Here is a 72,089-nt window from a genome sequence, read left to right as displayed (position 1 = left end):
TTTGTTTATGAGATAACACAATTAGAAGATGCATACTTTTATTGTCATCAAAGTCACCATGAAATGACTATCACATGTGTATTCTACCAGATAGCTCACTACAGAGTTGGAAAAAATTACTGATGACTAAATTATAAACCAGTTCTTGACACTGACAGTAAAGTGTCCAATTAATTACCTCTGTTCACTATTGAAACTTCATGCTATATGGCATTGAATTTCTTTTTCAGACCATTTTTCAGCCAAGATTCATTCTTTCTCCCTCTCTCTCTAGATTCTAATTCTGCTTTCATTACATAATGAAGTCTTAGACTGTAGGTAATTGGTTAGAGTTATATGATCAGATGGGCTAGGCCAGCCCGAAATCTATCACATGATTCTGATGCAAAGAAGTAATTCCCCCCAACAAAGTGACAATGAGATAAATATTATGCTGGGCAAAGCAGCTAGGTTTTCTTATTCTATCCCTTGACTGCCCAATACGTATGCAACCATCAGTGTGAATGGCTGTTGTTGTATTAGGATAGACCATCAGTAGGTTATATGTCTACTCATTAGTACTGAAGAAGAACTGCACTTAAAGTGCCCAATAATTGCACATAATTTTAATAGGGAATAAGCAATTTCCCCCAAAAGAGTGGATAAAAGCAGTATAAGGCAAAAGGGTAGATAGGAACAGTAGAAGCCTATGGAACTATTTAATAATGATTATAGATATGCATTTGTGAGAATAGTTATCATCTTTTATTCACAATTTAGGGAGAAAATCCCTGTAATAGTTTTATAAATCTTGAAATCAAATGCAATAAAGTAAATATATTCTATCTGATATTGTGTATCCATTGAAATAATAGATAACAGTCTCCAATGCATTCTTATAAGACAGACCGACATTTAAAATGTGACTTCTGAGGAAGTGTTCTTATTAGACACTGTAGAATAATAAGAATTTTGTGTAAAAATAAGTTTAGAAAAGACTACATATTTTACTCACCTCTCTCCCCCACTTAGAGATTAACAAAAGCTATTCATATGGTTCTGCTAAGTAATACAGAAAAGCAATTCATTTAATTTGTTTACCCAGAATTTCCTAAATGTATTTGACCGAAGAATCTATTTCTGGGTATTAAAATCTTGTGTAACAACGTTCCTTGTAATGCATTTTGGGAAAGACTGTTTAAAGCAGTCTTTTGCTTTACTCTAATATAGAACATTTGTACCACCTGTTTTTCTTGACAGCGAAACCGGAATTTTGAAAGTGAAAGCATTGTTCAGTAGTGCCGACTGAATTTGGCAGTTAGGAGGATATTTTCCTGATGACTTTTGAAGCTAAGAGCTGAGATTTCTCTTGGTAAAATCCTATTTAATCATAATCTCTTAAAACTTCAAAAACATCTGTGAGAGCCAACGAATAGCCATAGGGATTCCAAAATGAGTGCTTTCATGTCCGGGGTCCCACTGGAAACTTTTACCATATTTCCCATACCTAGATTTCAGTGCTCATCAGTCCTTGGGTATATATACGCATATATTTGTAAAATCTGAGACTGTAAAGTTAATTTTCTCTTCTCCAATCTACCAGTAGTCTCAACTGCTAAGTTAGTTGTTTTAATCCCGTATCAAAAGTGAATACTAGAGCGCATTTTTCTGAAGCAGTTGACCAGGAGTACAAACTAGACAGACTGATGAAATGTGTTTTAAATGTGAAGTCCTATTTAGGTATTTTGTTCATGTAATTTTTGCTTTTAGCTCCTGAACGCTGCTTTCCCCAGGTGCCAGGCCGTAAAAGTAGGAGGATGGCATAGGTGGGGTGGATGTTGTGGATACTTTTACAGGTGTTTCTTCATCTCAACAGAGAAACTACCTTATTCTGGTGAGTGTTTCAGCAAACTTGGACTTTGAATCAGTATGAATTTGTGTCAAAAGTATTTATTTACTTCCCTGAAAAACAGTGTGGGAATTAGAAATGTCTTGTTCATGTACGGCCACAGTACATGACAGGTGTGTAATCACATTAGAAGTATGTGTTCTTGAGAAGAATACGCAGGTAACCTTCCTCCACATCTCTCTTGCATTACTCCCTTCTAAAATGTCCTTTGGAACTGGTTATCTCAGGTCGCCAGCAAAACATTGTTCAACATTTGTTAAGAGCCATGGCTCTGGTGTTAATGACCAGATTAGAGTGCTGATTCAACCTCATCATTCAGGACAATTTACTTCATCCCTTTCACCCTCTGTTTACATATCAACTAAATGGCAGTAAAAACAGCATACTACCTTGTATTGTTACAAATAAATGGGACACTATAGATAAAGATTTTGGAGCAGTGTATTCAAAAGAAAGTGCCCAAATAATTGGTGACTATTTTTATTACTGTCTAAAGTTACCTTTCCGTCTAGCTCCCTCTTCTCCCCTTAAGCCCTACAAAGCTAAAAGTTTAAATGTCTTTCAAACTTGGCTGTGTATCAGCATCATCATAAGGACTTGTTAAAAAAAAAGCAAAACCAAAACAAAACAAAAACAGATCCCTGATATTTACCTATTCTTCCTGAAGCCAAATATGGAAGTGGGGATCCTTGCCATACGGATTTATATCAGGCTTTTCTGATGCATCTTATGCAGGAACTTGAAGTCAGATTTGCATTTTAAATATGTGTTATTGACAAGTTATTCTGTTATTTCTACTTCTGGACAAATACTTCAAGTCCACTTCCTCATTATCACATCCCTGGCCAGTAGTTTTTCTTTCAATGATTCTTTTGTTCCATCACTTTTGCTTTAAAAAAATCTCGTAGAGATTATAGTTTTAAAACATTTAAAAATATTTGTTATACATAGTACTTTAATATGTTTACCTGTTTTTATTGAATGGATTTTTCTCTCTGATCAATATGAATATATATTTTTTCCCATGCTCTAGGTTGAATCTTACCATCTTCTACTTCAAATTTTTATAACTTACTGTGAAAGCTCTCTATTCAGAAGTCTTCTTAACATTATTTCCCATTATTCTTAGATACAGATTTTCCTGTTTTAGCAAAGCAAATCTTTGCTTCCTTTAGAGCACAGATTATTTTAGTCATTCTTCTAAACTATAAATATCTTCTTCTGCTTTTTAATTAAGTAAACATATTACCTCTTTAAAAATATGACTGAAGATTTTTCTTATTGAGATGTATGGCCTGCAGCATGAAGTTTCATGGAAGTTGATATGGTTTAGACCACTCTGCTTGAGAATGATGGAGAACATAACTTATTTAATACTGTTGTAGTATCACTGTTAAAACAAGGACTGAGGTCTCATATGCTATTGGGTAATATTCTATGTTAATTTTTAATTTATAAGTGTTTAATGGGCATCCATCGAACAACAGAAATAGCAGTATTATGACTTGACACTAACCAAGTAAACAGTGAAGATAGAATTTTTTTTTTTGAGGAAGATTAGCCCTGAGCTAACATCCGTTGCCAATCCTCCTCTTTTTTGCTGAGGAAGATTGGCCCTGGGCTAACATCTATGCCCAACTTCCTCTACTTTATATGGGACACTACCACAGCATGGCTTGACAAGCAATGCGTCAGTCTGCACTGGGGATCCAAACCTGCAAACCCCTGGCCTCGGGAGCAGAGCACGCGAATTTAACCGCTGCACCACGAGGCTGGCCCCGAAGATAGAATTTTTTAAATAAGATGTAAAGAGAGGTTTCTGAGAGAAGAAACCACATGTGAAAAGGTATGAAAGAGCGTAATACGTTTCAGACATCGCATTTTTTTCTGAAGTATGGAACATTGATATCTTGCAGGAGAGTGGGTAGAGGGAATACAAGAGATTGAAACAGGTTAAAATTCTGCTTGTATGCTTGGTTAAATAACCGTAATCCAAGAATTAGAGCAGAATATGAGGTACTGGCTGCAGAGATTTTACTAAGTAACCTTACAGATAAGTCATCCACTGCAACTGTGGAGAGAATGGTGCAGTGAGCCCTGGGTACCTTAACGGTAAATCTTAATTTACCATTAAGTAGAATGACAACAATATTGGAGACTCAGATATAACTGAAGACCAAGGATTTGTACTAGCACCCACTAACGCAATCATAATTTTTCTCCAACAGTGCAAACTATCTGGTTTTGGTAGAATGACTAATGGACCTCAAAAGTATCCAGGTCCTAATCCTCGGAACATTGTAGCAAAAGGAACTTTGCAGATACGATTAAGTTAAGGATCTTGAGATGGTGAGATGATCTTGGATTACCTGAGTGGGCCATAAATATAATCAAAAGTGTATTTATCAGAGAGAAACAGAGGGAGATTTGACTACGGAGAGAGAAGACAGTGTGGAAACAGAAGCAACGTACTGTGCCACTGTCTTTGAAGATGGGGAAAGGGGCCAAGAGCCAAGGAATGTAAGAAATGTAGCTCTAAAAGCTAGAAAAGGCAAGGAATTGGAGCTTCCTCAGAACCTCTGGAAGGAGCACGGCTCTGTTGACACCTTGATTTCAGCCCAGGGAAACTGATTTTGGATGAGCCTAAAAAAGTGTGATTGTTTTAACAGAACTTTGTGGTTTTAAGCCACCAAGTTTGTGGTGATTTGTTATAACAGGCACAGGAACCTAATGCACTGCATTTTTTTAAAAAAGAAGAATGGAAATTGACTGGATTCTGACAAAACAAGGCCACTCAGTAGTGTGGATGAACAGAAAGCCTAGGTAATTGACGTTATGAGTGAGAGAGAATTGAGTTGATGACAAAATAAGGTAGTTTATTCAGAATAAGTTGAGACTACTAGTGAGGGCTGTGAAAGTGAGAGAGAAAGGAGAGGCCAAGACATTGGAAGATTTAATGGGTTGGAAAAAGAGGTTGAATGAAACTAAGAATTGAGAGATCTGGAGGAATAAAATTTTGTGATAATCAAGAGTTATTAGAAATTTAGAACCCACAGGTGGAGCCCAGCATGAGGCAATGGAGAGGTGCCGAGGCCCTCAGATTGAGGAAGGTCAGGGTGCTGAGAATTGAGCATGCTGTGCTTGATTCTCTTGTCTCTTTTACCTCTCAGCTCACCTTCAGATAACCTTAAACTAGCAAAAAATTACTCAACTACTAAAAAGTGGAAGTTGTGCATTTGGTTCTATTTATTCAATTATTAAATATTATTTGAAAGTATTTGTTATATTATCTATATTTTACCATAATAAAAAAATGACTTCATGAAAAAAAAATTGGGGGAGCAAGTTCATAAGTAAACTGACTCTACAAATTTTTACAGGATTATGGAAATAGCTGTTGTTGTATTTGTATGTATATAGTTTAGTGTTAGTTTACTAATTAAATTGATCATATGAGCTTTCGTTTTCCTAAAGTTTGAGTGTTCTCTTTTTTTTCCTCAAGGCAATAATACCAAGGGAAAATTGGCATCAGTTTTCTCTTCTTAAAGTGTAGTAACATACAAAAAGATAATTGAGCACAGACTAAGAAGATTTATAAGACTAGCAAGATTTATAGAAGATCAGCGCAAGTAAATAGTACTAAAATAAGCCCTTTAATAAAAAGAGCCTCCTTACTCGTTCTGGTCCTTTGAATCTAATTCTTTGTGACTCACCCTAGTGATTACTGCAAGAGTGAGATATTGTACCTAGTATACACAATTGAATTGTTCTGGGTCAAGAAGTACTCAACATAAAATAGAAAGTTCTATGTCCTTGTCTAATAGAAATAGATGCCCTATATCATGAAAACATGATTATTTCACATATTATGCGTTTCAAAGTTTTTAGGCTGTTTCTGGTCATATACGTATTTACTATATTCCAGTTCTCCACAGAATATGACATGTTGCCTATAGGTATTTTTGGATTATTTACAAAACTGTCACTAAGGTAGAACAGTAAGAGCTAGTAACATTACTCTTAGAAAATAGTATCAAATTTCCTGATTTTCTTTTTTTAAACAAATGAGACTTACATTTTCATTTTCACAATAGAGATAAATAAACTACTCTAATATAACCCACTCTTAGGTTATCTTTTCATATCTAGTTAAAGAAAAAATTACTCATCATATAAAGTTAACAAATTTTACTGAAAATTATAATTAGTTTGGTGATTGCCAAAAAGACTGTGCAGCAAGGAAAATGTATATTTTTAATGAAAATATCCTTAATTTTGTTACAAAAGTAATGCATTCTGTTGCAAGCTTTCTAAAAATATAGAAATGTAGAACATTGAAAGTAATAGTCAATAGTCTTCTAGGTTGTAACCAGTAGTAATTATTTTAAAGGAAGTAATTATTTTAAGGAAGATGTTTACAGATGTGTAGATGCTTCATGACTCTTTAATATTCCATACTATACATAATAGTAATTTTAAAGTTTCTATTGATGAATATTAAGGTTCATTTAGTGTTTTACTAACACAGACCATGTTTCTAATTGGTTTGTTCTCTTGCTCAGGTTAAATTCCTAGAAGTGAAGTTTGCTTGGAAAAAGGAATACAATGTCCTCACACTATACTCTCGCTTCACTGAACTTTTTTGTTTGGAAATTGCAGATGTTCTCCACTGAATTTTTTTTACTACACTGGAAAGAGAATGATGAAGAACATTTGACATTACAAGCACATAAAGATACACCTTGCATTCCAAACTCAATTGATTTTATTGTTGAATCAAATAAGATTCAAAAAAAATATTTAAAGAATGTGCATGATCTAATTTCAAAGCTTTTTTCTTAGTACACTTATGATCTAATTTCGAAGCTTTTTATTTTGAGAGTTACTTAAATGTTGAATTATATTGTTGAAATAACTTTCTAGGCCCAAGACGGAGCCACTCGTGCCCAGGGTGCCACGCCAGCAAACTGAAACTTTACTTTGGTGAACACGGTCTATTCAGTCAGCCTTCCCCAACGCCAAGCCAACTCTGGGCTTTCTCATCCCAAACAAGGTTGACTATGTGAATTGTTGCTTGTTCTTTATTCTTTATCCTATAAAAGTGTCTTGCTTTCCACCCCGTTTTGCAGTTCTCTGAAAGAAGACTGTTTACTGAATGAAGTGTTAATGTTTGTTTGTATCACCTAAGTTGTCTTTCTTAATTATTTTTTAACAATATTCATATGTATCAATATGGCAACACACTTGTTGGGCTGGTCATAACTGAAGTCATAGACAGTTTTAATGTAATTCAAATTCTCATTTTCTTTAATGTACTGCCTACTTTCAAAATACAGGGACGCATATATTTTGGAGTCTCATTTGGCTTAATAATGTTCCCTTGATCCCTAAATATTAAGTATTTTGGGATCTCTTAGAATTGTTTATATAAACGTGTTGAGAAAAAAATATATTTATATGTAAGTATAAAAACTAAATATAAATGTATTATAAATATATACATTTTTAATATATAATTAAAGAGCTTCAGAAGTTTTGTTTGTTTTTGCTGAGCAAGTTTTGTCCTAAGCTAACATCTGTTGCCAATATTCCTCTTTTTTTGCTTGAGGAAGATTAACCCTGAGCTAACATCTGTGCCAATCTTTCTCTATTTTGTATGTGGGTCGCCACCACAACATGGCTGATGAGTGGGGTAAGTCCATGCCTGGGATCTGAACCCACAAACCCAGGCCACCGAAGCAGAACACACAGAACTTAATCATTATGCCACAGGACCAGCCCCAGGAGAAGTTTTTTTTTTTAATTAACTAAAACTATTTATGTAATATAGATATAATAATCTACTCAATTATAACTCTTGATATGGCCCAAAAGTGAAGAAGCTACAATATTTTACTTTTCCCTAACAGATGGATAAGCATTTTAAATCTCTGATGTACAATTAAGACCATAAGAATATTGATTGATAAATTCTCCTTTGTTTTACATTGTATTCATAGCTTTCATTAAATGCCGCGTCCTTCCTTACAGAAAAGAAAGGCAAGATCATTTTGGTGTATTTCTAAATCAGTTTTTCCCTTTTTGTTTCTTTGTTGTCTTTCCCTGTTTGCTGACCATGTTTCATTGCACTAAATCTGTCACATATATTCCAAAGGTGAAGGCTGCCTGTTGACATTTCATCAATATATCATACACCTTAAGCTATTGTTTTATTAATGTTTTCTACCTCATTTCTTGTTTATTACTGATAGATGAAATACAAATAAAAATGTCAAATGCATGTCTTTGGGATAATGAGAAAGGACAAATCTCAGTAGAAGTGATCAAAATAAAACATTCTAGTATATTGTGTATAATATAATTGTGACACCATAGTTTGTGAAAATCCTGATTTTTCTATTATAGCTATCATCTAGGCTTTAGACTTGGTGTTACATCTTGATAAAAATCTCCCAGTCACTTTGGGCTTAAGAAGTGGAGAGTCAAGACTTGAGGGAGTTTGAGGGAACAGCCATTTCTTTCCTTTAAAGAACTGGCCAATTTCTCAATAAAACCTGACCTGTCGTGGCAGGTAAAGAGGCTTCCTGGATGAGATGATGAGATGAGACGTTCTGAAGTGGGGTACCAAAAGGAATACTAAATTGCTAAGTAAAATGGAGCTTACCTGCAAACCTCTACTTCGCACAATTGTGAGTCTATAATTTCTGATTCTTCAGCTACAACTTTAGTTTGTTGACCATGCCTTTTCCCACTCAGGTACTTCTTTTAAATAAATTCTCCGTCAACATCATCCCTAAAAAAAAGACAGAGCCTGAATTTCTTCTTACACACCCAAATCTTACCCTGATCCTCCTCTATGGTATTTTGTCACAACACCGTCTTCTGGCCAACATCCCAGCACCATCTCTTTTTGTGCCTATTTGCCCTTGGCAATGGTCGTTAGAGGAGGGGTTGACAGTTTTAGATGGTTTGGATATTTTGATGAAAGTGTAACAGAAATAAGAAAGAATAAGAGAAATAAAAGTATGGTGAGATCCAGAATTAGACTAGGGGACCAGAAAAATTCTCTAGGTGACTAGAGAAATTAACCTCGAAATTAAAATGTTAGTAAAAATTGTTACATAGACATTTTTAAAAGTACAAAATATGTAATAACTAATATCTATTGAGAATTTATTATGATCAAGATTTGATCTTAAGTGCTTTACATATGTTCATTTATTGAATCTTAACAACAGCCTTATAAAGTAGGCACTATAGTATTTTCTATTTTACAGGTAAGAAAAAAAAGAGAGATTATAAGTAATACGTAATGTAATAGTTAAGAGTTCAGATTCTAAAGTCAAACTTCCTGGATTCGAAAGCTGGCTCTGTCTTCTACCAACTCCTTAAATTTGGGAAAGTTACTTAAACTTTCTGTGCTTAATTTCCTCAGCCATAAAATGGAGGTACAATAATGCCTATCACACAGGAGTGTTATGAGGATTACTGAGTTGATATAAATATACAACTTAGAACACTGCCTGGCACCCAGTAAGCACAACCTGTGTTTGCTATTATATTTATTGTCTGAGATTACAGTGTTGGAGCTGGGATAAAAACACAGGCAGTCCAAACGCAGAGATCACAGCATTTCTATACCAAAATGTCCCTCCTTCACAACAAAGCACTTTCTCTCTTTCCCTCCCTCTCTCTCTCTCTGTCCTCTCTCTCTTATTCTCACTCTCTCTCTCTCTCACACACACATACACACATACTTGAATACATTCAATATACAAAGCAAATATTATTTTCTATCCCTATTTTAAAGTTTAAGACACTATGACTCAGAAACGTTAAGTAGCTTGTCATGGCTCATGAATTAAAGATAACAAGCTCTTTGGGTTCATAGATTGTGTCTTTCCAGTTATAAATCTCCAGTGTCTTTTGCAGTACCTGCTGTATATAACCATTTGCTATATTTTATTGAATAAAAAATTAATAAATGACCAGCATAGGGCTAGAACTGTAATGTAAGGACTTTGACTACAAATATAGATTATGTATTTTTGCTAAATTTACATCATAATAATAGGTCTTTGATACTATATCTGTCTTGGTCTAGGTTTGGGGCCTTGAATAAATGAATCATTTGCCTGTTCTGAACTTCACTGTGCATATCAATGCAACTTATCATTTACACCTATAATATGTAGCAGCCATGTTGTAGGGAAAGATAAGATCAGTGAATTCAAAAGTACCTTGAAAAATAGATTACATTACTCAAATGTAAAGTGGTAGCCATGTAGTGGATTGTGGGTTTTGGAACAGATTTATTATATGCTTTATATATATATATAATATATATATATATTATATATATATATAATATATATATATTTACTTTATATATCATAATAAGTATATCATATGTGTGTGAAAATAGGAACAAAGTAGTTGGGTTTGAATATGTTGATCATGCAGGACCAGTGAGATAACAATGAAAGTGAGCTAGCAGGTGGATATTGGAGATCTAAAATGGAAGTACAGATACATGAATCCCCAACACATTGTTCAAGTCATGGGATTTGAGATTCTATGTAGTGATCTGAAACTGACATTGAAGTCTGAGAAACTCATGATATTCCCCAGTCATAATGTGCTTTTCTTCTAGACTTTTCCATCTTAGTAATTGCCAACAGTACTCACTGAGTTGCTTATGGAACAAACCTAGAAGTCATCCTTGATTCCACAAACTCTTTCAACCTCACATCCAGCTCAGTCCTATCTGCAAAATGTATCTCATTCCCGAGACATTGTATTTTTCCTGTCACCTGAGGTACTGCCATTGCTTTCTGATTTGTCATCTTGACTTCTCTCCAGCCTTTGTCCATCCGCACAGCAGTCAGAATGATCTTCTTAAGAAATATTTCGATCTTGTCGCTCATTAGGTTTTTATTTCAGATTCCTATTCTAATCCAGTAGGGATTATTTCTGCACTTTTAAAAAATGGCTTACATGATATGGCCCTGGCCTTCCTTCCAGACACTCCCTTATTTTATAACAAACTCTTCTATCTCAGGGTCTTGCTGCATGCTGTTTCTACCACCTGACATAGTTTATTCTGCCCATTCTTGATTCTCATTTCTCTTGCTCACATTTCTCATTCTTAAGTCTCAATTTAAGTATCAAATTCTCAAAGATGCCTACCTTCTTTTTTTTTTTTATAATTTTATTTATTTATTTTTCCCCCAAAAGCCCCAGTAAATAGTTGTATGTCGTAGCTGCACATTCTTTCTAGTTGCTGTACGTGGGACGTGGCCTTAGCATGGCCAGAGAAGCAGTGCCGCGGTGCGCGCCCGGGGATCGGAACCCCCAGCCGCCAGCAGCGGAGCGCGCGCACTTAACCGCTAAGCCACGGGGCCGGCCTGCCTACCTTCTTTTAAAAATAGGTGTTTTTATCTTGTTCTCTCTTACTTTCATTGACTTTCACCCATAACGTTCATCAATGTGTAAGAACATTAATTGTGTGATTGTTTGTTAAAACCAGGTCTCCCACAACAGGCACTCAGCTCTAAGAGGGAAAGCACCATGTAACTTGTGCTCACTACTACATCCCTGTTAGCGAAACAGTCTTTGTCCCAGAGTAAACAGTCAACAAATATTTATTGAATTAATACAGTGGTCACTGTGAAAGAAGGGCTGATGACACTGATAGATATCATGAAGGACATTGATAGTTGTGGTCTATTTCACATCTCTGGGGGATATTTCCATAATCTTTCATCATTCCAAGTATTCGGAAAGTGCTGCAGTAGGTTAATCAGTTTGAATGATCTAAAATTAAGGCTTTAGAAATAAGATTTCAAGGAACAAATGCGGGAGTAAGCGAGCTAGAGACAAGGGGGGGGTGGGCGTGGATTCAGAAATTAGTTATTTCAGGGGCCGGCCCGTTGGCGCAAGCGGTGAAGAGTGCGTGCTCCACTGCAGCGGCCTGGGGTTCGCTGGTTCAGATCCCAGGCGCTCACCAACGCACCGCTTGGCAAGCAATGCTGTGGCTGCGTCCCATATAAAGTGGAGGAAGATGGGCACGGATGTTAGCCCAGGGCCAGTCTTCCTCAGCAAAAAAAGGAGGATTGGCAGATGTTAGCTCAGGGCTGATCTTCCTCCCCCCCAAAAAATTAGTGATTTCAAAATTGAGAGAGTTCCTGTTGTGTACACATTTCACAGGGTATCTATAGGAATGTATGTATGAAATGGGACAAAAATTTATGTCCTTGATGAATGAGTAGGGAATAATTGGAAAGCTGGTGGATGACAGAAAAGTGGAAGAATAGAGAGTAGTAGACAGATGACATGACTCTCAAAGAAAGATATTTTGCAGAGCATGGAAATGTAATATTCTGAAGGTAAGACACTAAAAAATTATCAACCCTACATCTACATTTCATGAAGCATAAGATATGAGAGAAATAATAATAACATTAATACTCATTTTATGCTTGGCACTGTGCTAAGAGATTAACACATCTCTTAAAGTCACCAACACTAATGAATTAAGTATTATCATTATCCATCTTTACAGATTAGGAACTAGAGGACTTCAGACTATATTGGGAGCCAAGATCAGACAGCAAATAAGTGGCAACTTTGAGAGTCAAATGAAAGAATTGTGTCTACAAGTTTATGTGCTTAACTGTTGTGCTGCTTCTATCAGTCACTATGCCAAATATTCCGCTTAATTAACAGTATTTGGAATAAAAATATGTAAAAATGTAAACTTAATTTGTAGATTTATAACTAAAATTATAGAGATATAACATTGGTCCTGGATTTCTGTCATTGCTTCTTAGTGTAAGTCTTGAATGGTCTTAGGTCCTAAATGCTTCGTCGAAGATTGCTCACTATCCAGGTTGACAGCATGGCTTCTTAGACCATAGAAGTGCAGTTTCATAGACTGATTTTTTTGTTGATCTTGAAAACTCATTGATAACATAAACTTCATTAATTCCATGTGCTTACTGAATGAACTAGGCCCGTTTTTAAACCTAAACATTTTAGTAGAATATTTTTTCCAATTTTGCCATCTCTGTTTTTTAATAATAAAAACAAATATTTAAACAAATTTGAATTTTGTCTGTTTCCCCCTTTGTGTTTCCATTCTCACTTTTTGATTTAAGACTTGAAAAGAGCCACAAGGACATTGCAGGAGAAATTGTCCTCTTGGTATTCTTGGTTTGGAACAGAAGTTCAAGTATAGTAAATCTCATGAGAAAGGCTGCTTTTTGACATTTACAGCTCAATTCTACTGATTCATAAGGTTTGAATAAGCTTCAGATAAACATCCAAGCTTATCCAGGGTGAACTTGAATTCTGAAACTTCTGAAGTTCTGTCATTGGTAACCCTACCTTACTTTTGAAGATGCCAGTCATGACATCCCAGTGGAAATCCTGGTTTGCCATTGTACCTCACAGTCAAGGATGAATAAGGTCATGTACTAGCCACTTTCTTAAAAATATGAGATAAGATCAGGTCAAGAGGAAAGTTCCTTAAGAACTCAATGATGGAAAGATGTGGGAAGATGTCTTAATAATGACTACATATTGTAAGGTCACGCAGTTCAGCTAGTATGTTTCAAAACTATCTATTAGATAAAGTAATAATGATACCAATTAGTTAAATATAATTTTGTCAACAAAATTGATACTTTTATGTCTACAGATTAATAAAGTCAATAGATCAGGACTTGGAATAATAGATCTGTAGAATAAATAAAATAACATACACAGTAAAGAATTATTTAATTTTATACATGCAGATAATTTTAATGAATATTAAATTTAAACACTTAATGGAGCCTCTCTCTAATATAAACCTATTTATGTAAGGTACAATATCCTCTGCATCAGACTGTTTCAGAACAAGCTTGTGGGACAGTTAAATTAGGAATAATTATATACCTATATAAGATTTGAGGTTTATATCTACCTTTCTAATGGTCTTCACAGCTGAACTTATTTAAAACCCTCTCAACAAAGAAACGTCAACTATAAAACTGTCTCAAATTTAAGTTCTTAGACTTTGGTACAACTGAATGGAAAATAATTTCTTTATCTTTGATTTTTCTGTCTTTATGTAAGAGTAAGGGATAAAAAAGAATAAATCATCCACAATGACTTATTATGTCTCATTTTATAATTACATTTCTTCCTCATACACTAGTTAGTTTTTGAAGTTGCTTACACTAATCTTAGGAGCTAATAGACAATTTTCTATACCACACTTTTATTAAGCTCAGTGTGCTCTATGCAATTTTTAAATAGATTTATAGGAATTATCAAACACAGAACTTAATGTGTTCATGTTCTTGTCTCTTTATTTTATTTTAGAAAGAAAATCTTAGAATCCTGCTACTCTTTTCTCTCTTTCTAGTGTAGCAGACTAACATCTGTGCAATTATACAAAGCCGCAAATTACTTTTTTTCCCTCGTGAGTTAATTGCTTCAAAATTATAATGGGAAAAGAATCCAAAACCTAAATGCAAAGTAATGATAGGCAAACTTAAATGGTAAACATTCTGATTAACATATAAAATTTAATGAGACTGGTTTGATAGAAAATCTTGAAAACAATGCAAGTATATAAAACCGTTGGCAAATATTTAATTTAATTAATGAATTTCTGTAATTGATAGTTGTATTTCACATTAAATGATTATTACTTAACCCACATTCATGTTCCTTTCTGCTTCATAAATGAGACAACCCGTGGCAATCTGAGGGAAAATAAAACTGGGTTGAATTATGCTCCTTCTTTCAAAGACTAAGGAAAAGAACAAAAACACACAAATTTAAAAAACAGTATTTTTTGATATATTTGAAACAGAGAAAATCAGCCAAAAAAGTAGCCCATCGTGCAAACTCACTTGTAGGATTCTATTGTCTGGTCCATGAATATCAGTCAGGTGCCATCTTCTGTCATTTCTAGTCTCCCATTTCAAATTTTCAATAATGAACTGTTTGTACTCCTCCCACACAAATGTGCCCTGCCTTTGCATACAGCAGTAGCTGTCTAGAAGGTTCCTCCTTCCTTTTTGTACTAGCTAACTCCTACTCATCCATCAAGACTTAACCTAAATATTATTTCCTTCCAAATGAATTCTCCAAATCTTTAAGTCCGCTCTGTAAATAATATCTATGTAGCTGACTTTTCTTTTAAGTTTAGAGATTTCCTGTCTTCTGGATATAAGGCAGAGTGGTCTTTCTAAAATACAAATATAATCATAACTTTATTTGTAATTAAACTAAGTGGTAACAAACTAGAAACCACTTGAATACTCATATAGGAATGGTTGAATTAATTATGCTATATACCTAGTATGGAATAACATGCCATTATATGACAAAATGATTTAGACATTTTTTTAGATACTAATTATTTCCCTGCAAGGATATTCATAATATTTCATTAAATGATGAGAGTCAAGTGTAGAGCAGTAAGTGTAATATTAATTTTTTTTTAAAACCAACATATGTCTGTTTGTGAGCAAAAATAAAGGTTAGAAAAGATATTCACCAGATAATTAATGCCAATTGCCTTAGCAGACAAGGTGTGAATGGTAGGTGAAGAGTAGGATTATTGTTTTGTCTTGCACATCCAGAGGGCAAGGAATCTCTAAACCCAAAGGAAAGTCAGCTACATATAAATTATTCAAAGACCACAACCCGTGATTGAAGACTTTCAAGAAAGCATTACCAGAATAAAAACAAAGAAAATGACACCGGGGCTCATCATAGTCAAATGGCATAAAATTGAAGATTAAAAAATAAAAACTTAGGGGCTGGCCCAGTGGCGTAGCAGTTAAGTTAGCACACTCCACTTTGGCGGCCTGGGGATTGCAGATTTGGAACCCGGGCGCTCACTCATGCACTGCCTGTCAAGCCACACTGTGGCGGTGTTCCATATAAAGTAGAGGGGGCTGGCCCTGTGGCGTAGCAGTTAAGTGTGTGCGCTCTGCTGCTGGTGGCCTGGGTTCAGATCCCGGGCGCGCACCAAGGCACCGCTTGTCAGGCCATGCTGTGGTGGGGTCCCATATAAAGTGGAGGGAGATGGGCGTGGATGTTAGCCCAGGGCCAGTCTTCCTCAGCAAAAAGAGGAGGATTGGCATGGATGTTAGCTCAGGGCTGATCTTCCTCACAATAAATAAATAAATAAATAAATACCTTAAAAGCAACCAGAGAAAAAAGACACATTACATAGAAGATATAAGGATAACGATTTCTCACAAGAAAACATGAATAACAGAAAACAATAGAATGGCAACTTTAATGTGTTGAAAGGGGAGAAAATTCTGTCATTGAAAAATTTTATATCCTGCAAACATATCCTTTGGAAATGAAGGCAAAATAGAAGGATTTCCCTATAAAGGAAAAGTGAGATAATTCTTTGCAAATCTGCACACAAGAAATGCTAAATGAGATGATTTAGCCTAAAAGAAAATTACCAGATGGAAACTCAGATCCATAAGAAGAAATAAAGAACACTAAAAATAATAAATATACAGGGATATGAACAATGTAGACTTTTTTATATATTTTAAAAATATAGTACTGCTCTCAGAAACAATTATATTGTATTACGAGATTTATAATGTCTATGTTGATATATAGGACAATTAAAATACTATGAATGAGGCATAACGAAACTGCTTTTACAGGTTTCTTACATTTTACATGAAATAGTACAGTATTAACATTAAATATACTGTGATAAATTAAAGATACATATTATGATCCTGAGAGCAAAAACTAAAAGAAATTACCTAAATGTAAGCAAAGAGTCCAATAGTGAGATGGAATGGAATACCAAAATTAGATTGAGCTTAGAATATAAGTATGTAAAATATCTTCTCAATATCAAATAATTTATTTTTCTTGTTTCTTATTAGAATCTCATTAATAATCTTATGTGCCATTCATTGTGATAATGTTTCATTAATAATTCTCTAAAAATCCTGGAAAGATTATAGAGAAATTTAAAGTGCAAAGACATCTTTACAAAAATATTTCATTTTTTAAAGTAAATATACTATGTAAGATTATATAATTACTGAAATAGTATAAAAGTGAAGTAAAATTAGAAATGAATATTTTTTCCCAAGCCTCTCCCCTGAGATCATTGGTTTAACAGTTTATTCAGCAAAAAGGAGGATCCTTTATGTCTTTACGATATACATGGTAGAAGATCCAGAGCAAAGATTGGGATAACAAAAGAAAAAAAAGTGTATTTAAGAACAGAGGAAATATTGTGGAAGAAGAGATGGGAAACAGGTTGTCATTCAGGGTATGTTGAAAGAAGTTGCCATTTAGCTCTTTAAAAATCAGCCACTTGGCCCATGGGAGGTATGGTTCTTTTTGGATTTTAAGAGAGAGTGTATTTGCCAATGAAGCAAGAGGAGAAGGCATCCATGGACTGATTCTAGGAATAGGTGAAATAACCAATGTCCTTTTACTTATGCTACATATGTGGAACAATACTGTGAATTTAAATTTGTTGGAATGGAAGCTAAACTCAAAGGAGTTATTCAAATTACATGTTGAAGTAGGTTGAAATAATGCGATTTTGCCACACTGAATTGTTTCTTGCTAGCTTATGGTAAATATCAAACATTTTAAAAAATGAAACAGGACAAGTTCAGTCTCTTAATTGTTTCCTATCTCTTTCCATTTGATTTTTTTGTGTTCTCTATAATCACAGTGCCTCTGACATGATCACTTAAACGTAAACATTCTACCCCCAGTAGTTATATTTCTTTCTCTTTTACCTTAGCATAATAAAAAATAAAATCTACTCCCTCAATTTAAATTGATAATATATATCTATATTTATGTAAATCTAGACAAAAATATACAAAAATAAATTTATTTTATTACTTGAAGACTCCAAGCAGCAACAAAAATGGAATAAACTATGATAATAATAGACTAGCAGCTAGTCCTGCATTTCTTTCTTATCAGACATGTCATCTCTCTAGGTTTCAGTTTTTTCTTTTGTAAGATGAGGGTGAGAAGTTTCAAAGTAGGAGCCCTTATAAAAGGTTGAGATTGGTAAATCCATGGCATTCGCATGTCCCCATCCTGTGTCCAGGGCAGACAAAGTACTATTGATAATAGTACTTTTCACTCATAGGTCATAATAGTGACTCAAAATTTCCCTACAGTGTTCTGGACCATCTTTATCAATTATTTAGAGTTCCCGATAAAGATGAAATTGATTTGTTATTTATTGATGAGATGACTTTTATAGTCTCTTTATGGTCTCTTCTAGTTCCAACACATTATTATCCTCATTTTATAAAAGTTATCATCACTGTATAAAAGTTATCTATTGAGATGTAGTCAATTGCCCAGCATCACATAGGTAGTAAGTATCAGGACATGAGTTCAATAGAGGTTGATCTAAATTAAAAGACTGTGTTCTGACTTATACTACCTGTGATGATTCATCCTATGTGTCAACTTGATTGGGCTAGGGAGTGCCCAGAGAGAGGGCAAAACATTATTTCTGGATGTGTCTACTAGGGTGTTTCTAGAAGAGATTAGCATTTGAATCTGTAGACTGAGTAAAGAAGATTGCTCTCTCCAAAGTGGGTGGACATCATCTAATCCATTGAGGGCCTGAATAAACCAAAAAGGCAGTAGAAAGGCAAACTTGCTCCTGTTTTAGCTGAGACATCCAAATTCTCCTGCCTTCAGACCTTGGTGCCCTTGGTTCTCATGCCTTTGGACTCAGCATGAATTACACCACTGGCTTTCCTGGTTCTCCAGTTTGCAGATTGCAGTTTATGGGACTTCTCAGCCTCCATAATTACGTGAGCCAATGTAACCAAGCAAAAAGGGGCTCGCTATGCTCACCGCAATCTGGTGCTAATCAATTGCAAACAAACCAGTGGCTGAGAAGGAAAATTTGTATAACCAGCTAGCATAATCGGAAGAAGGTGGACTAGTGTCTTAAAGAACCACTTAAAATTATACAGAATCTTGAGGTAGTTGTATAGGGGAAATGGGCAATGGAGGGGGGTTTGGGAATGTCAGCCATCTGGTGTAACAAACTTCAAGGTGCCTCATTATCTCTTTCTTCTGTCATTCGTGATGGAGCCAATGCAGAATTTTCCTTTCTGGAGGTCATCATGTTCCCAGGGAACTCAGAGAACAAAGTTATCATCTTAGCACAGCTGGGAGATATACGTAAGTAAGAACCATAGAACTAGCAGATCATGTATTTTTCAAAAGTGAGAGGTGCTTAATCATCTATACTATGTGCAAGCTAGAATATATTCACAAAGACTAGTGAGTCAGGGTCATATATAGTTACAATATTATTTCCTTTCACTAAGATGGCTTCCTTCATGCTAACTTAAGATCTAGCTGTTACACCAATTCCTATAATGAATATTGTATAAATATGTACATACATATACATAGGTATATATATATGTATCTCCTATTGGTTCTGTTTTTTTGGAGAACCCTGACTAATATACTATCCATTTTAACTTATTTAATTATTATAAAGTTTAAAATGACCCAAGTTGAAATTAAAGTCATAATGCTATTTTTTTCTTATGGTTTGAATTATGGAAGTATTCATGGTAATCTTTGAATATGTACTCTCTTTTTTAAAAAAACCCTAAAGTAGCATTATATTTCCTTCTTTGTAAGTGGTGTTTCTTTATTGCACAAAATTGGGGTTCTCTTACCAAATGTGTGTAAAAAAAATTCAATTATTGCAGCATCAACATTTGGCAAAAGAAATCAGATTCATTGCTAGATCAATTGCAAGAAGACAGAAGGCAACAGCTCTAGATCTGTCTCCCTGATCCAGGGCTTGGGGCAAAATTTACAGGATGAAGGGCAGGGCAGTCTGAAGTGTAGAGATGGATGATTGGTGATAAGGAAAAGTGAGGTAATTGATGATCCACCTAAGCGTAGACAAGGTTCATGGCTCTTCATAGGAGCATGTTCACAAAATGGTGGTGTTAGCATGATGTGAGTGGGGAGTTTTCAGCCCTTTTACATCAAAGAGGTCACTTATTGGGCATTTGTGCAGGCCTAGTTGATACGTTGGTAGTCTCAACTGGCCTGAACTGGACAAGGGGTCTCAGTTCCTGAAAAACTGCTCTTATTTACTCTGTTGATAGGATAGAATCTGTCCAACTGGTCCTAGAGGGCCCGTGGTTACCTTTCTGTTTAAAATTCAAGGCTGTTGTCATCTGTTCACAACATTCTAATATTTCCTCATCCTTTCCTGTTGACTTTGCAATGTATCACCTGAGGGTTTGGAGCAACACATACTAATCCTCCTTTTTATTTTCTGCAGGTGTTTGTAGGTAACAACACTAACAGCCTCCATGCTTCGTTAAGTATTATATTCAATTGTCTCTACAAATTCGTATGATATGAACCATTCTGTCTTCTGAGCCTTTTGTAATTGGGAGTTCAAACCATCAATAATACGCTAACATGACTGATTTTCACAAAGCTGTGATCACAATTCAGATTTCAAAATCAGGGGAAATGATAATTTTTAATGACCTAATAATTAACTTTAGTAACTATTAACATTTCTGTTGGCTTTCCTGCTAGGAGTCTTTTCCTGTTGAATTTTTTTCTGTACGCTACACAGATATCGATACTCCAGAATCACTACTCATTACTGAAAAAGCCAATTTACAAAGGCATGAAGTGTTAGTGCTGATTTTTTATTCTAATCTCCCATTTAAAGCACATATCAACTTGAAAGGTTTCAGCCAATTTATCTGGCTCCTGCATGAATATTTTGGTTAGCTAGGATTATGAATTCTACTTGCAATTTCTTTCTTTATTAGAGAGTTATAATTAATAGATAGTTTTGGTTTTTATTAAGTCAACTCTCTATCTGCTTTTGGAAACTGCTTTGGTCTTTTCATTTTTATCAACCCCTCTTCTAATCAAAAGTTTCCTGAAATTTACCTAGAAGTCTTTTTCCCCCATAGGTTTCATATTTAAGAAGATTCACATATATATGGAATTTTTGTATAATTTATGGTTCACAAGTTCTTAATATTTTTAGGTATATCATAATTGGTCTCAGTTCAGTTTTGGGTTAGAGAGAAAATAAATGATTCATAATGGTATCCAGATGTCTTTTCCTTACTTGCTATACAAAACATGTTTAAAAATAGGGTAGGCAGTTCTCAAACTCTATCTCCAACAGGCCTCCTAGAGGAAGGTGGAGAGAAGGAGATGCTGATTAATCTTCAAATTCATTTCTTTTTTTGCAACTCATTACTCCATTTCAGCAATAAGCTTTTGCAGCCATTGTCTTTGGTGCAAAAGCTTCAAGTGTCCTTATAATTTTTTCATCATTCCAATAGTAAAAATTAAACCTTAAAGTTAAGAAGGATTATAAAATATTTTTGTTTTATGAAAAGCATTTTCAGTATTTAATGTATATAAATGAAGGTATACTAAAGAAAACTTAATGGATAATGAGGGTTTTAAAATGTATCTAGTTTTTTTATTAACTGATATAAGTTCAATATATCTTTATAATACTCTTCATGATAAGAGCTGTAGCTTCTAAGTATACGTTTGGACACATGTATTTTAGCACAGAGCGATTAAGCACATGCGCTAGGAATTAAAAGAAGTCAGTTTGAACTAATATCTTAATATTCAGTTGCTGTGTCATCTTAGGCAATTTACCTGAGAAGATGAGAGAATACCTAGAAAAAGTAATACACGAGGCAAGGCGGTTCTACTATAAATTAATGATTACTAGCTTCAATAGACTATCAAAAATGGTTGGCAATCTTACTATATTTCTAATTTACTTTAATCTTCTATTTTTCATAATACCTATTTCAAACTTTATCTACTAAATTTTTACCCCCTTTTCCCCTTCTCATTCCCCATAGATGATCAAATCTCCCAATTTACAGAAAACTTAATTTACATAAAACCTAATTTACAGAAGCAGTGAGATAAGGCATATCTACCCTTGTTTGTACATGTCTTAACATCCTTCTCTACTGCCTTAATAGCTGCCCTTCTCTTATTAAAGTAAGTCCTTTAAGACAAATGACATGCCCCATGATTCCTTTCGGCTTTATACAATAGCTAAAATCTTGTTAAAGCCAGGAAGAGAATGAGGTTTTTTTCCTTTAAGTGGCAGAGTAAGAGTTTAGGAGAGATCATGAAGCAGTATATATAGTAGATTAAGAGCTCGAGAAGAAAAAAAGGTGAGAATTTTTATCAAATTTTACCCACAAATATTATACAGAGTGAACACAGTAAAAATTTTCAAGAGATTACAATGCTAGGAATTCTCAATTTGGTGTACTCTAGTTTAATAATGTCTCCTAGTAAGTGATATACAGAACTTAATCCATATCTCCAACTAGGTTCACAGAAGTTTGGATAAGATTTATAGTCTAGGCCCCCTTCCCCAACCCCTATCCCCACCAATTTCAGTAGAGGACAAGTCTCCCACCTGCATGCTCAAAAACTGTGAGTACTCGTCTCTCCAATACTCCTGAGAAGGTATCTCCCACACAAGACTCAAACTTCCTAATGTGTTGTGCAAGACATCCCTTTAAGTCTTTATGTATTGTCTTGCATTAAAAAAAAATTCCTCTAGGAGAGAATTATCTAATTTCCTGGCCCAGGAGTCACAATGGCGGTTCTGACAATAGTTAGGTGTTGGTGCATTTGAGCTTTACAATAGACAATAGTAAACTCAGTTTTAAATGTCTGAATTGCTCCTTATTGAGAACAGAAACTTTACTTCTTAGCAATTTCAGTAAACTTGTCACAATGAGTTCTTGGAAAATGGTACAACTTGCTTTCTTGGTAGAAAAATCTCACCTTGTGAAGGCTATTTTGATGTGATGAAGTTTTGTTTTTATTCTCATCTTTGTATTAATAGAAAGTAGTATAAAAATAAAAAATGATTTATGCTTATTTAACCTAACAAATAATACAGATTTTTAAAAGAATTTATCAATACAATATCATTCTCTTTTCTATTATTCTCCATGAACTCTGTTCCTCAATAACACCTCCCCAAAGTTTAGTGGAAATTACTAGAAAAAAGAATGCTTAGGTTGTTTTATGGCTGATTTAATTCTTGACTTCTTCACTTATACTGTCAAAAATGTAAATTAGTGTCAGATATATCAGTGACTTTTTAAAAGTTCTCATCCTTTTCAGTAAGTTTAGGATAGGTTATTACTTTACTCTACATTAACCCTGGGCCAAATTGTCATACCTTGTGAATACAGGATGATTAACAATATGGCCCATTATAGCTTTGTCTTTAAATAAAATGCAATATAGTTTATTAAGACAAATGTCTTCAATTTTAAATGCTTTTAAGCAATACATATAAGCTAGTATTTACGTGTTTCTTATTTATGTCTAGATAAATCATTCCTTTTTATATTTCTATTATATGTAGAAAAATATCTGTGGTTACTCTCACCCCAAACAACCAGCTCCTTTGTATTACCTTCCCCCTGCCAAAAACTTTAAATATATCTACTTTTTTAATTGGCTGCAGGATCCAGTTATTAGATAGTCCATTTACTAATATTAATGATTATATGAATCTGTTGTATTATAGAGTATATCTATGATATGTATTATATAATATATATATATAAACCATATGGATTATACATCATTGTTAATAATTATTGCTTCCTCTATTCATTAATTCAAATTTCATACTCAATAAAATATCATCTAGTCTCATGTATTTCTTATTCTTGAGACAATTGTGTACACAAGCACACTCAAGAGAACTAAGTTGTTGGTACTGCTGCTGGTAGGCTAAAAATCTGACCCTGGGTGGTCAAGAGGCCAGAGAAATGAATAAGATTTAAAGAATACTGACACAGTTGGTGAAGGAAGTAAAGTTCTGTGTCTTCCTATGTTAGAGGTCATTCAAAAGCAAGTAACAGGTCATCAAAGATAAGGAAATTGTCTCACTCCTGAAGAACCCTGAACAAAAGGCTCCTGGCGTTTTAAGGAACCAGGGCCAGGGCAAAAGAGAGAGGGAGGGCTAGTAGTGGAAAAGTACTGAAAGAGAGTGGAGAAAAGTGTCTTAGTAAAGGCCCCCAGTTAGGAGGCCTCAGAAAACGGGTACCTGGTATAGGAATGCAGATATGCATATGAGTATGGTTGGCCCAGGAGGGACTGAGTTCTTGACTGCAACTCCTTCAGTGAGTGCAGTGCACTGGCTGTGTACCAAGCTGGTGTGGGAGGGCAGCTTCCCCCATGAGGCCTGCCAGGCAAAGCCTTTGTGATTGCCTATGGTTAGGTGCAAAAGAGCACACATAGGATTTTGGCCTGATGCCAAACTTTTCATTTCGTTACGGGTGCGAGCTGGCCTTTGCATCTGTTTCTTCATGTGTGAAAAGGAATAATACCAACTTTGTAAATTGAGTATGAGATTAAGGTTAGATAATGTATGTAATATTTCTTAGCATGGTATATATCCTAAACTTTCTCGGTACAGGTTAGCTAATATTGGCTTCAAGAAGCTGGAAATTTTCAGAAAATTTCATTAAATATTAAGGGAGAAAAATTATAATTACATATGGATATAAAAAGAAATAAAATAGCTGAAACAGTATAAGTTTGAGTACCGTAATAGTTGGCTTTTGATTGGAGCTGCCAGTTTGTATCTCAGTATATTTACACTCCTGTTATATTTATACCCATGTCCAATGGTCAAATTCAATTTTGCCTCTACTTTATCTTGTTTCAGCCTTCTTTAAAATGTATGTTTCATTTTTAGACCCACTATACAGGAACTGTCTCCAAAACATTTCAAAATTTCCATGGTCAAAACCAAGAGACGGATTATCATTTTCCAGTTCAACTTGTGCCCACACACTACCCCCAGAGCTCCTTATTTGTTCTAAAAGACAAAACATTTTTCCCACGTGATTACCATCAGGAAATGAAGGTATCTTTTAGGAAGATAAAGACTATGAATAGGCCACCTTTTGTTCATAGGTTTGTAGTTTTACCCTTACAGACATAGTAAGGTCATAATATCTGCATGCAGTAACATAATATTTAATAGAAAAAATAATAAATCCAATAACATGAAGGTTATTTCTGTATAACACTTGACTTGGCAAAATAGATGACTACCAGGAATGCCCAAAAGTTTAGATTATTATTTAATAAAAAACAATAATTTCTACTGCAGACTTAAAACCGATAGTTTTTATTTTTTGTTTTGTTTTTGTGAGGAAGATTAGCCCTGAGCTAACATCCATGCCTATCTTCCTCTACTTTATATGGGATGCCACTACAGCATGGTTTGACAAGCTGTGTGTCACTTCGCACCCGGGATCCAAACCTGCGAACCCTGGGCTGCCAAAGCAGAGCACACTCACTTAACCGCTACACCACCAGGCAGGACCCTAGTTTTTACTTTTTAATAGTCGAGCTTACTACTGTTTTTGAATGCATAAATATATAATAAATTATTTACTTTCATTTGGAAGTTATTTAACAGATTAAAAATATATAATATATAATTTATTAAATAATTATATTTCTGAGCACATTCTTACATAAAACCGTGAAGCATGTTTTCTTTAAGAAGAATCAATTAAAATTATTTGGAACATTCAATTTGGAGTTAAATCACCACAGTAAATTACTTTCTAAGATTATGAGTGTGCTTGGCTTATTGTTCTATGGAATTTATAGTGCGCAAACGTGTTAGAATAGCCAATTGAGTTTGCAATGCCCTTTTTCCATTGAGTCAAATCAGGAAGCTTACCATAGAGAGAATGCTGCTTTTCTTGCTACTCAACCTCTATCTGAGTAACTCTAGTGAAACTTAGGAAGAAGTATGAATTTTTAAACAAGACATGTACCTATGTAGCATATATCTTCCTGAGAGCTAAGTACTCAGAAACTACAATAGGAGCTAACATTACATTGCAAAATAAAACAAGCATCGTCGCTGTCCTCATGGATTTTATATAAACTTGAAGAAAAAGGTCTCTTTGCTACTAGCTGTCATTAGTTAACAGAAAAACACGACACCATAGATATCCTTTCATATTGTATCTTCTCAGATAATTTTTCACATTTTTTCTCCTGATTTGTTGAGAATTGTGCTGAGATATAAAATCCAACAGAAGCGTAATCACTCAAGATAGGATGAGAAGTTAAAGTCATCCGATCTAGTTCTCCACTGGATGCTCTGTGCTCCCCTATCACAACACTGAGAAGAAACTTCTAGTCTATTCTAGTATATTCGGTAATAGAAAACTGAAGCTTTATATAATCCATTAATTTGATTTTTTGGCAAATTTAATTAAGAAATTGTTGTTTATATTCAGATGAACTTTGCCAATTGTACCCATTAATCTTTAATCTTAAATCTGTCTTCAGTCTGGTCTTTTCTTGTATACTTGAAGAATACTGTCACGTATCATGTTTAGTGAACAAAACCGAACATAGTCCTCCTATGGTGATCTAATCAGCAGATTAGGGTGATACTGTTTCTTCCATCATCAACATTTTGTTTCCTTCAACTAGGCGAATAAAAAAAACCACGATTTATAACAAATATAAACTGTCATTTGTAAAATGTGTTTATTGTTACCACTATACTGATAATAGCAACTACTATTTCTACTACAGTTAACACTGCTAATATTACCTTTATTTATTTGATTCCTTATGATTTCCATATTTTATATATATTATCTAAAATGTAGGTGAAAATCCTATTTTAAATATCTTGGAGGGGCAGGAACCATACATAGTCTCCTGCCATATGCAAATAGTAAACTAGACAACATAAATGGAGCATCTGCTTTTATATATTGAACACTAAGTATTGTAGGAATGTAATTTCTAAGGGAAGAATGATAGAGAAGCTAAGCCTGAAAATTTCCCAAACGTTTAATTTTCTCCCTGGAGATAAATTCTAGTCCACAGGTGCGTAGTGGAGCTTCAAAGAGCTTGACATTTTCAATGAGTTGACGAGTTAGGGGAAACTGAGGTAGTAGTGTATTAGCAGAGTTCTAAATATGAAAGAGATATGCAGAAAATAGCTCCAAAATCTTTCTGGGAGTTGTCATGTGTGATTGCTGAGTAGTGGGCCTTAAATAAATAAAGTGAAAGTGCACAAGACAAGGCCCAAACCATCAGGAAGTTGTAAGCTGAACAGTTCCCAGGGTTCACACAAAACAGCAAGATGTTCTGGCCAGGGTGCAGAGTCCATGGGATTCCCAGGTGTACTCAGTGGAGACTCCAGAGGTGTCACAATTTAGTAATAAGGGTAAATTGTATCTGGAGTAAAGGCTACTGTTTAACTGCTTTAGTAAATCTTAAAACTTGTATTTGAAGCAATTAAATGGATACTCTTTGAAGGAAGAAAACAAAATCTCGACACTCAGAAAAGTAAAATTTACAGACTCTAGCTTTAATCAAACATTAATAGACATAACAAAAAACAGAATAATCAAGATAAAAATCAATCCATAGAAAACTAGGAATAAGAAATGATGGAACTAGCAGATACAGATGTTAAAACAGCTGTTAAAACTATGCACAAGTATATAAAGGAAAACATGAAAATAATGAGGAGATAAATGAAAAATATAACACAACACTCAACAGAACTTTCAGAAGTGAAAATTATGATATCTGAATTGAAATTTCCACTGTATATGACTAATAGTGAATAAAACACTGCATAAGAAAATATCAGAGCATTTAAAAACACAGCAGTAGCATGTACTCAGACTGAAGCACAGAAAGAAAAACGTCTGAAAAAACTATAAAAAAAAGCCTCAGTGATCCGTAGATTAATATTAAGGTGTCTAACATGTGAGTGAAGGTCCTTATAGAAAAACTGAATGATAATTTTCTAAATTTGATAAAAAATATCCACAAATACATAAATACCAGGACCCCAAGAAAAAGAATGAATAAAATTCCATACCAAAGCAAATCACAAATAAAATTACTGAAAACAAGTGATAAAGATGTCTTAAAAGAAGCCAAAAAAAGAGAGATTTTTTTGTACAGAGGAACACATATAGGGATGACTCCAGACTAGGCAAACCAGAAGATTGTACAGGAACTTTATTAGAGTGATGAAAGAAAACAAACAAAAATCTTTCAACATGGAATGTTATATCCAGTGAGAATATCCTTTAAAATAGAAGGAAAATAAATATTTCCCCACAAGTAGAAGCAAAGAGAATTTGTTGCAAACAGTATAATAACAATACAATAAATGTTAAAGAAAAGTAAGATTTTAAGTTAAAATGCAATAAATGTTAAAAGGTTCTCAGGCAAAAGGAAAATGACATCAGATGAAAATGGAAATCTACACAAAGGAATGAAAATTGGGTATGTTGAATATGCAAATAAATATTAAAAAATTGAAAAAAAAACTTTATTAACTAAAATAGCTTAATTGAAATTTATAGAACACTGCACCAAACAAAAGCTAACATAGTATTTCCAAGTATTAATGGGGCATTCAATGAACTAGATAAGATGATCTACATAACATATATAAACAAATTTTAAACATTTTAAAAATCATACAAGGGATATTCCTGTTCATAACAGTATTTAATTAGAAAATCACCGGAAATACACCAAACATTTGAAAATAAATAAATAAGCAATCACCACCACCACCACAGCAATAGTTTTTAAATGAGAAATCACAAGGGAAATTAGAAAAATATTTTGAAACTGAATGAAAATGAAAACATGGTCTCTCCAAATTTGGGGATGCAGCTAAAGCAGTTTTTAAGGCCAAATTTGTAGCTTCAAGTGTCATAAATTATTACTATTATTCAAATGCTTTCAATTTAGAAAGATAAAATTATTAATTCCATGGTATAAGCTGCCATTTTAATAAGCCAGAAAAAGGAGTGCAAATTTTTATTTAAATCTTAAATAAAGAAAAGGAGGAAACAATACAGATAGCAATGGAAAACATTGAAACAGAAACAATAAATAATATTGACAAAATCAAAAGCTCCTTCTTTGTAAAAAATCTATAAAATTGGTAAATTTTTAATAGACTGATCAAGTATTTAAAGAAAGGAAGAAAGACAGAGAGAGAGAGAGATAAACACAATTTACCAGTATGAGGAATTCAAGATCAAATATCACAACATCATAAAGACATCGTAAGGATAATAAAGAAATAGTATCAACAATAAAGTTTGAATGAAATAGTGTTGTAGAATATCAGCAGAAATGAGATTGACCTCCATCTCAAATTTGGTTCAGATGTAGACTGATGATACCACACATACACTAAGAGGGTATGAAAAGATTTATTATTTACATGATAAGACTGTCTGGGGGAACAATCTTTTCATGACAAGGCTTTCTGGGGAGAGCAGAGCGGCTCACAAGCAGGTCCAAAAAAATGTCTTGAGAGAACAGGGAAAGAGGAATGGTTTGGAGTTTTTATGGTGGTTAGGTGGGAGGGATGGGCTGAGAGCTTCTGCGCATGGACAGAAGCCTGTATGGTTTGACCTCCTGCCAGTGCCAAAGGAGGGAGCATCTGGGTTTTCATATCAGCTTGCAGATGTATGGGGCAGAAGGCCAAGAGGGAGGGTTGAGTCTTAAAAACTATCAGTTGAAAATGGTGTAAGCCTCTTTACCACAAATGGACAATATCCTCGAAAAATACAAATTATCCAAAGTGACTCAAGAAGAAATCTGATTACCATTATAGCACTAAATAATTGAATTCCCAATTAAATCTTTCCCACAATGAAAACTCTTGGCCATATGGCTTATCTGGTGAATTCTATCAAACAATCAAGGAGAAATAATACCTATATCATCCAAATTCTTTCAGAAAATAAAAGTCATCATTTCTTGATATCTAAAACCTTAAAAAAAATGTAGCAGAAGAAAACTACTGACCAATATTCCCTTATGAATATAGATGCAGAAGTATCCTTAACAAAATAATAGCAAATTAAATCTAGCTAGTAAGTAAAAATATCATTATTAATTGAGGTTCACTCCAAGAAATCAAAGTTAGTTTAACCTGTTAAAATCAATTAGTGTACATTTCCAAATTCATAGAACAAGGGGGAAATCATATGATCATCTTGATACATGCAGAAATATTATTTCCCAAAATTCAAAACTTATTGCTAATTAAAAAAAAAGCAACTCTCAGAAAACTAGAAAGAGAATGAAATTTCCTTTATGTGATAGAGTATCTATGAGAAATCTAAAGCTTATATCATATTTAAGTAGTAAAAGAGTGAATGCTTTTGCCTAATTACATTCCCAATTAAGAAAAAACACAAAGCTAAAATGTTCACTCTTTCCACCTCTCTTCAACAATGTACTAGAGATCCTAGCCTGGGTGATAAAGCAAGAAAAGAATTAAAAGGCCTGAAAATTAAAAAGGAAGAAGTAAGTACGTCTTTACTTGCAGAATACATGCTAATGTACATAGAATATCCTAGGAAATTTTTTAAAAAGTTACTAGAACTAAATGAGTTTAGGAAGACCCACAATCAAAATATGAACATTGTATTTCTATATGTTAGCAATGAACAATTATAAATTAAAAAGTAGGGATAGATTTAACAAAATATGTAAAAGATATGTACATTGAAAACTGAATACATTACTGGGAGAAATTTTTTTTAAAAGGCCTAAATAAATTGAGACATGCTATGTTCATGAATTGGGGAGGATTCAATATTGTAAAAATGTCAATTCTCACTAAATTGATAAATTTGATGAATTATGTTTAAACTCCCAGAAGTTTTATAGAAACTTAGAAGCCAATTGCTAAATTTATATACAAATCACCTACTGTAGCCAAACCAATTTTTTAAAAAGAAGAAAGAAATTGAAGAATTTGCATGACCAGATTTTAAACCCTATTATAAAGCTTTATTATTCAGGACAACACTGTCTTGGCTCTGGTAAAAGGTTATACATATTGATTAATGCAAATCAAGAAAGAACCCAGAAAAAGGCCAACTGATTTCAAAGAAATGTGTCAAGTCAATTCCATCGGGAAAGGAAAATCTTGTCAACAAACTGTTCTGAAACCATTGAATATCTTTATAAAAAGAGATTAACTTCAACCCTTGTTTATTAGTCAGAGTTCTCCAGAGAAACAGAACCAATAAAACACATATATACACACACAGAGGAAATTTATTATGAGGAATCGGCTCATGCAATTATGGAAGCTGAGAAGTCCCGTGATCTGCTGTCTCCAAGCTGGAGGCCCAGGAAAGCCTTTGGTGTAATTTCAGTCTAAGTCTGAAGACCTGAGAACCAAGGAATCCAATGGTATAAATCCTAGTTAAGGGCAGGAAAAGATTGATGTCCCAGTTCATGCAAGCAGGCAGGAACAGGGATGAATCCTCTCTTCCTCCCTTTTTAGTTTTATTCAGGCCCTCAATGGGTTAGATGATGCCTACCCACACTGGGGAGGGTAATCTACTCTACTGAGTCCACTGGTTCAAATGCTAATCTTACAGGTACACCCAGAAACAATGTTTAATCTGGATACTCCATGGCCTAGTCAAATTGACACATAAAATTAATCATCACACCTTGCCTCATACCATACACAATAATTATCTCAGAATGGATCATAGACTTAAATTTAAAAATCAAAATCTTAAATTTCTAGAAGAAAACATTGGAAAAAACCTTCATAAACCCAGGGTAGGAAATGATTTCTTAGCTAAGACACAAAAAGCGTGACAATTAAAGGAAAAATGAATATTAGAATTTATCAAATTTATGAAAGTTTTCTATTTGAAAGACACTGTTAAGAAAATAAAAATGCAAGTTACAGATTGGGGACAAAATATTTGTAATATATCTAGTCAATGATTAATATCTACTATATATAAGAAAAACTTTTACAGAAGACAAATTACCCAATAAAAACGTGCAAAAAATTTGAAAAGACACCTTTCAAAATATATGTTACTAGCTAAGAAGACGTTGTTAAAAAAAATGAAATGTCAAACCACAGGCTGGGAAAAATATTTGCAAAAAAATATATCTTTGCATAATATTTGCAAATATTTGCAAAATGTATATATACAAAGGACATTTATACTGAATATATAATTAACTTCGACAACTCCATAATAAAAAGACAAAAAACCCAACTCCAAAAAAGGGCAAATATTTGAATAGACACTTAAAGAGAAAAGATATATGGATTGCAATAAAAAGCAAATGAAAATATATTCAACGTTATAAGTCATTAGGGAAATACAGCTTATAACCACAATGAAATACCATCTCACACTTATTAGAATAGCTAAAGTTAAAAAGCGGACTATACCTAGTCAATCATGTGGAGCAAATAGTATTCTTATACATTGCTAATGGGAATATAAAGCGGTACAAACACTTTGGAAAATATTTGATAATTTCTTATTTCAAGGTAATAATTGAAAAAAAATGTTATCCATATATCCTAGTAATTCAATTCCTTGGTAATTTACCATAAGAATTAAAAACCCGTGTCAACACGGTCCTGTACAAATATATTCATAGTACCATTATGAAAAATTTTAAGAAAACATAAATCTAATCTAAAGTAAAGGAAATCGCATCAGTGGTTGTCAAGTCACAGTGGTTGAAGCAGATAGGCAGAGGGAGGCTCAAAGGAATATTGTAGGATGATAAAATGGTTCTAATTACATAAGTGTAATACATGAGTCAGAACTAATTTAAACATATACTTAAAATGGGTGTATTTTATTCTATGAAAATTATGCCTCAGTTAAACTCATATACAAAAATAGATGGTCTAGAATAAGGGCCAAATTATTTCCCACTACAGGAGTATTACATATTAAAAACAGTGCTTTAATCTATTGAAATTAATGTAGTCTAGTTGATTGTTCTAGTTGAAATTAGAGATAGGTTTTGCAAATTATGTGGCTATAGAAAAGAAACAGGAATGTCACCCCAGTTGTTATAAACACAGAAACAATTTTATGAAAATATATCTACATTTTCTAAGCAAAACTAACAGACAATTTGCATTTCCTAATTACTTGAACTTTTTGTAATGAATGGATAATTTATGGTGACTTTTTCACATATATGGTCAGAATGCCGTGGAATAACTAATTAAAAACAATTGAAGGTGTATTTTTTTCCTTCTTCTGAGCTTTCGTTTCAGGTACAATTGAATTACATAAATGATTTGTTAATTTTTTTAACAAATGTTGTTTGTATAATGTCTACCACGTAAAGAAAAGGCTTGCTATTGATGACCATAGCGATGTAATAGATAACAGTAGATGGATAATATAAACATAGTCATCCTAGTGATGGGTTCACATTCTTGCTTGGAGGTTCCAAACGAAGGTTTTTGACTGGTCCCTGGTGGCTTGATGGTAAAGTCACAATACACTCATGAAGTGTCAAATATGACCCTCAAAAGTGTTAATTCAGGGGCTAGAAAAGGAAAATGACTTTTACTATATTGCCACAGGAAGGGAAATTTTTGCTTTGAATAGACACAGTACAGTGTAGTGCAGAGAACTTTGGATTTGCCGTCAGAAAATTCAGGTTATAGGTGTGGTTCTTTCAAAAGAAAAGCTGTTTAGCCTTGAATAAGTAAAATAAAATCAATGTCTCTCCTTCTTTTTCTATTATTCTTTAATTTTTAAATATGGCACAATAATGGATATCTCAGATATCTCATAGCATTTGTTCGTACATGAAAGCCCTTTAGGGTCTGTAAGACGTTGCAAAACTCCTCTCGCACGTTCCTAACTCAAGGTTGGTCTCCGTAGTAGGTAGTCTTTGGTGCAAACCTTATTCCACCCAAGACAAGGTCTTTAATCTTGGGCAAGTTACTAACTTCAACAATGGCATCTTAAAATACAGATTATAACAGTATTAATTCATATGAGTATTTTGAGAATTACATGAGTCAATTCAAATAAATTTTTATCAAGGCATTTAGTACATTGTACATTCACATTAAATAGTATCAAAAAATTATCCCTATTTATCAGTACAAACATCATAATATAGGTATTTTTAATTTTAAATTTCCTGTTATCTAGCATATTTCCTTGCACACAAACATTTATTAAAGTAATAAAAACTAGTCCTTTTAGAGGAAATCATACTGATTTTTGAATTTGCATGTGGTTTTGATACATTGGAATGAATGATTGCCAAGAGTATTTTAGTCTTGGAACCAATTATCCCTCAGTTATGCAGCTGCAGATGGTAGAGATTCTTCTTCATAATTTTATTTTGGAAAGTTTGTTATGCAGCAGTCACAAAAACTATCCTACCAGGATAAAAAGTCTTAAAATAATAACTAATTCTTAGCTAGTTTTCTTTAAGATTCTTAGCAATAGTATAGCCTGATCAACAGAGTTAGAATTTGGAAACCTGTCTTGGAAAACCTATTTCATAGAATACCTCTGAACTCACATACTATCAGTTCATATGGAAATAGTCTTTTCTCTTGTGACCATTTACTCTATCAATATTGCAAGGCACTTGGAGCTACAAGCTCAGTCTTTATGTATATAAATATTTTTCAATGTTAAGATTTTTTTCAGATTGTAGTATCTGAAAAAATGTCTTACACATTGTTAAGATAGAAATACTACTGGATTTTATCTGAATGTAAAATAATTGGAAAATAAAATGTGTTAAATAAATAGCATATTTACATGCATAAAGTTAATATACCCTTTGAAATAAAATTTGATTCAAGATCACATATGCATGCATGACGTGCATCTTCCAGTGTAATTATCAAGAAAATGCTGGACTTTTGGCCATTACTAATTCAGCTTGTAAATAAGAATTAATGACAGAAACAGTTATGAAAGTGAAAATATAACAGACCAACTTGTATCATTGCTATTTAGGAAGGTCACTCTTTTTAGAAAAGGCCTTACAACTTTATGACTTTTTCAATCAACAATAGGTAATAATTTGCTGCTAAATATGCTACATTGCAAAGTCCATGCGTGAGCACCAATGATCGCTACATTGCCACTGATGCCAATGACTGTAAGATGAGCTATTGTAAGATGGTGCCAGCGATTGTAAGAACTATTAAAACGTGAAAAGATGTGCATCTTGGAATCAATGTCCAAGATCCGTACCAATAAGGTAGTTGAGGAAGAAGTTATTGATGTACTTGTGGCTGCAATGTAGCTAAACAAACAAAGTGGAAAATTTGAGAAGTTTGTTAAAAGGATGGGGGAAAAAAGAAAATAAAACAAACAAATAAAAATGAACTACTATCCCACCATAACTACACAAAAATTTCAAAGCGTTTTATTAATTCTCTGAAATCTCAGATGTGTATCTATGCCTTATATCTTAGGATTTACCTATTTCTGAGACAATAGTTTCTATGGTTCTAATTTGAATTCAAAGGCAGAAATGCACGTAGTATTTTAGAAATAATAAGCTGATAAAAAGCATAACCTGATTTATCTAAACTTTATGTTAGGTTTTTTTAAAATTTACCAATTTTGACATCTCTCCTTTCCCTGTTAGAAATATATTACTTAGCCTTGAGTTTTTTTCCAAAATGAAATACTTTGTTTTTCTGATTAAAAAGCAATTAATTTTCATAGTTAAAAGTTTTGATGGAAAGCTTTGAAAGAAAAGTGAAAGTTCTCATTAACACCTCCTCTATCAGACATCTACTATTAACACATCAATTAACATTTTTAATGAATATGCAAATATATGCATATAAATACTTATATTTTCAACAAAATGGAAATCGTTTGGCTACTTTTTAGTAAACCTCTATCTTTGTATGCGTATTTTAATAACCAATATTATTTTAAAAACCCTTTTTAATAGTTATTAATTTGTGGTTTTGGGTTGTCAGAAAAAATTAGTGTTTTAAGCTGGTAGCTTGCAGCTCTTGGAGTAGGGGTTGGAAAAAACATCTAAACTTATACTTTTATTACACATTGAATGATAGTGTTTACATATGCCTCCATAGAGGCAATTTTCATACATTTCTCATCAATTTATAAGTTTAGAACTTTAGGTATTATACTTTCATATAAGTCATTAGAGGAAATATTCCATAATAATCAAAGTATTTTCAAGAACAAATTTTTTATAATGGTTTTAAATAAAGTGAGAAAGTAATATCCTGTAGCAGTCTCGTTTAACTTAAAGAAAAACTAAATTAAAATATATGATTATTTTTATAATGTAATAAATAGGGCCTGATTATTAGTATATATTTTATATATATTATATGATATAGATTATAGCATTTTATATCTATATGTGTGTGTGATGTCTTCTATGCATTTCTGAGATCATATTTAGCAAAGAAATTCCAAAATTTAGTACCTAACAACTTAAAAATAACTGAGAAGCACCAATGGTGATCTCAAGATAACTCTCAAAATCACTAGACAGTTCAACAATCAGAAGTAAACAATGATTATAATTGTTTGAAAATTATTATAAAAATAAATTTTATTCCTATGAAAGATTGGAAATTCAGGGGAAAAATGGGAACAGAGAAAGTAAAGAGAAAAAAGAAAGGTGGAAAAAGAATAGTGTGGCAAATGCTGGGCAACGGTAAAAGAAAGAAGGTCATAACCAGAAATAGTCAGGTTAAGGACAAGGGTTTAGGGTGGGTGGGTGAAGTGAGCAGAGGAGCAGATCCAGTGCTAAGAAATACAGTCACCCTCCCTATTCTTAGGCTCCACATCCACGGATTCAACCAAGCATGGATGGAAAGGCCTAGGATGATTGCTTCTGTACTGAACATGTACAGACTTCTTTTTTCTTGTCATTATTCCCTAAACGATACAGTATAATAACTATTTATGTAGCACTTACATTGTATTAGGTATTATAAGTAATCTGGAGATGATTTAAAGTATGTAGGAGGATGTACATAGGTTATATGCAAATACTATGCCATTTTATACAAGGGACTTGAGCATCCACAGATTTTGGTATCTGTGGGGTCCTGAAACCAGCACCCATGGGTACTGAGGGATGACTGTAAATAGTGGTAAAAGAATAGCAGACAGGTTAACTCTTTGTCCGTTTGGGTTAGGTGATAACAAAAACTACTTAATGTCCAATAACCTCTAAAGATATCATTGTCCCACGCTAAAAGAACATTCTATGGAAGACAAAGAGGAATGTTGTTTAGATGAGCATGTTCATGTGGACGTTTCTGTATGGGGGTATGTGGGTGTTTAAGTAATTTAATGAGACAGTGATATGTAAAGAAACAAAGTATACTAAAAAACATGTTTTGTATATACATAATTTGAGCTTCACCATAAATTTTATGACTAAGTATAAAATTGTGTTTTGCTTGTGTCGGGGGAAGAGGGAGAATCTCCCTCTGCCCTTTCCCTTAAGGTTCTTCTGGCTGGCCAAATAATCAACAAGACAGGTTAGCAGGAGAAAATAATACCAAGTTTAATAACATGTATACATGGGAGAAAGCAGGGACACTGCGTTTCTCAACACAATAGCAGAAATTCTCGTCTTAAATATCATTTTCAGCCAATGACAAAGGAGGATTTTGGGGGTGGGGGAGTCAGTTACAGGAGATTACCACTAAAGCACAGTAAACAAGAGTAAGGTTTATTATACAGCCCCAAGGCCTCATCTTTCACATTGATAAGTTACTAGAAATGAGCTCACCCCCCCTTTTTCTCAATACAGAGAGGGAGATACCTTTACAAATGGAGACTTCCCTTGTAAATGATTGTCTGACAACTCCTCGCAGGGCCATCCAAAGAATGTGGCCAGAGAGACAGGACTCCCGATAAGATGGGCTTGTTGGTGCCTTTTCTATTGTAACCTCTATCCTAAATTATCTTTTATAGCAGTCATGATAATAACCCTTCCTAAAACAGATTTTTTTTGGTTTTAAATTTTTTTAGGCAGTTTGGGAGGGGAAACTCAAATATTTTTCCTGAGCTCTCTGAGTCCTTATTGTCTTCAGCTCGAAATAATCCGCATACCAGAGTGGTGCTTCCTGGGGCAGCTTGCCCTGAGCACCATCAGTTCCCTCCTCTGAAACTTCCCTAGAAGTTTCACATATTAAAAGCTGAGCTGGTGACTGTGGAGAGAGAAATCGTGTTAGTACCCGGGTGATAAGAAGTCTGCAAAGAGAGAAAAGAACATAGATTAGAATGAGGATGAACAAGCAGAAAAGAACAAATCGGAGCACATTTCCCCACACTCCATTAAACCAGTCCCCCAATCCTGGAAACAAGTCAGTCCAATAAAATGTGTGAGCTTCGTTTATCTGATGAAAAATGTCAATCTTCTCTTTTAATAGATTTAAGTTAGATATTACTTGACCTGTTTGATTCACATAAAAGCAACATTTTTCTCCAATGATTGCGCATGCTCCTCCTTGCTGGGCAGTGAGTACGTACAGAGCACGTCGATTTTGCAGCACCACAGATGCTAGGCTGTTAATCTCTGACTGGAGTATGTTTAAGGTTTGCATGGTGGTGTTGAACTCTTGTTCCATTACCATAGAGAGATTTAATATTGCTTTCTCCAACTCATAATCTCCAAAGCCGGGGAATAGGACTCTCAAGGCTGAAAAGAACTTGGAGTTGTGATACACAAGTGGATTTTCCACGATTTCTCGACTGGCACGTTTATGTGGCACAATCTTATGAACAAACGAACCCAAGTTTGTAATTTGGCTAGCATTTAAGGTGGAGTGTTTGGTGACAGAAGGAGCCAGGTATCCAAGTCCGCATCGTCCTGACCAATTAGGTGGGAATCCTTTATACACTTTGTTGCCGCATAAAATGAAAAGACCAGTGTAGTTTAAAGACAAGGTTAGAATTGAGTCTGTAGTTCCCAGGATCTGGACTATTTCATGATCTGTGCCACTTGCACTGTTACTACCTAAACATCTCCATTTCCCATGAACTCCTGTCAGTCTGCGAGAACAGAACAGATTGCGGAATAGCTGGTACAGGAGGCCTGCAGTCTGATTCTGACAGCTATAAAGCCTGGTCTTGTCACCTGACCAGGTGAGTCCAGATTTTTGATCCACCCATATATAGTCTGTGGCATTGGGCAGCTTAACCATGCGGATAGCTGCTATACCCCAAGTTGCACACGGGTGGCTCGTAAGCCATCCAGAGCACTTGGTGATTTGGCAAATGTTTGTGCCAGAGGGAGTAGTGATAGAGTCACTTACAATTCCCTTGAGAGTTCTGAAGATGCCACCTGCAGAATCAAACCACAGAGTTTGACGGCAATATTGTCTCGGTATATCACCCAGGAAAGGTCCAGTGCCATGTTTACTTTCAATGCAGAGGGAAAAACTTTCACCTATTGCTTGTACTTGGGCAAGGGACAGTCCTTGACCTTCTAAGTAGTCTTTCTGGGGCCCAAGTGACTCACCAGGAGAAGAAGCAGAGTGAAGTTTCCCTTGTTGCGGATACCATACTCTGTTATTCATCCATTTTCCGTACTTAGTCTACCAGGTGTTCATATCAGCAGGAACAAAGACTAGTTCCGGTTCTTTTGCACTATCTAGCTGTTGACATAACCAACAGTCAGATTGATTAGTTAGCGTGGCTAGGGCTTGGTAAACTGGCATAAGGGGGTGTTTGGTCTGTGCCCGACCTGTTGAAAAGGAGAGAGTTAGTAAAAGCAAGACACAGATCGGAAAAGAGCCCATAGCGGAGACTTAGAGAGGGGAAGAAGGACAGATAGAGACCAGCACTCTCCAGTCAGCTTTCTATTAAATGATTAAAAAAAAAAATATATATATATATCCACTAATAGTTTGTGTGTGTGAGTGTGTATATATATAGGGAGTTTTGAAGCAAGGGGGAGGAAATGGGTCAAAGTAGGTTTTCTTGATCCGTGATCTTGGGAAAAGCTGTCTACTTCGTGATGTCGGCTGCTTCTGGGGCCTGGGTTTTGGCCCTCGAAATCCTTAGTTTAGGGTCACTTGTGGGGATTATCTCCCAGTTGTCTTGAGAGCGATGTTCTGGGTCTATTTTGGCGTGGCTCGCATGGATCTAGGAAGATTTTTCTTTTGTTTTGATGGCAGTGCAGGTCGTCAGTAAAACTTCATAAGGTCCTTCCCAGCGAGGTGACAGTGCGTGTTTTTTTCTAAAGACCTTGATGTACACCCGGTCTCCTGGTCGAAAGGGATGGCAAGGCTTGCCAGAAGGTGGTGGCCATGCCTCTTTTACCTGTTGACGATATGCTTCAAGTATACTAGTTAATTTTTGTATATAACAAGTCATAGCATCAAATTGTTCACTTAAGTTCCCATAATATTCATTTAATCCAGGAATTGAAGGTTTAGAGACGCCAGTAGGCATTGGACGTCCAAAAACTATTTCAAAAGGAGTCAATCCATGCCTTCTATTTGGAGTATTTTGAATCTTCATAAGGGCCAAGGGCAGAGCTTCTGGCCATTTAAGTCCAGTTTCTTGACAGATTTTTCCTAGAGTTCTTTTTATATCTATATTTTTACGTTCTACTTGCCCTGATGACTGAGGGTGATATGGGGTATGAAATTTTAATGAATACCCCAGAGTTTTTGCAAGCAAGTGGTTTATCTCTGCTGTAAAATGAGTTCCTTGGTCTGATTCAATCCATAAAGGAATGCCAAAACGAGGAATAACTTCAGTTATTAATTTTTTTACCACTGTTGTGGCATCTGCATGTCTGGTCGGATAGCATTCAGTCCATCCACTAAACATGCAGACAATAACCAAACAGTGAAAGTAACCTAAAGCTGAAGGCAAGTCTATAAAATCCATTTGGAGTGCCGCAAAAGGCAACGTGGGCCTGGGAGGACTTCCTGGATCACACTGATTTCTCCCAGAGACTTGGTAAGATTTGCAAGTTGTGCACTGGGAGGTGATTTGGTCAGAAATTTTATGGATGCCAAGGCAAAACCATTGTCTTTCAGTTCCTTAACTATCCCCCGTTTGCACATATGTCCCACTTGGTGGGAGATAAGTGCAAGCCAAAAAGTCAAAAGAAAAGGAGCTACTGGAAGTCTATTTGGTCCAATGTATAATCTATCTGATAATTGTTTGGCACCCTTTTGTATCTAATTGTCTTTTTCAGATTGTGGGGCATTTGCCTGATAGTTAATAACATCAGTTAGGGATAAAGGCAGGTTTAAGAATTGGGTGGAAAACGGATAAGGGGGTCTATAGTGAGCTGCATGTTTAGCAGCTCTGTCAGCCCTGTCATTCCCTAAAGATATGACATCAGTCTCCTTAGTATGGGCTGAACAATGAACAATGGCAATTTTTGAAGGAAGGTGAATAGCTTGTAATAAGGCTGCAATTAAGTGTCTATTAGCAATAGGAGTTCCTGCAGAAGTTAAGAATCTACAGGATTTCCAAATTGTGCCAACAGCATGGCAGACTCCAAAAGCATATTTGTGTAAACGAAAGAAAAACAAGGTTAATGGTTAGAGCAAATTGTAAACCAGTTTTTGAGTTCAGAGGACTGCCAGTGAAGAAGAATTTTAGATGTCAGCGTCAAAGTATCTTTTGCAGTTTAAAATGTCTCTGATGGTGTCGTCAGGTCATCTCTTAAGTTTATATCAAGTTCGTCAGCTTCAGTTTGTAAGGCTTCAGGAAAAAGGGCAGGTTCAGTTTTCAGTGATTTCAAATGAAAATGATGGAAAAAATCAAAAACGTTAGTTTGGACATCTGTAGCCAGATATTTCAGGAGACTAGAAGAAATCAGGATCTAGTCCAGTCAACAGATATAAAACAAAAACCTCAAAAGACAACAAAACTAGGATCTAATATCTGCAAATTTATACTGAAATAGTTTTTACTGAAATATAATTTTTTTTTCTAAAATCACCCTCATTTTTATTAAGACAGCAAAATTAAAACTAACTAGTTTGCAAAATAAGTCTAGATCCAATAGAGTTGGCCCAATTATTTACATAAGTACAGCAAGAATAGCAATTGATCACATAGGCTCTTTTAAACCTGCTTTGCTGGAACTTTTTATAAGGAATCTCAGATTGAACTTTAAAGGTCTCTCGAGGCCAGGAAAGCCAAGCCAAGGATTTTATCATCAGACGTTGCCTGCAATACCTACAGATTTGGGTGAATCCCTCTATTCCGAGGTTTCCCCAAAATATTTTAAGGTTCCTTGTACCTGTCAGATAAGTGACATTTTTTACTTATCCTGGTAAGTGCTGCTTGGAACATAAGGTACCAGGCCAATATTTCCACGTGGCTTTATTTTATAAAGTCTAATCTTTATTTTTCAAAAGCTGTATGGTTATATGGCAAATATGATGTTCCAGTCACAACCTTGGTAATATAACCAGTGTTTCCAATTGTGTCCTGTTATAAGGAGAACAGATTTTTATTGAACTTATGCAAATAACTATATTGCCATGAAAACAACAATATTTACTTACTAAGAGTTTCTAAATTCGAGGGATCAGGTAGAGAGAAAAAGATAAATATTTCAATTTTGCTTACAAAAGTATCATTTATCAAATTGTTATGTCATAGCTAGCTCAGGAGAAAAGAGAAAAAGTTTTCCTTAAATCTGAAAAAACATTAAAAATTCAGCAATACTTCAAACGAAAAATCATAAAAATTATAATCATCTTTATCAGTTGGTTCAGTCCTGTGTAATCCATTCTTGATCCCAATCTTTTTGTTAGCAGCTTTATGAAGTTATCAGTCTCTCTATCAGATTTCTATAATTTTTTACCCAGTTCAGTTTTATGATCAGAAAGTTTGTCAGAAACCTGTACAGTTCCAGTGTAAATGTCAGAGTCTTTTCTATGAATTTTTTTGAAGTCGAAACATTTTGCAAAAGCATTAGAGCAAAGAAATAAGTCTGTAAACAACAAGACCTCAAAATGGCAATTGACAAGGAAATTTGGTTAATTTTGTGACATACAACACTTTAAAATAATAATAACCAGAATTATGACTGATAACCAGGACAGATCAGAATTTCAGTAATGTTATATAATTTTAAAACACCTATGTCAATAACATTTGCCCACATAATAGCACCTAAGCAGGCTTATCATCACTGTTCTGACAATGCTTTCCATGTAATTGAACATATTGAATAAGCCTAATAAGTTTAGCATCTTTCCCCTTATAGGAAGAGAGCAAATTTCTTTGAGAAGTTCCAGGGCCCTTTGAAAATTCTCAAAGAAAAAAGTAAAAAAAAAGACTTTATTTAAGATATGAATTTTGGTGGAGCTTGTCAAAAATATAAACAATCAAAGCAAACAGAGCATTAACAGTCCAAAAGCCTTAATAGAGAGACCTCAGTCTTTTGAACGTAGGAAATTATTTTAACAGTTTTTTTTTTTTTCTGTCTTTTAGGTAGACTTACTCAAAGGTAAAGAAAAATCTTTTGTAACCTCTTTATCAAGTTTAAGCAAATTATCCTTTTAAGAGACAGAAGACCAAATTTTAATTTTGCACCAGCTTATTTCTGCTATTAAAACTCATTTACTTAATTAAATTCATTTTAATCTTAGCCAACTTGATCATGCATAAAACTCCTTTTCCAAAATTCTTCTTCCACAAACCTTTTATAACTTTCCTTTTACATTCAGAATTTGTCCCATGTCTTTCTTTTCCCTCCTAGTACTTGAGGACAAATTTATCTTTCTTAACCAAACAAAATATTTTCATTTTTTGTACCTTTATACATCTTACTTTCCTTGTACACAGACATATTTTTTTTAATTTTTAGTAGCTTCAATCACATATATTAATTAGAAATTTTAACCCTTAGAAACCTTAATTTCTAAGTAAAAACTAAGTAAACAATTGTAAACTTTCTTTTACATTAGTATCTTGTGGCTTGGAAAATTTATAAACACTTTATAACTTCTAGAAATATGTTACTTTATAGTACAATCTTTTAATAAAACACATGTTTACCAATAGACCCAAAACACCTTTTAGTTTTCCTGTGATGAAAAGCCAAAAGTAGATAAACGTAAGTTTAGCAATGTCTAATATTTTATCTTATTTGGAAATGATGATACTCAGAGAATTTTTATCATAAAATTCAGCAAAACTCTAAAGTTTTAGGTCACCAAAAAGAGTTTGGAAGCTGTAACCACCATAACACATAATTATTGTTTAAAGTTCATCCAACATTCATCTTTTTTACAACTATTTAGTTACTTCTTTCCAATAATTATTTAGATTGCCTACAAGACTTCATAAGACTTGAGATAAAATTAGCCATCATTTAAATTACTATTTTTGTTAACCAGTTCTGTAATAGAAATAACATCAGTTTTTTTTCTTACAAAATTTCATGTAAATTTCGTCACCTCTTATACTTTTAAACATAATTATCATTAAGATTTTTATCAATAGGTCTTGGTCTTCTAACTTTGGACAAGAGAAGCATTCCCAGTCAGACATTTTAAAACATACTCAGGCAAAGTTGATGTAACCTCTTTGTATAAAATTAGCTCAAACATTCCAACCTTTATAATCTTATCAACACTTACACTTTTACATGTTCTCAATTCAATTGTAACCTGAGTCAAGGTCTTAAGACTAGTCAAATTTTTCCCTTCCTTTTTCTGGCCTTAATTCTTAGGTACCAATTAAGCAATTATGTGAGAGCTCTCAAAAAAATTTTTTTCCCCAATTTAGAAGTTTTTCCAATTCAAAGGATCCGTCGTCTGGCCATTGATGAGTAGGATCTTTACTTGTATATTTATTCCAATAGTGACTCGAACCAATAAGCCTTTTTAAGGAAAGACCCGGAGGTAACTTTCCACGCTTAGAATAAATCTACCATGGATGCAAGAGGCGTCCCTGGTGACGGTGCAGATGATGTAGCCCCCATGATCCACAGAATTCACTCCCAAAGATATTCAGAGAAAGTAAAGACCTTCGTTGCACAGGCGGTAAGGATAAAAGGGTGTCTCCGGTCTCCCACAATAGTGTGGGACGCCTCCAGTCACAGACCCGCTAATCTGTGACACCGGGCGGGCGATACTGGAATGGGATTTTTCCAGCACTAACAAGCAACAAAGGTTAAGACGACAAAAGCCCTTATGGACTGGGCCCTTTATGACAAACTCCCCTGAGAGCTTGGCACAGCCGGACAAAGAGACAGTTCGGAACCCCAGTCTACTCGACTGGCCACCAAGGTGCACCCCGGTAAATGCACCTTCCGTATGGTGGAGACCAAGGAGAATATTCTCACTGGTCACAAAGCCAAGTTTTCTCAGGACACAGAACAAGACAGAAGGAAAAACCTCATCCGGTTTTTTTCTTTTCTGTGCACAATGACAGCTTTAGTCACGCCTTAGGTCTCTTGGAGCCAGAATAATACCTGGGGGGGAGGTGCCGCAGGGTTGGGGACTGTGTGCTTTTACAGAGTACCTCGTCGTTGCACGGACATTTTCTTGCAGTTGGCGGGGGACCTGTGTCATCTACCCCGTTCCGTGATCCAACTTATCCTGACACGGGAGTCTTCTGAAAGTGGCGAGCGCCCTAATGGCTCTTAACTGCTCGACCCGCGCCCACTTAAATTTGCGGCCTTTTTGGCTTCCAAGATGCCCTTGGCAATGACCTTCACTTTATGTGCATAATAACCCACAGCAAAGTTTGTAGACGCCGGTCTGGTGAGACCCGCAAACTCACCAGTCTGTGGGGCCGGCCGGACAGCAGGCTTGTAGGGCCTATGCCTGCGTCCTACCCTATGGTATTTCCTTCTTATGACAAAAGACACAGACAAAAGAGAAAAACAGAGACTATCTCTGGGAGGAAAAGGGATCAAGATCAAAAACCAAGAGTACTCTACCAAATTTAAACCAAGAGTCACTAAAATCCCAAGAAACTAGTTTCCCAAATATTTTCTCCTGCCAATCTAAATTTAGAAAGAGAAAAAAATTCTCACCACTTCCTTCCGTCGGACTCCGCAGATAGAGATTCCGGGAGGCTGACGTGGTAAGAAGTCTTACCTTTTGCCGGCTTTCGTCAGGCGTTCCCGTATCTCATCATCTGCAGTAGTCCAGGGAGAAGGCAGGTCTTCCAGCCAGAGAAGGCAACTTACCAGCCAGTGCTTCTCCTGGCTGGCTCGCCAAAACTGTCGGGGGAAGAGGGCTAATCTCCCTCTGCCCTTTCCCTTAAGGTTCTTCTGGCTGGCCAAATAATCAACAAGACAGGTTAGCAGGAGAAAATAATACCAAGTTTAATAACATGTATACATGGGAGAAAGCAGGGACACTGCGTTTCTCAACACAATAGCAGAAATTCTCGTCTTAAATATCATTTTCAGCCAATGACAAAGGAGGATTTTGGGGGTGGGGGAGTCAGTTACAGGAGATTACCACTAAAGCACAGTAAACAAGAGTAAGGTTTATTATACAGCCCCAAGGCCTCATCTTTCACATTGATAAGTTACTAGAAATGAGCTCACTCCCCCTTTTTCTCAATACAGAGAGGGAGATACCTTTACAAATGGAGACTTCCCTTGTAAATGATTGTCTGACAACTCCTCGCAGGGCCATCCAAAGAATGTGGCCAGAGAGACAGGACTCCCGATAAGATGGGCTTGTTGGTGCCTTTTCTATTGTAACCTCTATCCTAAATTATCTTTTATAGCAGTCATGATAATAACCCTTCCTAAAACAGATTTTTTTTGGTTTTAAATTTTTTTAGGCAGTTTGGGAGGGGAAACTCAAATATTTTTCCTGAGCTCTCTGAGTCCTTATTGTCTTCAGCTCGAAATAATCCGCATACCAGAGTGGTGCTTCCTGGGGCAGCTTGCCCTGAGCACCATCACTTGTTAGCGATTTATGATTATATTACACCCAAGGGATTTGGGATATCTGAATTTGATATGTAATATCCTAATTTGCCAATGATCTGTCCAGTGTGCACATGCCAGAAGTTTCTTCTTACTAAGACTGTGAAAGTGAAGACTGTTTACATAGACTTTTATAAAATGAAGAGTATATGCAATAAAATGTCTTTATTCCAATTAGGATATCATTTTCTTTTTGAAAATGTTTGAAAAGATCATTTTTCCTCTTTGTTTCGTCTTCACCACTCAAATAAATGATCACTTGTTGGTCCAGATTCTGAGATTTTTGGACAATTATAGCTTCATTTTGTTACCACTGTTCAGTTAGACATCTGCCTTCCACATATTAATTTATTGAGAAAAGCAAAGGAGTTTATGATTTCCTTTAAGTGATAACAAAAAGGAAACAGCAGGAAAGCAGTCATTTAACTGATCTATGTCTCAAGTACTCTTCAAGATAATTTGCTCTCCAATCCCATAAAACTGTATAAAGCTGCCAATTGAAAGCCAGCATTCTAGGTATGGTAAAGGAAACTTTTGAGATCAATATAAGCCTTTGGTCAGACTACAATCACTATAATTTTAGTCCACTTAGCTATTTTGCTCTCAAAAGACATAATAGCAATTATTGACTGCTCCAGCTTGCTTTGTCATCAGTCACATGGTGAAACGTAAGGTGGCTGCCTTGTCTTCTTATATATGCTCCATAGTAACTGAGCTGAATTCTAGGCCTCATCATTTCAAAATCTGACCTCTTTTGATAAAAAAAATAGAAATCAAGGAAATAGTAATACTGGCATAATCAGGATATTGAGATATCAGATTGGGTCTTTGATACCTTTAGCTCCAAGTGTTCAATGTTGGATTTTCAGTTAAATTTAGGCCCAGAAGTTTTTGCTCTGATACCTAAAAAAAAAAAAAAGAAAACAAAACCTCCATAAACTTGAAACAATCCTAGTTAAAGTAGAAGTGGTGTTTGTACTTCATTAAATTCTTGACGAAAAAGCCATAAAGTTTTAGATGCTATTCTCAAGTTTAAAAAGTAATAGAAATGAAAAAGATTGTCTAAAGAATAAGAAATTGATATGACATTTGATTTAATATTGGATCTGGCAGCAGTTGCATGTTCTATTGACCAGGAAGTCACATTCACCTTTGTGAATTGGAAGCAAGTAAGAAATAAGTTGTCATTAGCAGATTTTTCCAGAATCCAAGATTTATAATATGTCACTACTAACCACATATCTCATGAGAGCTTTATTAAATCTGCAGCAACATTCTAGCATAAAAGTGGAGTAATCAAAAAAGACTAAATTAAGCTCTACAAACTCTGTTTAAGAGGCCAGGGAAGGCTAATACTTTTAAAATATTTCCCTCAAAAATGTTTAATTTTAAGTAGTCAAACTTGTAGTTGTCAAACAATTAAGTTTTATATAGACCCCAGACCCTGACAAAAATGATAAGAAAAAGAAAAATAAAAAAGCGCTAGTGAATGGCTGTGTGCTCAAGGTATTGATAAATTATATATGATATATACCTTGGGTAAAGTAGGTTCCAGAAAAGGAAAGACGGACCTGCGAGTGGGAAAGGTCAGACCTGTTTTTCTCAAATGGCGTGGACTATAGAAATGAATACATGGTGTCTGTCTAGGAGAAGCTGTATTTTTCTCTTTTGTCATCGAATAGAGCACACTCTGCATAAAGACTATAGGAGTCCTCTGCTGCTAATTGTGTTCCTCTTATTTGCAGTTTGACAAATTATTGGCTTCAGTGGAAATGGCTGGAAGTCTCTACTTTTAATGAAAGCAATCTTATTATTTCTCCAGAGTTTCATTTTATTAACTTTCAGACATAGATAAATGTAAAGAATTAATCATGCAATGTATCACGGTTAGCACATACTTTTGATTTCAACAGTTTTTCAGGGAGTATAAATTATTTTAAGAAAAGAAGACTACAAGCAATGATTTGTCAAAAATCTATCTTTAATCTTTTGTTATTGATATTTAATGTAGTAATATTTTATATCAAATTGTAATGCCCCCAGTTGCCAAACAGCTAACGACAATGTGATATGTATATTAAATAATGTTGAAACTAATACCTGAGCCTGGATTCTTTTTCCTATCAATTAAAAACTCCATAAGGACACATAAATTATACAGCTTTGAATCTAGTACCTTCGAGTGTTTCCTGGGGCTAGATCAGCATTTAGTCTGACCTGATTTAATAACCATATTGACAAGAAAGCTAAATTATTTTACTGAACTGTTGAAGCTAGAAGTAAAGATGCCTGTGATAGAGCTTTTAACTTGATGTGTGATCAAAATTTCAAATGTAGCAGAAAGATTTGAAGAAGCAGTTTAGACATAGAATCAGGCAACTGCATCTAATGAGAGCATTGCTAAAATGTATGTTCAAATTTGGACAGAAGCAACTATCTAAATACTTTCTTTGAAAATATAATTTGTTTTATTTATTCTGTGAAATAAGCACTTTCGGACAATGTGTTTTTGAGTATTGATTTTAATTGCTTTTTAGAAATAATTGTATTTGTTTTTGCTGGGAAGTTTGCTATGTTGAGGTTGTGTTTAAAGCACTATTAAAGTGTCACAATAATTGAAAGAGTTATGTACCAACACTTAGCACATTAAAGGATATTTGTTCCCAAAGATGGGATATTGATAATTGATTTGCTAGAAGTTGTTAAAATTGGTGTGAAGATTAAAATATGAGATAAAGCAACAATTATTGGTGCAGAGGATGATGACCTGATTAAATGTAAGTGTAATGCTTTAAATGGATGGATAACATAGAGGCAACAACCTGGAAAAGGATGTTGCTTACTCCTTTTTATTTACGAACAAATTGATTAGGTAAAAAGAACAGATTCCACATTAAGTAATGATTTATATAAAATGGATATCCTTATGTTATACTTTCTTGTATTATGTAATAAATTCCTTTACTATTTGACATCCACTTACTCAATACATACGATAAGTGGCAGATATTTTACTAAGTACCAAAAAAGATGAATAGGAGAGTTTCTCCCCTCAAGATGATTACTTTTTGGTAGGGAAGGTAAACATAAATCATACAAATAAATATCTATCTATACATTCATTTGCTAAGTGCAAAATTAAATATTTGGACTATTATAAATATTTATGTCATGGAAGCATATACCAAAATAAAATAAAGGACATCTGAATTCACACAGTTCAACATTGCTTATACATTCACAAAGATAAATGTCAGCCTATATTTAATCAAATAGCTACATATATAGCCCTCACAACTGTGATTTTTTTAGTGTTGATTCTCAGTCTCTTTTTTTTCTCCTAGCCAGAGGTTACTGGGGACTTCTTGGGCTCATGTTGGTGTATTGTTTCTTCTTTTTCCCTCTCTGCTCATATGTTCTAAGCCTGTGCAGTGCCAATATTGATCTCTGAATACCCATTGGTGTGCAAAAAACTTGAATCACAACAGATGTGATTCTTAATATATGTTTAGAGTTGCTTAAGTTTCAATCTTTGCAGTACAAAGTTTGTATCACACACACACACACACACACACACACACTCATATTTCTTTCTTATTATACTGGTTTTAGGTTGGAAAACTGACTGACCCTCTTTTTGCCACAATGGCTGGATTGAAAACTGACATTAGAATGCTGTGTTTTGTTTTGTTTCTTTTTTTTTGTTTGTTTTTTAATTGAGTTGTTAGATGTTGCTCTTGAGGATTTGTATACTGTAGACGTGAATCTGAAGAGATCTTTATGGGAAACAGATTCTGCTAGGATTAATTTCAAGTCTAACAAATCATCATGAAATAAAAGACTTTTGATTAGTATTGCTTTTCCATGAACCATTCAACCAAAATTTTTTTCCTGCTTAACATGTTTCACATGTATATCTTTACAAGCTGGTTTCAAGTTTACTGAGTGAATTGGTTGTAATGGTGGAATCTAGAACATTCAATTTAGAAAAAGAGAGACAAACTTGAAATAATATTTCAGATTCAAGTAGAGCCAAACTGCATTTAAAATTATTGGTTAATATTTTCTTTTTTTGTATAGACCTCCCAGAGGGCTTCAGTTTAGCTCTTTTATCATCTACTTATGGAGTGCCTTTTATTTTTGTTGATTTCCTTAGTGCTTGATTTAATTGTTTCAGTAGCCTATGTAGAATTTGGGGTCTCTTGGGAATAGGTTGTGATCTCTCATAAATCTTTCTCTCTATTTTATTTTATGTGCATTTTATAGATGAGGTAGCAAAGTGCTATTGAAAGTGGAGAAATTCACATTAGGGTAGAAAGTCATTAAAATGCGAGATTTACTAAGATCCTATTTACCATATATTTCAGATGTAAAAATAAAAGAACAGTTTTTCTTCTTTCTTTGTGAAACTAATCACTCCTGATTTATTTTGTATAAGTTAACTAAATAAAAACCATCTTTTAAACTTAATATGAATTTATCAAAGCCAAATTCAAAATAAGCATACTAATGTCAGACCAAGTCTAATATATTTGAACACTTTTAACACTTTAAGAAGTTTTACTGCTTTCATTAACTAACCTTTTATATTATTTTGTTTATTTGTGTTATAGTTTACAAAATACACCAGTGTTATAAAATTAAAACTGGAGAACTCGAGACTACCTAAATTCTATCATAAAATCCTTAAAATAAACATCAGTGTGCATCGCAGTACAAATTTAAATATGTCATGAAACTTTACATTTGATAAATGTGAGAACTCTTCAATTAAAATAAAAGGAATATTAACCCATGAAAGAAACCTGGATATAACTGTCTTCAGGGAAATGTAACAGTATTTTTGGCTAAGGTTGGAAGATTGGGTTCTACATCAGGGTCTAGCATCATGACCATAAGCAATTTAGTGCCATCAGGATCATTTCGTTGTTCATCATTAAATGGGGAGGTTGGAGTACGTAAGCTATATGTTCTGAAAATCTAAGCTTTCTCTCTCTGAGTCTTTAAAGTTGATTTTGGCTCTGTTTCTTGTTTTCCAAAATATATAATAAAGTACTGCAGCAGGAGTGCTCTAAAATTTTTTTCCTTTTAAGCATGTTTATTTATTTATTTTTTTAAGTTTCTGCCATATCTTTAGAATAAGCTATATTTAAAGATATATGTTATTTTTTTTAAATTTTTTGTTTATTGCAGTAACATTGGTTTATAACATTGTAAAAATAAGATATATGTTATTTTAAAGTCTTAAAATATTCACATTTTTCAATAGTGACAAAAGACATTTTCTTATTATATCTCCTGTTAAGTTTTTGTGATTCTGGATAATGTTACCACTTGATATACAAATTGTATCTGTAACTTACTTACTGTATGCAAACCCACAGCCAACAAATTTATCAGTAATGAGAGAGGAACAGTTAGGAGTTTTGTTTAGTTTGTATTTGTGCACAGTAAATTTCAAAATGTTAGTTTTATGGGACAGAACAAGATAAATATGAAAATTAAAATGTCTTATCATAGTGTGTCCTAGTCTGTTTGGGCTACTACAACAAAAATACTACAGGTTGGGTAGCTCATAAACAAAAGAAATTTATTTCTCACAGTTCTGGAGAGTGTGAAGTCCAAGGTCAAGGTGCCAGCAGATTTGTGTCTGGTGAGAGCCTGTCTTTTGCTTCATAGACAGCTGTCTTTCTGTTGTGTCCTCGCATGGTGAAAGGGGTGAGAGCTCTCTCGAGTCTCTTTCATAAGGGCACTGATCTTACACATGAAGGCTCCACCTGCAAGTCCTAATCACCTCCCAAAGGCCCCATCTCCACATACTATTGCATTGGGTATTGGGTTTCAACATATTAATTTTAGGAAACACAAATATTCAGACTATAGCATAGTGACCAAAGAATGACATGTAATATCTCTTCCACACAATTCCATAGAAAATGATGTAATGCATTGGAAAAGAAATACTGGAAATTTTGAAGGTCTGGGTTCTAGTCTTTGGCCTGCACATACCACTTTTGTTTTGCTGTAGCCAGGCTGTCTACCCTCTTTTAACCACACAGTCCTCATCTAGGAGATAATCTTGGTAGCCTCTGGGATAATCCTCAAGGTTTCGTCAAGCTCTAAGATGTTATTTTATTAAATCAACAATAGATCAAAGTAACGTGAAACATGAATGTTCAAAATAGCATGAAAAGTTATGATGATGTATATGAAGACCCATGGATTGTTCCCATCATAAAAAAAATGTATATTTTACACTTTAATTATCCTTACTAGCATCCTATCTAAAAAAGATATGTTTTATTTTTTATTATTTAGTGTCGGGAGAAGTTAACAAAGCTTGAGTGCTACACACAAGGATAAATTTAAATATATTAAAAACCATGTTCTGATCTGTCAATTATTTTTTGTGTATATAATGAACAAGTAGTGTTTTTCTTTCAAATTTTACTTCTGAGCTACAATTATCTCCAAATACGTGTCTGTACCTGCCTAATCTTCGGGTTTCCAGGAGTGATTGTAAAGAATTTAAAAAATAAATCCCTTTACAATATCTTATGAAGTGAATATGTGCTAGAATAACTTATTATGGTGAGGAAAATGATATATCACATTGTGGTTTCATTAATTCCATACTGTGCTAAAAGCACTGATACAAAAGAAGGACATGAATTAACAAATAGCAAATTTTACAGGTAAAGGGCAAGTAACATTGAATTATGTTAGACAATACAGTCAGACAAAATAATCTGATTTCCAACTTAGAAAAATTTTAATGGAAACTACGGATAGTTGCTCAGATAAGCCAGAGGAGGAAGGAAGAGTCCAATTGCCCACCATTAATCCATTTCATTAAATTCAAGAATTTGAGCATTTTAAGGTAAATAGGAATAAAGATAAAAGCTGAAAGCTATTTCCTTTTCAATCAAAAACAAGATTAGGAGCTGACATTGAACTAGAGAGACCGTAATTTAAACATACTACCCTCTAAACTTTTGAAGCCCCTTGAGAATGGAGTTTTATTAATATGGAAGCACTTGCTTTGTATAATAGCCATATCCCATTGGTGCATATTTCTAAAGAGTATAACTTAGTCATCACTTCTTTCTATTGTCTTCTTATAGATAATTAACTGTCTAGGGGCTGCTGATGACATCATTATTAACTCTTTGAAATAAGCCACTGTGTCTTCTGAATAGCGGCAGACTCAGTAAAACACTTGAGTGGGTTTTTACGTCACTGGAAACTCATCAATCAAGAGATGGTAGTCCTGCGAAACAGATGACTGACATTAAAGAGGTTTATTACTTCTGAAAATGTCAACTCCTTCTAACAGCTTACTGAATGTCCCTGCCACTCGAAAGGTCAGTGTGTAAGATGACTAATGCTGTTGTCAGAAAGCTTATATATTTCAATGCCATTTTTTATTGCACCTTTTGTTTGGCACATACAGGGTGAAAGTTATATTATTTTTCATCCACTTGGAAAAGCAGATAATGGATAGAATTCATTTACAATCACAATGCTTCGTTAAATACATTCTGCATGGAACAAATCAAACTCATTGGCTTCATTTCTGTAACTTTCTGTTGAAGTATTTAAGGTTATACTATGAGTGATCAAAAATTACCTCTTGAAAAAGATGCTATGCTGACACTTTTGACAGACTTAAGAATAATTTCTGGGTTGAGCCTGCATCTAGATAAGCATCTATGCTTCAACTATGAAGGTTCCAATACCCAGATGAGAAGGGATCAGATTGGATCAGAGGGAGAAAAATGATATTTACCTATAGCTAGCATTTCCTAAAGATCCTTTCACAGGTAATTATATAAACGCAAGGACACAGTTCTATATAAATGTCTGTGGTATTAGCACAATTCCTGGCACATTGTGGTTGTAAAATAGATATATGGTGAATGGAGGAATAAGCAAATGATGGCTGGAAAAATAGCATCCAATAGTTGCTATGGGCCCTGTTCTTCCCCTAAAGTCTGGCCAATATTAGACTCAAATATACTAAATCCATATAGCCTCCTTAGTTCCCTCAGCTTCAAAGTCTCCAATTCACATGAACCAAAGAGAGTGATCATTGATGCTGTATGATCATAAGTGTCTGGAAGTGCAGCCCTGGCAGGGAATGGAAAATGCTCTTATAATGTTTCTCTGAAATTGGTTTTTATATTTGAATCATATTCAAGTATGCTTATTCTTGAAAGAAAGTCTAGCATATTCTCTGGAAGAAAAATTGCTCTGACATCCAGTACCTGAAATGTCTTTCCCGTACTCTACACTAGCCCTCCATTTTCCATCTGAATATAACTTCAAAACTTTGTAAAATATGAAAGGCTAACTCTACCTTAAAGTCCGGTTCACTGGCTTACCCTGAATAAATTGTTCCTATCCACTTTAAGAAAGTTATTTGACCCTGAAATCTGACAGATTAAAGTATACCAGAATATGTCGATTTTTTTTTAGAAGAAGCAAATTATGTATCCTAGGAATAGAGTGTCTGCTACATTAATGTGGTTGACCTCAGGTCATAGTCTGTCCTTAGCCAGTGACTACTATATCATTTGTATCAAACAAAGAAACCTTTTAAAGGAGGCAAGGGAGGTTAGTGGCATTTGTCACATAGTTGTGCAGAGACATCTCAGGTAATTTCTTGAGCTTCTGATGCATTGTGCTATCAGTCTTAATTTTCTCCTGCCGTTTCTGCATCAACTAAAGAAGGGGATAAATGATTTTCTTAAGATCTGCAAGGGAATGTAAAAATAAGATCAAATAACTTATATTTAGCAAAGAAAGTAAAAAATGAGATGGTTTTTAATTTTAGAAGATAGGCCTGGCATATTGTAAGTCCTCTTTAACAGATTTTTTTGTATGTTAAATGTTTCCTCATCAGGTTACATTTTCTGCTAATTTTCATAGAATTCTAAGATAGAGTTTTCATATATATTTAGATTAAAATAAACTACTTTATGTGAAGTAAAATACACATAACATGAGGCTTTAAGCAATATTTTACTTATGTCACTGTATCCGTGCTACTAAGAAGCAGCACTATTTAATTCTGGAAGTATGGTACAGTAAAGAGTATTTTTTACTAGCTCTTTCTCATGCAGACAATATGAAAAGAGAACTAGGATTTAAACCATGAGACGTTAATTCTAGGCCAATTTGCCACTATCAAATTATGAAATAGTAGATGAATTAACTAGTGTCTCTGGGCATCTTATAAATTTTCTTTTAACTGAACACATTGCAATAAACAATATCTGAAATTCTGTTATCAATATCTTTAACTTTAATCTCTTGAGAACAAGACCAGAATATAGGCTAAAATCTTCCAGTATTTGGAAGTGATTTTTTATTACACATATACATGTTTTTCCTATTTCTAATTCTATGTCCCTACTACTATAAACATGTATTGGGAAGAAATTTAAAAAGCCATATGTACACAGAATTTATTGTTTATTGAGATATCTGAAGCTGCCAAAATAAGCATTTTATTAAAATACTTGGTTGAAATCAATTAAACACAGATTTCTTATCTTCAGCCAAATTGACAATATCATCATACATTTATGGTATCTAAATGATGGCAGCACGCCTCCAGATTATTTCAAATGAGGAACATAAATGGTAGAGTAAATGGTAGAATAAGGCTCTGATCCAGATTCCCTCTCTGGTAAACCCTAAGGATTACAAATTAGATTTTTTAAGGAAAGGTGTTCAGTGGTAAAAGATTGGGCCAGATATCAATTTATAGTCTCTCAGCTCCACGTCCAACATTCTTTTCCCTGTTTTGTGGACCCTGTACACATTTCTGCCATTCTAGCTGGTGCATTGTTAGGCTTTTTTTTCCCCCTAGGAATAAAGGGGGTGATAATGGCGAGAACGCCTGTCCCTTCTGGTTGTGTGCTGTTTCCATATTTTATTCAGTGCAGGAGTTGAGGCCTGGCAGCTGTCACTTCACGAGCCCTTGCAGACCAATTCTAACCTCAGTGTCTTTCACAGTAACAGTGCCCTTACTTTTTTTTTAAACCACGCTCTCCCTCCTGGCTGGCTGCTTTTACAGATGAACTCCATCCATCATCAGGCAACTGACTATCAAGTATGTGGTTGCTTCTAGAGAAGGTCCACCTGCGACCTCAGGCAATTGTCTCACCAAAGGGCAGATTGCTTCTACAGAGAAGCTCAGGTCCTCCTACCTCCTTTGACAATGGCAGACCGTTTCTGTAGATCAGCACTAGTTGATGTCCTTTGGAAAGCTCTTGCCACTGGCAGACCCCTTGTCTCTATGTAGCTGTGCCTTCTTCAAAGAGTTTGAAATCTCAGCCTTGGGTGGAGAAGCCTCTTCCATGTCCTCAGTTTCCCTCACTGCCTAGTATCCTTCTCTAGTGGCAGTATAATGCATTTATTTGCTCTTGCTAATTCTGGACTACTTAGAGTTCATTTACCTCTTTTAGTAGTTAAATACTTGTACAAGTTAATGATTCTTTGTAATAAAATTTCCTTGTTTAAATTACTGGTATATTTTTTGTCTCCTGGCTGGATCTTGATTGATCTAAAGATATAATGGAAATCATTACTTTTGTTAAGACATTGGGTTTTCATATTTTTTGGAAGTATATGTAAACAATACAAAAAATGCAGTGAGTATCCGAATGTTAGGAAAGGAATTTGAACTAAAGTGTATTACATTATTGAAAAAATTATTTGTCAGAGGAAGAAACTGTAAACCTACAAAAACAAAAACTAGTTTAAGAGACAAAATCATTTATGTGGGATCAAAGAATTACAATTTGAGGAGCACAGATTCAGGGAGAAACCTAAATAGTGTTGCACTAAGGAGTAAAAGGCAGGGGCTTTTAAAGGCAAAGAAGGAAGGTTGTAGTACAAAGAATCTTAATTGAGTTGGAGGCAGAGAGCTAGTCTTGGCTAAACATTGATTGACTGTTGATTCCATCTTCAGAAAGTCCACAATTATCAGTATTTGTGATCAGGATATCTGTTCTTCTGCTGACTTCTCAAAGAAATGCTTGTAAACAATTGCTATTTTGGCCCAGTCCAAGGTTCAAGACAGCAAGGCAGTTTCTCTGGAAAGGCAGCTCCGACTCCATTTTAAAATAGTCGATTTTGACAAAATTTAATATTCTCAGAAACTCTCATGGCTTCCTGAGGAATAAGCACCTCCTTCACCTGCCAAGAGCCAGGGTGCCTGTATAGGGCTTACACATTGGACAAATGAATTAATTGACAACTAATTTAATCTTTCTTAAAATTTCCAGGTAGTTGTGAGATTTTTGACAATTCCTCTTAGTAACATTTTAATTTTTTCTTCTGTCAATATATTTTGCCTCCTTTTCATGAAGGTAAGAAAAAAGGATAGAGTGTTAGATTGAGCTGGTATAGTATATGAGAGAGAGAAAAGCAAAGGAAAATTATTAAAATAAATTCTGAGAGTTTTAATTGCCTTTATCTTCTCTTGTTCTCAACTTGATTTTCATTAACACCTCTGTCCACTTTTCCTGTAGACCTAACCTATTCTCAATGTTAAAAGCTAGAATACCCCTAGCAGATGTTGAAGCTGAATCCCTGAGCCTACTGAGGCAGCAAGTTGTGACTGATAAATTATAACAGTGTAAAACTGAAAGACACTTTAAAGACTGTGTACCCAAATCCTTAATTTCATAGAAAAGGGAGATAAAGCTAAGGGAGTTAAGAACTCAAATATAAAAAATTGTGGTTTGACATTGGAATGGGTCATTTGGGTCATTTGGATTCCTAGGCATTTGGATTCCTAGGGTGGCATTCATTCCTTGAACTTAGTTCTCTGCTTATCATATACTCCAGGTGATATCAACAGTCCTACCTCTCAAAGTACGTTAGGATTTTGCTCAGAAAACCAAACATTATGCAGATAAAATAAATTTTTGTTGACATTACTTATATTCTTAACTCTGGCATACCTGGGAGATGCCAGTGTCTGGCATCTCTCTCTCAGGACCCTCTCAGTTTCTTAGGCAATCCTCAAATGTTCATTCTTTCCTCCATTTAACTAGCAATTATTAAATGACTTGAATGTGTTTCTGATATTGGCTAGCTACTCAGAGAGGGGAAAGAAAATGAATAGAAAGAAGTAGAAATGTTGATTTTTGATTTAAAAAATCCTAAAACTTATGTTTTAAACATCATAAACACATTTGATTGGCATTAGTACATTTAAAATGCTATAATTCAAAGTAATAAATTATATGGGTCACACATTCTAAATAGAAAGAAAATAAAAGCATAATCATAGTGAAGTAGATTTAATCTGGAAGTTTTTTGAGAAGGCTGAATAATGTAATGAATACAAGGGCAAAGAGGAGAAAAATTAGGGAAAGACTTTTCAAATGATAAAACTTGCACAAAGTCAGGAAGAGTGAATTATAAAGGAAAATCGTAGATGAACAAATGTGGATGAAATAATAATTAATAGTTTGAGAAAGTAACTTAAAAAGGCAATATCTGTTTGCAGTTTAAGAAAAGAAACTTGGTTAAAAGTAGATATGTGTAACACATAATTCTATTTAACAGGTAGATGATAGATAGATAGACAGATAGACAGAGCTACATCTGGATCTATACATACAGGTACATCTATCTACTGTGTACACTAATTGAGGCAACCTGTATCACAAAGGGTAGGTGAAACACAAAGTCTGTTTCTGAAGACTAACTTCCTGTTCCAATTTTCATATCCAACACTTGGGGGTGACCTTGGGAGAAAACATTGAACCCCCATGCCTCGGTTTCCTCAGATGTAAAAGGAGGTGACTATGGCACTTACTTACCATGTTATTGTGTGGATGAAATGAGTTGACTTCTATAAGTTTAGCATGGTAATGGTCACTCTGTAAGAATACAATTAATGTTAACTATTTTTAGTAAGATACAGAGATAAACCATTAAAATATGAGTTTGCAAGAATGGTTCAATTTATTTAAATTAATCACTAAGTTTTCAAAGTGGAGGACTTAAAAGCCCAAAGTTATAAATAAAAATGCATAACGAGTCCACAAATAGATCTCTTTGCACCAGAAAGGTTTTAAAAGCATATTGTTTCAGCATTTAAGAAAATGAAAACCAGATGATATATTAAAAAACTCCACATTCCTTGGTGATATCAGGTGGCTAGGGCTGAGGAGCAGCTGCTCGTCGTGGTTAGGACATATTTTTGTTGCTGTTTTCACATGTCCCAAACCACTGGTTATTGTTTTTCTGCTTCTGAGCTTTCTTCATTTATTTTTCATTACCTGCCTGATCTCAGTAGGCTTTTAAATTGGCTACGTCCATTTAATCTCATCCTGAAGAGTCTACCAACTAAAGATCTGCGTGTGACTATGGGGGAAAATAAATGCAAAAAATATATCCTAAAAGGAGGAATGTCACTGTAGAAAACTTGAAGCTACTTTTCTATTTGAATACAACATCCCCAGGGGTAACCTTTAGTTCTCTTATTTTGATATGTTGCTTATAAAGGATGCATTTCAATCAGGATATAAGATGATGTTACCATAAATAATTCAAGCCAGTAATCCACTGTACACTGTTTATTTTGGAAAACTAACTGATGAAATATGTAGAATAATCATTTACATTTTGGACAGCATAAGCGCACTGAGGCCATCATGCAATGATGCTTATTTTTGACAGAATGACATTGTACGCCTCTGTCTACACTGAGTAGCGCAAAGAAAGCCATTGCTCCTTAAGCCTGTTGGATGGATTTAATTTTCTGGTGAGGCAAAACAAGGCAAAAAATTCCTGTGAGTGTATGTTTTTTGATAGTTGGCCTCTTCTAATTGGTGGTTACATAAGGGCGTTCTAAGTATCCCAAATCCAGAAGTTATAAATCAGGTGGTCTAATGCTTTGCTTATGGAAAGTGTCAAGTTATTCAAAAGCCAACTACTGATTTATTCTCTAGGCTCTTTTCCATGTATAAAAGCATCCAGATTGTTTGAGGGCCAAGAGCTAGGAGCATTTCCAAGGATGTGGTTGCTCAAATAACGTGTAACAATGTAACGAATATTTTTTCTCAAATACCAAGTATATTCTTATGGCCACGATATAAATGTTAGGGAAAAAATAGTCAATTAAATACTATTCTGGAGAGGGAAATACATGCAAACAATAAACCAATTAACAAATTAGCTAATGAAAGAGTATCTACAGAAATATATACTTTTACAGGTGGTAATGCTAATAGTTTTTACTTATCCTACAGACTATGATTATGAAAAGTATCTTTTAAATCTTAAAACATGTTTTTGTATGGATCAGGAAAATCTATAAAATGACATAGGGCACACACACAAAAATGAACTGATGTCCTTTCAGTTGTAAGGATGATGTCCTTTCTAAACTTAGAAAGAAAATAAAATTTAAGTGGCAGCAGTATTAAAACACATTTGCGTCTAATATAATCTCATGTAATTTTGGATAGAAAATCTTTTCTGGGGCTGGCCCCGTGGTGTAGCGGTTAAGTGCGCGTGCTCCGCTGCTGGTGGCCTGGGTTTGGATCCCGGGCGCGCACCGACACACAGCTTGTCAGGCCATACTGTGGCAGCATCCCACATAAAGTGGGGGAAGATGGGGACGGATGTTAGCTCAGGGCCAGTCTTCCTCAGCAAAAAGAGGTGGATTGGCATGGATGTTAGCTCAGGGCTGATCTTCCTCACAAAAAAAAAAAAGAAAGAAAATCTTTTCTGTTGGTGAAAAGTGGTTAGAGAAATATGTTTTTGCCGGGTAAGGCAACTTAAAAAAAAATGTCTGAGGAGAGATCAAAGAAAATTCTGTAATAAGAACTCTAAAAGAGAACTATTTTTTCCCCTTAATATCTGCTCCCATTCATTACTTGATTTATCTCACTGAATGATATATTTCCAAATATCCAACAGAATGGACTAGTAGTCAGAGAAATTTAGCTCAAGTGTCACAATTTTGTAGGTCTGCAGTCTACAACTCTGCTATTCAATGTGTAGTGTGTCCAGAGACCAGCAGGATGGGCCTCATCTGGGAGCCTGATAAAAGTGCAGAACCCCAGCCCTCTCCCAAGATTTATTGAATCAGAATTTACATTTCGACGTGTCATGTGTTTTGATTGCACATTCAAGTTCCAGAAGCTCTGTTCTCGATATTACTTAATCTGAGAGTCCGTTTGCCTATTCCCATCACATTGCCAATTTCTAATCTCTTTTCTACCGAGCCTCTCTCTCTAGCTAGTCAAATCTTCTACTTCTAATCAAATCACTTCCTGAGTTCCCCATAAAACTCCATGACATTCCCCTCCCCTTTCTACTTCCACATCCTTCTTTGGTTCAGTATCTCTTTGGTTGTCGGCTCTTCAGGTACACTGTTTTTCTCTCAATTAACTCTTTTTCTATGATCCTTCTGTCTTCAGAGCTACCAGTCATGATGTTTTCTGTGCTTGGGACACCCGTCTCCCTATTTTATCTCATATTTTTCCTTCAGATCTCAATTCAAGCATCAATTCCTTGGGCAAGCCTTCTCAAACCTGCAGGATAGGTTAGGTCTCCGTGTTAAATGCTGTGATAGCCTCCTATAAAATTTTTTCCTATTTAAAGTGCATGCAGTTATACATATGTTTTTGTACTTTTTAATTTTTAACTTCATCTTAATTAATTAAGAAAAATTAAGCAAGATCTTCTGTACTATTGAGTGTATTTATTAAGGAGAGTTGTTGATTTTGGCCAGCTGCCTTTCCAACATTCATAGAGAAATCATATGGTTTTTCTCTATAAGTCTATAAATTTGATGTTCTATATAAGCAGAATTTCTAGTATTGAAACATCTTTGAAATCTTGAAAAAATCTCTATTTGGTAAAATTCAATTAAGTTTTGTCAATCTTTTTGTAAAAGTTTTTCATTGATATCTACAAACTAATTTAGAATATTTTTATGTTATGGTATAATTCGACTAGCATGGGATTATCAATTAGTTAGAGGTTTGTTATTACTTGTCTATGAAATAATTTACTCCTAGTGTTATGTTATTTGTCTATCATCTTTTTTAATGTGGTGTGTAGCACTTGTGCAGATTTTTCTCCTCCTGTGAAAATTAGTCAATTTAATAAACTTTATATTTTCTCTGAGATATATTTTAGTAAACTTTATTATCCTCTAAAATTACCTGTTTAATGTAGGTGTTAAATTTTTTTATTTGAATATTATCCAGAAAAATATTCTCATGGTTTGTGATATTTTTATCTGTGAATTTTGTTCCCCTCTAATCATTCTTTATTCTATGCATTTGATTGCCTTACTTTTTTCCCTTGATTTAAATAGTGGTTTGTCTTTTTTATGTTCTTTTTTCAAAGAACTAGCTTTATAAATTAATATTAATTCTGCTGTATTTTTTTGCTAATTCATTTTATATTTATTCATAATTAAGTCCTTTCTTCTGCTTTATCTTTATTGTATTTATTGTTATTATTCAATTTTCAAAAATTAAATGCTTACTATTTTTGTTTTATTTTTAAAACGATATAAGTCCTTAAAGCTTTACATTTTTTGTCTGAGTATTGACTTAAGTGTATCATAAATGTTCCTCTGTACAATGTTTTCATTTTTATTGTTTTCCAGAAATTCTTCAAATATGTTTTTTATTTTCTTTTTTAAGAATTGCTTTTAGTTAATAGATTTTTTTTTTAAAAGTAGTTTTAGATTTACAGAAAAACTGAGCAGAAAGTAAAGAGTTCCCATATACCTTCTTCCCACTCCCAATTTCCTTTATTATGTTAACATTTCGCATGAGGGTGATATATTCATTACAATTGATAAACAATGTGGGTACATTATTATTATTAACTAAAACCCGTAGTTTACATTAGAATTTCCTCTTTGTGATGTGATGAGCTTTTTGACAAATGTCTAAAGTGATGTATCTACCATTACAATATCATACAGAATAGTTTGACGCCCTAAAAATCTCCTGTCTGCCCCCTATTCATCCCTCCTCTCTCCCCACAAGCCTCTAGTAATGACTAATCTTTTTACTGTGTCTATAGTTTTGTCTTTCCACAATGTCATATAGTTTGAATCATACAGTATATAGCTTTTTCAGACTGACTTCTTTCACTTAGCAATATGCATTTAAGTTTATTCCATGTCTTTTTGTGGATTTGATAGCTCATTTCTTTTTATTGCTGAATAATTCTTCATCTTATGGATGTACCAGTTTGTTTGCCCATTCATCTATTGAGGGACATCTTGGTTGCTTCAAAATTTTGGCAATTTTAATAAAGTTGCTATAAATACTTGTGTACATGTTTATGTATGGATATAAGATTTCAGCTTATTTAAGTAAATTCCTATGAGATCAATTGCTAGATCTTATGGTAGGACTATGTTTAGTTTTGTAAGAAGCTACTGTACTCTCTTCCAAAATGGCTGTACCATTTTGCATTTTCACCAGCACTGAATGAGAGTTCCTATTGCTCCATATTCTTGTCAGCATTTGGTGACCTCAGTGTTTTGGATTTTGGCCATTCTAATAGTTGTATAGTGGTATCCAGTTGTTTTAATTTGCATTTCCCTAGTGACAGATGATGTTAAGCATCTTTTCATATGCTTATTGCCATCTGTGTAACTTCTTCGGTGAGGTGACCATTCAGATCTTTTGCCCATTTTTTAATTGGGTTGTTTCTTTCTTATTGCTGAGTTTTAAGAGTTCTTTGTGTATTTTAGATGCTAGTGCCCTAGCAGATATATGTGATTAGCAAATATTTTCTCCCAGTTTATGGCTTTCTTCTGTTTATCTTAATTTATTCCTTTTGACTCAAAATTTGTTTAGCATCCAGCACAATGTCCTGTTCACAGAAGGTCTTTAATGGATGCTTCTGAAATTAATGGGTAATGATTAATGTATATAGAAAATAGGGACAGAATTATATGGTCTTAAATACTAGATTATTTTCTCCTCTGCAAAGTAGGAAAATGGAAAAGGAAAGTAATAATTCAGCAGAACACTATTCATATATAAAAATGATAAATTTTTTAATGAATAAAATAATGGAAATAAGAATATTATTAAATTTCTTTCCAAATTTAAGATTGTAGTGAAAACTGTGTTGATACTTGACATTTTGTAAATGATACCCCTGAATAAAGTTGAAATTTTTAACTTCAAACAAAAATGTATGCAGTACTTTCTCTCTACATCTGTTTTCTGCATTCTGTGCATGACAACAGCATGCTGTAATATCCAACCAGATTTTACACGTGTTGTTCTACTTTGCTTATAATTCACTTGTTTGTTCCTTCCTTAACCCATCAGAGGCACTCCTAATTTTTCCTTGAAGAATCTATTAAATGTCCACTTCTCTATGAAGTTTTCTCTAACTCTATGCAATTAGTCATTCAATTGTCAGTATTTCCTAACAGTGGGTGCACATTTCTTGCAGTACTTTTCTTACTTTACTGCAAATATTTGTTTACCTTACTGTGTCCCCAAAGAGCCCATTTATCCTTGGAGTGTTGGAACTGCTCTTAATTTTCTTTGTAATCCATTGACATTGGACAAAGACTAGAACATAGAAAGTTCTCAATGAATCTTATTTGAATATATAATTTAGTGAAAAATATTTTACATTAACTATATTTGTCTTTTAATATAGTAAAGACTCAATTTTTTATTTTAAAATTAAAGGAAATATAGTGAGAAATAGAGTTCATGACTTTGGATTTTTTAAATCTTCTTTTATGCTTAAATATTCCTTGAAATCTTATGGTTTAATGCTGAAACCTAGCAACAGATATATAAAAACTTTTAAATGTAACTATTAAACTCAGTTGTATTTTAATATAGGGAATAAAAACTGGTAAATTGTGATGGCAAATGTATGTTTTATTTTAATAAGTAGGTGAAAGGAAAGTTATATTTATTGACCATATTTTATGTCAGGCATTGATCTAAGCATGAAACATTTACTTTGCACAGCAAATAGTGTAAGCATTATGATCACTATTCACAAGAAAATTCAGACTCGGCAACAAAAGATGACTTGCCCAGGGCATCACACATGTAGAAAGATTCACAACTTGGTCTGTCAGACTTAACACCACGGCATTTTGCTTCCGAACTGCTTTCACAAACATTACCTTTCATTAGTCTTTGACTTAACGAAGGTTACATTTCATAGAGGAAGAGATTTGCTCGAGATATCATAATAACTAAGAGAAATAGAACTCAGTTACTTTCATTTCACAGTTTCTGGTTATTCTATTTACTCATTGTTAAAACAGTAGAAATATAAAAAAAAACATGTTATGGAAAACAATACAATGATGACATACCTGTAGTAAGTGAAGAAAAAAAAGTGTTTATGTGGGTATGTGTTTCTGCAAATTGTTTACTAAATGATTAATTTGTATTCTTGTTCACTTTTACTAGTTGTGTTGTGTTTGAGGAAAGAATAAATTATATAAAGATTTGACCAAAAGCAAAGAAAAACTCGGCAGACTTCACTGAGATTAAATGTTTCTCAGAAGCTCATAAGTGAACAAGTCAGATCCTTGTGGTCATTTATCTATAGTTGATTGCATCCATTTATCAAACCTCTTTTGCTTTCCCCACTTTTTTTTTTTAGTAAAGTCAACTTCCTTACCTAGTCAGTGATAAAGTAACTTTACATGACGCTATTTTTCTTTAAATAATTATCTACTCTGGCCAATATAACTTTCTTCATTTCCTGTGTCATTGCTTCTGATCATTCTTTAAACAGTTTTAATGACGGGGGGAAAAAACCCTAAAACCACGGAAAAGAGAAGAAAAGAAGGAAAGATACATTGTAGTGAATTCATCAACTTCATTCCATGTTTGTCCTACCTAGAAAGAAGAATTTCTTAAAAGTCATTTGGATGTTACCAATAAAATCACTTGCAGGTTTTTCTAGGAGCAATGATAGTCTTATCTTTATATTTATAAAGAGAGTTGGACTAGGACTGCATGAAGATTAATCACTCAATTTTTATTATAAGAAGGGATTTAGAATTTATATTTACATCAATATAGAAATTTGAGCTTATAGCTGAATTTTCTATTACTATTATTGTATGTTTATGAAAAATTACTACAGGTTCCATGTGAAATTTTAGAGATAATATAGTGTAAGTATGGACAAATTATGAACATTTCATATGATAGTCTTCATTTAAAAAGCAAAATTTCATATCTGAGAGTTTAGACACTGGAGACAGGCTTACTTATATTGTAAAATATCAAACTATGTACTTTATTTAAAAATAGCAAATGCTACTAAGAATAAGCCTTTACTGAATTAAGAAGACATAATATTTGTGAGTTACCAAGTGATGTAAAGGAAATTAAAGCACATTCTATAATTAATAGTGGTTGTATAATTCTGTTTAAGTGTTTCTAAAATTTCTAATGTATACAGTGAGTTAACCATAAACATGAAAAACACTTATGTCATATTGAACAAAAATCAATATGTATCATAAAAAATAATTTGAAACATGGTGACTCAAATATAAATTTTTACCAGAAATTTCTAGCCTTAAAGTCAATACAACTTTTCAATATACATACATTGTTTTCCAGAGTTTTCACAGCATAGTCATAACAGTAGCCTGACGTAGATGTTAAAAGCATATTTGAGTAAACATTTCAATTTGTACAATAAGTCAAAATAAGCACAGAAACTGATTCTTTATGAACAGATCAGAATCAAACATGAGATGATTCTATGTATCAAACAGGTTGAATGATTTTACATTTATTTGTACACACTTTATAAATATGCTAGAAAAATGCTGGATTTTGAGTCACAATTTTGGGCTTACCATTTTGGATTGTTCACACAGTAGCTTTTTATCTTAGAAAAAATTTATCTCTCTGAGAAACTCTTTTCTATATTGTGAATGCTTCCCCTAAAGTCCATTTCCTTCATTCTTGAATATGTAATTATATCTCCTCTCCTTAGAAAGGTAAACAAAACGGCAGCAATTATAACCACACTTTACTAAATAAAATCTTCATTAGATTCTGGATCCACACTGGTACAGACTATCCTATTGTTCTCTTTCCCTTAATTTTTATCTTCCTTCCTTCATTTACTTTTAGACCGCAAGTATAAATGATTGAGTTGTCATTGAGATTGAGTCATTTTCACTAGTGGAAAGCATACTATCACCATCAGTAGAATGCCACTCTTATTGAACATTTAATATCAATTGTATTCCTTTCATATCCACATATACTCTGCTGCCCATTGATATTTACTCAAACACATATGTATGTATTTGAAAAAATATGTGCCCTTGTAAAATATGTATTGTTGTTTTATGTGTATATTACACATGTTTAAATCTACATGAATGATATTTTGCTATTCTGACCTTGTTATTCATTCAACACCATGATGTGAATATGTAGCTATGTTGCTAATTAAATTTAGCTTGTTGCTTCTAACTGTTGCATGGAACTCTATAATGACATTTTTCACGTTTTCCTTATCCAGTTATTCAGAGGAAGGGTATCTAGGTTGGCTCCTACTCTCTACCGCCACAAATGATGCTACACTGAACATTCTCCCGCCTACTCTCCCATGAATCAGTGCAAGATATTCTCCAGAATGTATATTCTAAAGTGGGGTTTCTAGGTCACATTTTATTTACAGCAATGCATAAGCTTCCCATTTTCTCACATCCTATCCAATACCTAGTGTTATATAACTTTCTTATTTTTGCCATTCTTCTGAGTGTGAAGTGGCATCTCAGTTTAAATAGTATTTCCCTGAATAGTAGATTTTATCCTCTCTTGATACTCTTTTTATCACATTGAGTTCTACCTTCAAACATGCTCAATTGGATATTTCTTTACTTTTAATGACATCACAAGAAGATTTCAGAGCTTTCCAGTTGAGAAACTAGAGTTAAAGTAGCCTATTTAAATCTCTCATCCACTCTTTTAAAAAATGGGAGCATTTCCAGAGGCAAAAATACATAAAACAGGTGAACTAGACTAATTTGCTGTCATCTGTACTCGCAGGTAAATAGAAAAAATGGTATCTGCTGAGAGGAAGAGAACTTATCATTAAAATATCCTTAATAGGATGTCTCTGCCTAAGACTAACCTGTACTAAATAGAATCTAGGATCTCTGAGACATGATACCCTGGAGAATTCTATGTGAGCTATACATCTCTGATATAAAATGGAGATTAAAACGCTTGCGATCGTCTGTGTGATGGACTCCACAAGCCTTATCAGGGACCTCATCTCTCCTGTGCCAAAGATGCATATCTGACATGGAAAGGCGGGGGCCTGAGGAACTGCCTCAGTTTCCTAGACCTGTATCTTTGAAATTATTTAGTAAAGCTTGACAATCGGTGAGATCTCTGATTTTAGTTGATTAGACGGTAGGATCCTGTATTTAGCTCATTAGTCGCTTTTTGTTATTAAATCAGTCTCATTCAATAATTTAGGTGTGTCTTCAAGCATTAAAACTTTCAGTCTAGTTCAATTTAAGACATCAATCTCTCATCTAATTCAAAGCCCCTAAATCCAGTTGGAGACCTGATCTTAGGCTCAAGGAGCTGCAGCAGGGAAGAGAAGCATGGCTGCTCTGGCGTTGCTCCTTCTCTCCCATTGCCTCCATCCCTTCCTGCACTAGTGGCTCTTTCCAGCTGGGGTGAGAGGAGAAGGAATTAGTGTAAAGAGGTGAAATTTTTATATGACTGCCACTACATGAATTCAAACTTCAGTGATGGTTCTACCGCAGGTGTTTATATGTTGCTGTTTCCAGGCTCCCCTTCTTTTATTTACATTCTTGGGGGCCTCATTAAGGCACAGGAAGGCAGATCCCTGATGTGGACAACGCATTTTCATGAAAGCTAACCTCTTGTGATTCCATCTCCCACGGCTCCTGCTACTGGCACCCCAAGCCTTGTGAAGGGTCTGCAAGAAGGCTCTTTGGTGAAGTCTGACAAGCCTATAAAGAGGGGAAACTGTTAGCTGATTATCTGCTGAATCTTAGAGGCTTATCTGAATTAGCCCTCAAAATATATTGTGCACAGGATATTGTGTTTCCTGATCACAAAAATACTGATATCCAAGAAAGAACCATTACCTACACCACATAGTGAAATGCTTTTGCCCTTTTTCTCCTAACTATACCCATCCTGCAACTCTGTAGGAAAAGGAGCTACAGGCTAGGGAAGTGAAGACAACTCAAAGAGTACAAAGAAGAACAATAGATCACGTTCCCACATCTTCCACTGTTCTGCTGTAAGCCCAGAATAGGGTAAGTAATTGTATTTGCTGTGACATTCAAGTTTGACACAGGCCCGTACAGGACATTATAATATCTAAAGATGAATAGCAATCACCAAAATGAGACTAATCACGTACATAAAAGTAAAAGGAAGGCTCTAGGATTCAAAGAGATCATCAAAGGGAAAATATGAGAGAACTGGCAGAGCCTAACTGAACACAGGAGTTGAATAAAAATGACACCATTTCTTATTGGTGCCCCATTAAGGTCAACCCATTCAATGAATCTGTTATGTATGTGAGTAATTTGGGTTTTTTGTCTAAATTGTATTTTTATATCCACTCTACATTTTTCTTTTAGGGTTCCTGGTTTTTTGGACTTCTCTCTCAGCCAAGTATTGTAAAAATTATCCAGTCATTGATAGCTTTACTATTCATCTCCCATCCTCAATTATATTAACACAGCTTCCATTTCTTCCATTCCATTAAAGCTATTTTTCTCAAATACATTCTTCAGTGTTTATCTCACTGAGACTGTCTAATGCTGTTTAACAGTCAGTATTTAAACTGTTTGCTCCTTCTAGCTTACATGACACTATTTTTCTGATTTTTCTTTCTCAGTCCTTTGTGTTCACTTTTATGGGCTTTGACTTTTATACTTGACTCTTAAACATTGGATCTCACAGGGAGTTGTAAACTCGTCCATTGTACTTTTTTTTCTGCACCTTCTCCTTGGTGAATTTAATTTACTCTCCCGATGGAAAATTTCATCAGTATGCTAATGATTCCCAATGCTTCTCTTTAGCCCTGACCTCAACCTGCATTTCCACCTCATCTATTTATTATTGTAAGTCAGGTCTGTATGTCTCAAAGATATCTTAAGCTTGTAATTTTCAAAATATAACTGAACATCTATTATCGTGAGTGTTAAATTTCACACATATATATAATCTAAGTTAATGGCAAAAATGTATCCCAGATACACAAATCTGTAACCTGGAGTCTATCCTATGATTCTTCACCTCCTCTGATTTCCAATCAATTATCAACACCTCTACAAAACTCTGAAATGCCCTTCCCTTTCTTTACTGTCACATCACACTGTACATATCTTCATTTTAATGCTTATATTGGAATTGGCTCATTTATATGTTTGCTTCTTTCGTTAAAGTGTATAACTATCCAAGACAGGAATTCTTGGGCATCTCTCTTGGGGATCTAAAAACCAAAAATTATATATTCCATATATATTTTCTGCCCTGAAATGACTTTCAGTATCCTCTTGCAAAATAGTTTTCATTCTCTTTCTTCTTACATTGATAAGACTTCATTGGATCAAGATATCATTTATGTAACATACTTCATAAACAGCAATGTGATGTGTGAATATTAGCTGCGGCCAACTAGCTCAACTGCTTTGTGGAATGAGGTGGAATATAAATAAATAAACAACAAAGAAATCGATCACTAAATTTAATTTTTAAATGCCTTTTCCTTGCTGTTTAGCCATATGCAATGCCAAGTTTTATAAATTTATTAATTCAATTAGGAGAACGCTGTTTTATAGAAAGGACAATAAAGTAAAAGAATATCTCAGCAAATTGCCATAAAAATAAATTTAACAGGTTCTTTCTATCTGTTTCCATTCCTACTGCATAATGTACTATTTCCTTTCTTTTGCTTCAACCTAAGTCCTTCCCTTGCAAACAAACTTATTTGCCCTTGCTGTGCACTAAGTTTCTGTAACCAGTTTTTTACTTCTATTTTCTACAGGATATATTAAATTGGTTTTTCCACCTACTGCTGCTCTTTCTTCACCTTGTTTTAATATTCTTTCTCATTACAATGTGGCTTCTAGAGCCTTTTGGTCTTTGTTCTCCTTAATCATTTTGCAGCATTTGGCAATGTTGACCACTTCCTTTTGGACATATTTCTCTTTTACGCAAATATTGTTCTACTCCAACTGCTTGCTCTTGTCCCCCTCTCTCTCTGTGATAGAGAGGGC

Source organism: Diceros bicornis, chromosome 8, assembly GCF_020826845.1.
Source record: "Diceros bicornis minor isolate mBicDic1 chromosome 8, mDicBic1.mat.cur, whole genome shotgun sequence".
In the NCBI taxonomy this organism is placed as follows: Eukaryota; Metazoa; Chordata; class Mammalia; order Perissodactyla; family Rhinocerotidae; genus Diceros; species Diceros bicornis.
The sequence above is the reverse complement of the archived record's forward strand: the minus strand, read 5'-3'. Positions refer to the sequence as shown.